Source organism: Lutra lutra, chromosome 8, assembly GCF_902655055.1.
Source record: "Lutra lutra chromosome 8, mLutLut1.2, whole genome shotgun sequence".
NCBI lineage: Eukaryota > Metazoa > Chordata > Mammalia > Carnivora > Mustelidae > Lutra > Lutra lutra.
This window is the reverse complement of record NC_062285.1, coordinates 112218085-112290173: the sequence shown is the minus strand read 5'-3', so window position 1 is coordinate 112290173 and position 72089 is coordinate 112218085.

Below are 72089 nucleotides of genomic sequence, written 5' to 3'. Positions count from 1 at the left end.
CCTAAAGACAAATAGACTGACTTTTTGAAGTGAATCAGCTGGCCAACTGTTTCCTTTGGTTATAATTAATTTGAATATTTTCAATAAGTTAATTGTGGTTTCATTTTTAAAAATTCACTTAATAGGGGCACCTGGGTGGCTCAGTGGGTTATGCCTCTGCCTTCAGCTCAGGTCATGATCCCAGGGTCCTGGGATAGAGCCTCCACATTGGGCTCTCTGCTCAGCAGGGAGCCTGCTTCCTCCTCTCTCTCTGCCTGCCTCTCTGCCTACCTGTGATCTCTGACTTGTCAAATAAATAAATAAAATCTTTAAAAAGAAATTCACTTAGTAAACATAATATAAATATTTCAGATCAGCTACGATACAGATATAGTTTATGTTATGGTAACGAAAAGTAAAATGAAAATATAGAAGAAGTCTCAGAGTTTTAGTTCCTCTTTGATGTCAGTGTGATCTGCAGCATTTCTCTGGATTGGTTATCCATGTGATGGCCCTTTGTGTATGTCAGCATCTACACATGGAATCAGGGAAGAGGTACCTGGAAAGTTAAATGAAAACAATTAAATTATTCCACACAGAATTATCAAACATAAATTCCAGTCATTGCTCTGAGTAATTCATGGGACCATGTCTTCACAGATGGGAAGACTACAAATCTCTTACTTGCCTGGAAATAGAGAGAAATAGGATACCAGTAAATTTTTGCAATATGTCACATAGTCCTAGCTTGGTAGGAAGGAGGGAAGAAAGGAGAGAGAAAGAAAGAGGGAGAGAAGGAAAAAAAGAAAGAAAAAAAGATCAAATTCCTTTTTCTTTCTCCTTCCCAGTTCGGGTGGACTCCACAGAACGACTACTGGAGTCATTTTCTTGATCTCTTACCTAGTCATTAACTTGATAAAAGCATCTGGCAATGAGCATATTTTCTACTCTTATGAGCATCACATTTAGCAACCAGGAAATTAGTGATTACATCTTGCATATTTATTCCTCACTTCTGGTTGGTGATTCTCTTTGTGTCCATTAGCATCCTCTTGGGAAATATTCCCAGTTATTCTTAATGTGGAGATCAAGGTTATAGGTTGGGGGTTGCATTTTAAATCACTTTAGGGAGTGTAATGAAAATTGTCCATAAGTGATACTTTGAGAAACACTGAACTGTGCTTACCCAATTGAAAATTAAATTCAACTGTAGTTTTTAAGAAAATCCCCCATGACAGTTGACAGTTTTAATTAAAAATAAGAATGGAGGCATCCATAATGGCATCAGCTACTCTTCTAATAGACAGCAAAACAGAAGTAGAAAGAACAGAGATTTTGGAAACAACATATCTGAATTTGAATCATAGTTATTCTACTAACTGGACATGTGACAATGAGAAAGGTATTAACCTCTTTAACTCACAGTATCCCTCATGTATATGAGGAGATTAAAGTGCCTACAAAAAAGACTTGTGGAGAGAATCTAATGAGTTGTAACTGTAATGCTATCAACACATCAACATTAGCCACCATCCAGCATTTATTGTGTGTTGCCAAAGTACTAGATATTGCTTTAAATAAATATGAAAATATATATAAGGACAATTCCAGAATTTACAAGCCCAAGGAGAGATAAATATAGTACATTACATTATTAGATTATTTTACACTATATAGATAAAGTTACTTGTCTGAGGCCACAGAATTAAGTGGATTGGAGCACAGCATTGAGTGCTGGCAGTTAGACACCAGGATGCTAAACAGCAAAGAAAGTCTGCATCTAAATGCTAGGGGATTTTTTTTTTCCTGTTCTTGATGACTATGCGGAACCACTGAAAGATTTTAAGGAATACTGTTATCAGATTTTAATTTCATAAAGAACATTTTGAAAGAAGTCAAGATGGCTTTTTATTTAGTTTTGTTCTGAGAAGAAATTCTGGACTCAGGGAGAACTGTTTAAAGGCTATTGAAGCAATTTACACCAGAAAAAGAAGAAATGACACTAAGGTAATGACGTTTGAGAGAAGACATATTTTTCAAGTTATATACAATATAGACCTATAGAACTAAATAAGTCATTATACATAAGTATTTAGGAAGAATGGATATTCATATTTGCTTCCTCAGTTTTCTTCTTGGTGGTTGGATATGTGGGTTTCACATTCACTATGGTTGTGAAAACCACTGGAGAATGCCATAGGATGAGGAGGCAATGATGCATTCACACCTGTATGTATTGAGGCTGAGATTTGGTCTAGCAGTCATACAAACTCAGCCCAATGGAATGTGTTATACGTGTTTTGGATCCAAAAGAGGACAATTTGGACTCAATATAAAAGGCATGTCATCAACATTCGATGATGAGATTGTGTATTTAGATGAGTATATCCATCGATAGTGAGTAGAAATGGAAAGGCAAAGTTTTAATGACAGATACTGAACACTCAAGTTGTTTATTAGAATGGTTGAGGGGATAAAACATGGGTAAAGACTAATATCAGGTCAAATTATAATGTCTGTTTATAGTGTTTCATTTCAGGCACTATGGTAGGTCCTTTATATGAAATACCTCTTTAATATTTATTTTATCCTTATGAGGTAAGTAATATAACCATTTATTAGAAAGGAAATAGAGGGATGCCTGGGTGGCTCAGTCAGGTTAAGCATCTACCTTCTGCTCAGGTCAGGATCCTGGGATCCTGGGATGGAGCCCCACTTGGGAAGTCTGCTTTTTCCTCTGCCTCCAGCACTGCCCCCACCCCATGTCAGTCTCTCTTGCTTTCAAATAAATAAATAAAATCTTTTAGAAAAAAGGAAATTGAGTTTATAATATTAAGAAACTTCCCAAATTTATACATCTAAAAAGGGAAGAAGCTGAGATTCAAATTCAAGTGTTCTTGACCTTGTTGCTATCCTATGAATCATGAATTATCCTGCTTCTAAAAATAACCACAAAAGGGAACGAGGAAGAAGAGCAACTGCTAAGATTTAGAGAATAGAAAAATGAATTGTTTGTAAATCTTGACCACATTGAAGAACAGTGTTGGGGTTTTGAAGTTAGGTGAAGAATAGGACATTGAAAGTAGAATAGAGTATATGTTAAAACTTAAGAGATGAAGCAATAAAAGAAAAGAGAAAATTGAGGATGTGGTATTGGGAGTGAGTGGCTCAAGTTCAGCAGAGGTGAAGCTCGAGAGAAAGAAAAGGACAGTGTCTCTGATGTAAAATGCTGCGTGCATAGAATGGAGGGCAGGGCAGACGCTGAGTTTCTAAGAAAGAGGGGATGATATCAGGTATCATTTTTGAAGAGCTGGAGGGAAGAATTTATCTAGGACATGAGGCTATAAAAGAGATAAGGAAAATAATTATATGCTGTATTTATTGAATTTTCAAAGTTTACCCTTGTACCTGGTAAGTGTTCAAGCCCAGTTTATTCTCCCCCCCCCCTTTCCCTGACAGGGCAAGAAAAAAGAGAGATAGGGAGAACTGCTCAAAAAATCAAGTTGATTCTCTTTCTGTATGTTTGATTCTATAGTTTTCCTCTCCAACTTTCTCAGCCTTTGCTGACCTTCTGCTTTTGGAGCACCATGTGAGACTCTAGAGTTATCTGACCTGACCTTAGGGTGTTTAACCCACAGGCTTTATTCAATATGCTCTAATTCAAGTTTAATCTTGACCCTGTTTATTATAGACTTCCAGCTGCCTAAATTGACCCAGTTCATTGTATTCTGGCAGCTTTCTGCTCCTTTAGTCTCCTTGGCTCTGACCTCACATATCTTCCTGACACTCCCTAGGGCTCTTTGTTGCCTAAGCTGGATGTGAATGAACATTTCATGTTTTTCTGGCTGAAAGAAAGACATATACTTGCTCTGGGTTAGAAGAAAACTCTGCAAAGGGAACCCCTACGATACTGTAAGAGTAAAACATTTTAATAATGAAGTACCAACTAAGCCATGTGTGATTTAAGTCTTGTCCCATGTATGTATGTGTGTATAGATAGACAGAGAGATGATAGATATAGATTAGATAGATTTTTTTTTTTTCTTAAATAGATTTACTAATGCACTGTGGAGGATAAACAGCTCTGATTTAGCATGAGGGAATTTTGGATTTGCAGCTCGGTGGGATTTTGGCTTTTATAAGCGTCTTTCATTACAAAATTAATTATTTAAATAATTACAACAATGTAAATGAACCATCATCTCAAAATAGAACCCAATTTACTTCCTGCTAGTCCCCTAAGGGTCCATTTTCTCTAGTTCAGTGTAACCATGTCATTGCTCCAATTCACCAATTTGTGTTTTCTGCTTTATGGATTAAGCACTGCAGGGGCTATAATGTTCTAACTACCTTTGTTTCTCCTTCTTCTCTAGTGCCATGTTAGTATTTTACCAACAACTGACAAGGTTTGGTAGGAGGCCGGAGGTGAGAACAGCATGTCTGCAGAGTAATTCCGGTTAAATATATGTACATTTAATTATTTACACTCAGATTTACATATTGCAATTTGGAGTTCTGGAAAAGCCTTAAACTCTCTGTTTATTGCTAACAGCATGGCACTTGGGTTTTCAGAGAAGAGTTGATATGAGGCTAATGAGATTTAGTATAGAATATTTGGCGTCGCCTGAAATTGCCTCCTCTATTCTCTCAATAAGTAGTAATATTTCACTAAGTCCCTTATCTCAGGGATATTGCCTTAAACTGAGACCCTAATGCTACTAAATGATTGAAGAACTAAGTTTTGAAACATATAACAAGATTCTTTTCTTGTAAAAACCTTGAAAGAAACAGAGCAAGGTAAGTTCTTGTTTTTATCTGTGTATGTGTGTGAAAGAGGTGGGGGCTAAAAGAAAAAAAAAAAGCAGTGTGGTAGGTAAAGAAGAAAACATACTTTCAAAAGACTTATTTGTATGACATACAGACAGGCAAAATGCAGCCACTTAGGAGGCAATCAAAATAGGTGATACTTAGTAACTAGAAGGAAAAGTAAAACCTCAATTATTTTTCACTGACTCTTTTTAAAAGAGTTTAGGTTGTCAGACTGATCATAATCAAAACAAAACAGACCACTGAGGTTATGAAGTAGATTTAAAAAGGGTCAGGCAATATGCTGGGAAATGTCCACGTTTTTTTCAAGAAAATGAAGGTTTTGTTGTGGTTCAACATTGGTGTAACCCGTGACAGTGAGAGAGTGAGTGTAGGAGAGAAAAGAGTGTCTGAAATGGTGAGATCAAAGGCACAAAAGTAGGCTTTCCTTATTTTTTTTTTTTTTAACAATTTTGGTTACATGTAGTTATTTCAGAAATGTTTGTGTTGCACAAAAACAATAATTTAAGTGATATATGGCTCTTAGGGAAACACAGAAAGATACCTTTTTACCCATGGGATGGATACCTTACTGAAGGTAGCTGGTAAATCCATGAGTGACAGGAATTACACAAAAAATATGGAATTGAGAAAAACACATGAATAGTAATTATTCCATAAAATATCTTTAGAGCTCTACCTGCCTATCTTTCATGTTTAGTTTTTATGACTCTGTGCAATACTGCATGATATCTTAATATTAATTTCTAATTCATTAATTATCTTCCTGACTGGGTCTACTTATGGAAGTTTATCATTTATTGCATCTTTAAAAAAATTTGGAGTTTATATAATTTTTATTTCTAACATTTTTTCTTTATCATAGTCAATATTTGCTTCCCCCCATTTTTAGTTTATTAGCTTATTATGTATTTAGTTTATTTTATTAGTTTATTACTTTATTAGTTTATTTGTAATCAAATGTAACATATCCTTATTTAAATTTTTGACCATGGAAAACATACCAATTTTAAAGTGTTTAACTGCTTAATAAAATTATCAGAACATGGAGAGAATTTATTTCTGATTTTGTTTTTAGCTATTTTTGAGGAATTCTGTCTCATCATATGTCATTAAATTTTATATTTCATACTTCCTTTTGGTTGTTCTCTTATTCTCTCTTCCTTTTTCTCTCTCTCTTCTCTCTTTCTCCTTCTGTGCAGTTTTGCTATCAAACAGTCAGCAGTTGTCTCCCCTGTGACTAGCCTTCCCCACTCAAGAACCAGGATATAATAGCAGGCATCAGTTCTATAGTCACATATTTTAGGAAAATAAGTCAGAATGCAATAAGATGGTTTGGCCTGTATCTTGGTCCTGAGTCTATATCTGTGACTTCTTACTTCACCAAGTTCATAACTTTCTATAGGGCATAGTCTCAAGACACCTTCCAAAATGGCAGAATCCTAAATCAGTTCCTGGTTTCATACAGTGATCCTATTTTTGGCTTTCTTTCCTGAGAGGAAAAGGGATATCACTGTGTATCTTAAAGATAATAAAAAAGATAACTACAAATAATTCCTGCCAATTAATTTGACAATTTAGGTAAAATGGACAATCATCTTTAAATATACAACTTACAGAAAATAACACAAGAAGAAATAGAAACAAAAAATAGAAAACAAATAATTTAGCATTTATTTTAGCAGTTAAATCAGAAATTAAGTACTTTGCTATGAAGAAAACTATAGTCATAGATGATTCACTCTTTAATTATTTTGCACATTTGAGAAATGAATAGCATCAAAATATACAAAGCATAATATACCAAAAATAAAAGGAAAAACAAAATTCTGATCTTTACAGATGAAGACTTTGACATTGTTTTGTCAACAATCTACAAACATACAGTTTTTAAAAATCTATAAAGCATAGATAAGCTGAACACTGTCAACCTTGTCCTAATTAATATTAGAACACTATTTCACCCTACAATTGCAAAATACATATTTCTTTCAATTCAAAACTAGATAAGCCAGAAAATAGATTTGTATGTATATCATTTTCTATGATTTGTGATAAAGGTGACATAGCAATTAATGAAAAATGATGGACTATTTTTTTCTACAAATAATGCTGGATTAATTGGATATCTATATGGAAAAAGAAAAAAAAACTTGATGTATTACATACATACTTACATGTAAATATAAAAAACAAAATACTAATGTTTCCATTTGAAAACAATATTTTTAGTTACTACTGCATAGTCACCAGGCATATCGAAAAAGAAGAAAAACAACAACAACAAAAAAAAGAGAAAGTGGAATCAATTGAAACTCTCAAACACTGCTCTTAGCAGTATACATTGAAAGACAAAATGAAACAAAGGAACTTAACACTTATTTTTTAGCAGTTTTATTGAAATATGGTCCACATACTATACTACTCAACCATTTAAAGAATACAGTTAAATGGATTTTAGTGGGGGTTTCTTAACCTCAGTCAGTTAAGCAGCTGCGTTCAGCTCAGGTCATGATCCCAGAGTCCCAGGATTAAGTCCCAGGACTGAGCCCCATGTCAGGCTTCCCCCTCAGTGGGAGTCTGCTTCTCTCTCTGACTCTCCCCCTGCTCATGATCTCTCTCTCTCTCATGCTCTCAAATAAATGAATAAAATTTTAAAAAATGGATTTTAGTATATTCACAGATATGTGCAACCATCACTACAGGCAGTTTTAGAACATTTTTACTATCTTAAAAAGAATAACCATACCTTTTAGCTATTAATGTCTACCCAGCCCTAGGAAAACACTAAACTGATTTCTGTCTCTATAGATTTCCCTATTTTGGACATTTAATGTGAGTAGAATCATATTATATACTATGTTTTGTAACTGGTGTTTTTTACTTAACATAATGTTTTCAAAGGTCATTCATATTGTCGCCTATATCAGTACCTTAGTCTTTTTTTATGCCCAAATTACAGTCCATCATATGGATATATCACATTTTGTTTGTCCGTTCATCAGTAGATGAACATTTGAGTTATTTCCACTTTTGACTGTTATCAGTAATACTGCTATGTATTTTTGTATACATGTTTTTGTGTGGACATATATTTTCATTTATTTTGGGTACATACTGAGGGATGGAATGGCTGGGTCATATAGTAACTCTGTGTTAATCATGTAAGAAATGCCAGGCTATTTTCCAAGATAGCTGTACTCTTTTACAATTTCACTAGCCATTGCTTTTTATTATCTGACTTTTTGATGTTAGTCATTCTAATGGGTATGAAGTGGTATCTCATTGTGGTTTTGATTGGCATTTCCTTGATGACTACTGACACTGGGCATCTTTTCATGTGCTTATTGGTCATTTGTATATCCTATTTGAAGAACTGTCTGCTTGAATCTTTTGCCTATTTTTAATTAGATTGCCTTTTTTTTTTTTTTTTTTTAGTTTGCTTGTTTTTAATTGAGTTATAGGGGTCCTTTTTATATTGTGGATGCAAGTCCCTTATCAATTATATGAATTGCAAATATTTTCTCTAATTGCATGGATTATATTTTCACTTTCTTAATGGTGTTCTTTGAAGCAAAAATATTTTTTTACTTTGGTGAAGTCCAGTTTCTGGTTTCTGTTTTCTCTTTTGTTGCTCCTGCCTTTGGTGTCATATGTAAGAATCCTTTGCCAAATCTCATGTCATGATGGTTTACTTCTATGTTTTCTTCTAAGATTTATATAGTTTTAGTTCTTATATTTAGGTCTCTGGCCATTTTGGGTTAATTTTGTTTATGGTGTAAGTTGAGAATCCACCTTCATTCTATTGCATGTGACTATATAGTTGTCTCAATGTTTGTTACCCTTACCAAAATCAGTTGACCATAGATGAATGGTTCATTTCTTAACTATCAGTTCTGTTTCATTGATCTATATATTTGTCCTTGTGCCAGTACCACACTGTCTTGATTCTTGTGGTTTTGTTTTAGCTTTTGGGCCCTTGGTAATTCCATATGAATTTTAGAATCAGCTTATCAATTTCTATGAAGAAATAAGCTGGTTTTCTGACAGAGATTGCACTGAACAGTTTGAGGGGTTTTGCTGTCTTAACAATGTTAAGTCTTGTGATCTATGAACATAGAATGTTTCTTCAATTATTTAGATACTTAATTTCTTTTAACAAGGTTTTGCAGCTTGAATGTATTCTAAATTGAACAATATTGGGGTAACTGAGGAAAGAAAAGAGATGGTTCATCTAGAAGTAGGGGAGGGATTCTGAGCAGAAAAAAAAAATCAAAGAATTATTTGCTTTATTTACATAACCTATACAAAGACATTGAAAGAGGGAGTTTGTGAAATTAGGAAAAGTACACTGAATCTTGCCTTCTTCTAAAAGTTCAGGAAATTAATTTATATTACATATAAGCACCAAAAAATTATCATGTTTAAAGCCTACTTGAAGTTATTATAAGTAAAAGGAGAATGAGTAGACTAAGTTTCCTATGGAAATGAAGTCACCTTGGAATAAGATACTCATAGATCAGAACTTCTATTCTAAAATGAACTTAAAGGTATTAAGAAAGTGATACAAGATAAGAAAGAACAACATAGAACAATATACATCAGAATTAGAAAACCTCCAAATCAAGGTGATAGAATTTAGTAAAGAATAACATAAAAGTCATTTTCAGCATTTAGAAATAAACTAGAAGAAATACAACAGCAAGTTAAAAGAGATACTGCTTTAAAAGAAATGTTGCAAAAAGAGGAAAATTTTAAAAACAAGAAACAAAATGACAAGTATCGAAGTAAGTAAAGAAGATCCAGTTTATGGATCAAAAAATTCCTTGAAGAAGAAAACCAGAGTAAAGAAATGTAACAAATACTAAAACTATAATTGGAAGAAACTTTCCTAAAATAAAAATTAAAAAGCAAATGAAACTACATATTAAAGAGCATACCATATGCTTTGTAAGAAAATACTGACCTGGAAGAGCCTATTTGACAAAATCTCTGGACTTCACAGCACACACACACACATGAATTGCAGGAGAGGGTATTGAGGCAGGAACAGCAAGTGAATTATAAATAAAAGAAAATCAGGTAATTGTTAGGCTCTTTGACAGCAGTTCTTCATTACAGACCAAAATAGAGTATTATGTTTAAGATAGCCAATGAAAAAATATGTTCACCAAGGAGCTAATATCTTCTAGAAATTATTTTGAAGTACAAAGTTCACAAACTCTTCTTTTAACGCAGGAAATACTGTTACAATGAGTTCTTACTAAGAATCTATTACAGAATGAGTTTCAGACAGCCAAAATAACTAGAAACAACAAGGGCTTGTATGAGCATAAACATATTGTTACTTGCACAACTACGGTTAGAAGATGCTTAAAGGGGACAGAATAAAATATGTAGTATGCAACTGCTATATATTCAAGCAATGTAGACAAAGTATGAGTATAAAAGAGTTTGGAAACATAAGCAAAACAAAAAACAAAAAACCTGTTCTCGGTAAATATTTTGGTGGTAGTAATAGTAGTATTGCTGTTATTCTGTGTGTAATATGAGATAAAGAAAATGATTAGTTATGAGAAATTCTGATTTTATCATTCCTATAATAACCATAATAACCAGGATTCTTGATGTGGAATAAAGGGAATGGAGATATAACACTAAGAAACATTAAAAATTTTGTAGTACTGCATTTTATTGGAAATATGGGAGTATCAGTATACAAAGATTGTATATTCAATATTCAGCATAGAATTGGAATTATCAACATGTTGGCCTATGTGATTAATTAATGAACTTAGGCCTTACCACCAACAGCTATTAATATCACATATACAAAAAAGTAACTAGACATTTTGGGCTTCCTAGGAAACAAAAGAAAACAAAACTCAAAAAAAGAAACCAATAAAAAAAAAATAAATACCATCACCTGTAGCTTTAACTAAAGGATTGAATGTGAATCTTAACAAAACTCTGAATTTAATTGCTAATTTTAAAAATGCAAAAGACAATGAAACATGTTGAATGTATCATGACTATGAAATCAGCAAGACTTATGATGTTTTGAATCTACAGATTCTTCAAAAGTAAAATTGTAAGAAAGAGAAAGGACAGAGAAGAAATTTATAAATTAAAAGTGACTTTAGGGGCACCTGGATGGCTCAGTGGGTTAAAGCCTCTGCCTTTGGCCTGGGTCGTGATCCCAAGGTCCTGGGATAGAGCCCCACGTCTGGCTCTCTGCTCAGCGGGGAGCCTGCTTCCCTTCCTCTCTCTCTGCCTGCCTCTCTGCCTACTTGTGATCTCTTCTGTCAAATAAATAAATAAAATCTTAAAAAAAAAGTGACTTTAAAGATATATGTATATTGCATATATGTATATATCTTTATGGACAAGTTATATATATATATGTATCTTTTATGGACAAAAGAGATACGTATATGTATCTTTTTTTTTTTTTTTTGTATATGTATCTTTTATGGGCAAGACCAACTTACAATGTCTAGGGATGCACATGTATATCCTAAAACAAAATAAACACTAAGAAATGATTCTTGTAAAATTCAGAGTAATATTTCCTTTATGGGGATGTAAGGATTTGAGACAGAAGCAAGGCACGTGGAAGAGTTCTTGGAGTTACTGTTCAAGTTGTATATCTTAACCTGGGTTGTGGTTACAAGTGCATCTGCCTCATAGTATCTCATTAAGCTGTATGTTTGTTTCATGTGGTTTTCTGTTATCTGTGTTTGACAAAATTAAATAAATAAAAAACTTTTTTTTTTCACTCTACATTAATGGAGCCATACTTTTTTAAAAGGATGTTTAAAAACAGGGATAACATGTCATTGTGTTTTTTTTTTAGTTGTAGAAGAAAGTTCTCCAAAGCTTAGATTTTAAAAAATAATTATTTAAACACATTCCAAACTACAATTAAACATGAATATACTGTGGGAAGTATGTCTTTTTTTAAAAAAAGAGAAAAAATGGGAGATTGATACAAAAACAAATATACCTAGAAGATTTTACTGATCTAAACAAAATAGATTGACTTTTTAAGGAAAAAATTAGAACATAGATTCTACTAAGAAGAGAAACTGCCATCTTCTAATTCCTAACACTTTTTTCCCTGGTTGTACTATAATGCTTTCTTTATAGTCAACTTAATTCAGGCAAATTTAAAAATAATTCTAAATGATACCTAGTTGACTTAGGAATAAATATAAATTGGTTGCTTAGTTAAAATTGACTCAGTAGCTCAGTCGGTTAAGTGTCTGGCTTCAGCTCAGGTCATGATCCCAGCGTCCTGGGACTGAGCCCCACATTGTGCTCCCTGATTAGTGGTGAGCCTGCCTCTCTCTCTCTCCTGCTCCCCCTGCTTGTGCATGCTCTCTGTCTGTCAAATAAATAAATAAAATCTTTAAAAAAATAAATAAAATTGAAGTAGACAGAATGTCTATATTGAAGATATGAGTAGGAAGACATGTGTATTTTATAGTAGCAATTTATTTTGTCTTTCTAAAAAGTTTTTTGTTTAAATTCCAAGTAGTTAACATACAGTGTAATATTAGTTTCAGGTGTACAATATAGTGATTAAACCCTTCATATGGCATGTGGCACTCATCACACATGCCCTTCTTAAAATCCATCAATTCTTCACACAACCCCTACCCTACTCCCTTCCGGTAATCATCAGTTTATTCTCTCTAGTTAAGAGTCTGTTTCTTGTTTTGCTTCTCTCTCTCTCTCCTTTTTTTCCCCTTTACTCTTTTGTTTTATTTCTTAAATTCCACATATGAGTGAGACTATATGGTATTTTGTCTTTTTCTGACTGCCTCTTTTTGCTTAGATTATTCCTCTCTAGCTCCTTCCATGTCATTGCAAATGGCAAGATTTCAATCATTTTTATGACTAATATTCCATTTTATTTATGTACCACATCTTCATTATCCATTCATCAGTTGTTGGACACATGAGATATTTCCATAATTTGGCTATTGTAGATAATGCTACTATAAACATTAGGGTGCATGCATCCCTTTGAAGTAGTATTTTTGTATTCTTTGGGTAAATACCTGGTAGTACAATTGCTGGGTCATCAGTAGTTCTATTTTTAACTTTTTGAGGGAATTCCATACCGTCTTCCACATTGGTTGCATCAATTTACATTCCCACCTACAGTGCAAGGGGTTTCACCTTTCTCCACATCCTTACCAACACCTGTTGGTTCCAATATTGTTGATTTCGGCCATTCTGACAGGTGTGAGGTGACATCTCATTGTAGTTTTGGTTTGCATTTCCCTGATGGTAAGTGATATTGATTAGCTCTTCATGTGTCAGTTGGCCATCTGTATTTCTTTTTTTTTCTTTCTTTTTTTGAAAAGAGAGATAGTGTACACATACATGGGCATATAAGTGGAGGGGAGGGGCAAAGGGAGGGGGAGAATCTCCTTTTTAAAGATTTTTTTTAAAGATTTTATTTATTTATTTATATTTTATTTTATTTTTAAGATTTTATTTATTTATTCGACAGACAGAGATCACAAGTAGGCAGAGAGGCAGGCAGAGAGAGAGCGGGGGACGCAGGTTCCCCGCTGATCAGAGAGCCCGATGTAGGGCTCGATCTGAGGACCCTCGATCTGAGGGGTCATGACCTGAGGCGAAGGCAGAGCTTTTAACTCACTGAGCCACCCAGGTGCCCCAGATCTTATTTATTTATTTGACAGACAGACAGCAGCAGATAGTGAAGGAGAAGTAGACTCCCCACTAAACAGGGAGCCCGATGCTAGGCTTGATTCTAGGACCCCAGGATCATGTCCTGAAGGCAGATACAACTGACTGAGCCACTCAGGTGCCCCTAGGAATCTGTTTTTTAAAAATTTTGTTTATTTGTTTATTTAGAGAGAGCAGAGGGAGAGTCAGTGGGGGCAGAAGAGAGAGAATTTCAAATGGCCTCTGCTCAGCATGGAGCTTGACACAGGGCTCAGTCTCACAACCCTGAGATCATGCTTTTCATTTCTGCGTATGATCTTTTGACTTAGGCTGCTTTGGGAGTGGATCATTTGGATAAGAGATTTACTTGCAATAAAGATGAAAGAGTAGAGTCAGTATTAATAAGCTATCATTGGGTCATAAACCACTCCAAAACATAATAAACTAAAACAATTTATTATTTTTCATTAGCCTATTAGTTGGCAGGCAATTATGATGTAGGCCAGATTCTACTGATATTAGTGGGCTCACTTATGTATTAGCAGGGATTAGCTCTATTTCTGGGATGTGTGTCCTGGGACTTCAGCTTTCCTCCGTATATTCTTTTATTCTCCTGTGGGCTAGTCCAGATTTGGTTTTATGGCTCAGATGAGAATTCCATGGAGATAGTAGTATACAAAGTCTTGGAAACCTAGGCTCAGAAATGGTGTACCTTCACTTCTGCTACATTTTATTAACCAAATAAGTAAGAAGTCCAGTTTAAATTCAAGGGATCACAAAGGAAGGAAACAACAAAACAAAGTAGAACAAAATAAAACAAAACTTCACCTCTTGAAGTGAGGAGCTTATGAAGTCACATAACAGAGGGTTTGGAGACAAAAAGGCTACTAACTAGGACCATAAGTTAAATCAATCTACTATAGTATCCATTAAGGTTTAATTTTTAAAGTATTGGTCTAAAAGAAGAGCTTCAGCTTTTCAAATTTCTATATTTCAAGTTTCCATGTTTCCTTTATACAATAAAAACAGAGGCATTTGACATGTAGTTATAGTTTATTACTCATTTGAACATATGAACAAGAATGAACAAAGTTAATTACTACAAAGTTTTTGATAGGGAGTGAAAGTAGGGTTTGATGGGCTGCTGAAAATAAAAACACATTGTATTTTCTGGAAATCTTTTGGTTCCTTTTTGTAAATTTCATCTTTGTTTACTATGTGGATACGAGTTTAAGTTTGGCTATGAATACTGGAAGACCCCAAGTAGCATCCGTTTATATAAGTTATAAGTTTAATTCTCTTTTATAGAATTCAGTGTCAGGGGTCAAGGCTATAAGGGGTCCATGGTGTTAGAGTCCAAGTTTCTTTTTTTTTTTTTTTCATACCATTCTTTTTTAAAATAATTTTTTTTTCAATTTTGAAGTATGTTTAGATTTAGATAAGATTATAAAGATAATACAAAAAGGTAATGTATACCCTTTACCAAATTTTCCTCACTGTTAACATCTTACACTACCATATATGAAACCAACCTTAATTCATTACTATTAGCTAAAATCCTGACTTTATTTAAATTTACTAGTTTTTCATTAATGAATCTTTCTGTCCTAAGGTTCAATCGAGGGTACCACATGACATTTATTTGTCATAACTGCAGGCTCCTTTGGTGTGTGAGACTTTATCAATCTTTCTAAATTTTCCATGACCTTGATAGTTTGAGGCATATTAACCAGATATTCTGTGGACGGTTCCCCAGTTGGTGTTTATTTGTGTGGTTTTTGTGGGGGGGGGTGGTTAAAGTGGGGTTATTGGGTTTTTCAAGAATATAAGGGGTGGAGTGCCTTTCTCATCACAATGTGTAAGTGGGTAGATAACATTGTTGGTGATATTAACCACTACCGTCATAGTATTTGCCAGGTTTCTTCACAGTAAAGTTACTTTGTTTTCCTTTTATGTTTCTTTTTTATAATCACATCTTAGTATTCTTTATAGTCACATCTTCAAGCACATCTATAAGGGGAAGGCATTAAACTCTGCCTCCTGGTATGACGGGAATGTACGTATATTAAATGGAAGTTTGCTAGGAAGTAAGGAAAATGTATCTCTTCTCTTCCACTTAATTATTTATTCGGTCATTTATTTATATCACTGCAGTTCATTGATATTTATTTTATACTTTGGGTTATAATCCAATACTACATTATTCATTTTGTTGTTCGAATAATTACAGTTTTGACTACCAGGAGGTATTTAAGGTTCGTTTCAATTTTTTTTGACATGTCACCCTCCTGTTTTTGTTTGTTTGTTTGTTTTTTAAGACACCTTGCATTCTGGTACTTCAAGATATTCCAAAATAATCTTGTATTTCCCTTGGCTCCATTTTATAATAATCCATTTCTCCAATAAGTATCTTTCATGAAAAAGATACTTAGAAACCAGTATGTGGGTGCTAGATGTGGTTGTTGCTTCTGAGGTGTGACTGTAGACTCTCTCAGTAGGCAGAACTAGGTAGTATATGAACATATATTAACCCATTTATATGCAGATATTTATACTTATTTATCCTCTATGTGTATACACATATATGAATATATATATACATACATTTGAATGTGCATACATGTGTATTTATATGTTAACTAAACATGAGTTTATTCTTCATGTCTGTGATTCTAATACAATAACACGTTTATTCTAAACTTCCTTTCTTGCTCATTTGTAACTTCCCTCTATGACAGCAAGAAATCTGGCTTCCTCTATCATCTATTCATTTACTTATTTGCTCAGCCCTACTGTACACACCATACCTTTTTTATTTTTATTTTATTTATTTTTTTATTTTTTTAAATTTATTTATTTGACAGACAGAGATCACAGAGAGAGAGAGAGAGGGAGGAGAGAGGAGGAAGCAGGCTCCCCACTGAGCAGAGAGCCAGATGTGGGGCTCGATCCCAGGACCCTGGGATCATGACCCGAGCTGAAGGCAGAGGCTTAATCCACTGAGCCACCCAGATGCCCCACACCATACCTTTTTTATTGTGTGCAACATAAAAGCCTGCATGTTCCATATTAGAGGTGGGGATGACAAATTATTGGCAGAGAACACACATGGAATTTCCTTTAAGAAAGGGTTTCCAGAAGCTGCCCTGCCCTGCAGCTTTTCTGCTGACATCTCATTGGCTAAAAATTAGTCACAAGGCCTGAAAAGGAGTTTGGGAAATGTAATCTTTACTCTAGGAAGCAAAGTGTCAAACTTAAACAAAATTATTACTATGAAAAATGGGAAAATAAAGGAGAAGAAAATTGGAAAACAACTAAGATTGAAAAATTAGAAAATATTCACATTTCCTGGATATTATTTATTACTTAATTTATTATTATTATTATTGTTACAAAGCAAGGAAAAAGGAAGTGGTCAATTTTAGAATTCATTTGGCTCTATAGAAAGTCATATAAATAGACTGGAACAGTAGTCTTTGTATTTTTAGATCTACGTTTTAGTCCCCTTCATCTTTGCCATTATCTATAGTCCAGTTGAATCTAAATTAAATGAACAAGTGATTAATATATTTAAAGCCAAAATGGGTCTAGGAATTAGCTGAAAAATCCAAATCCTGGTGTCACTAAGGAGTCTGGAGAGACTGTCTCATCACATTGTTTAAAATGTTCTTTAAATGTGTGAAAGAAGTAGCACTTCTATTTTTATATGAAGGTTTCCCCTTTTCTCCTAACAAGGGCTGTGAGCAGTGACATTAATCTGTTGACTGTTGCTGAATATATCAGATTCGCTTCATAAATGCGCACCTGCTGTGCTGCTGAAAGAACCTGGTATTTTCTGATGCTCCATTGAATACAACGGACTGACAGCTTAAAGAGGCAGAGTAAAAGATAGGTAGGAGGGAAGTCCGAGAGTAAATGGGTTAATAATACACCATAATACACTCTTCATTGAAACTGGTTATTACGGGAAAGAATAGAAGGACAACAAAATCTTAAATAAAGGCTAGCTTATGAAATGTAATAATACTAGAACTTGTGCTAAAATAGATATACTCTTCAGGCTGAACTGATTCAGTCTCATAAACTGATTTAAATTCTCAAATGCATGGTACTTTTTTTTTTTTCTTTTTAAAGTCAGAGTTATTTAGAGGTGATGGTCTTGAGTGTGAGCTAGCCAAATTATGCATAATACTTATACAATATTAAAATGCAAAGAACTTTCATAAGAAAAAATTGGCATATCATACTCCCCTATGTAGCATTACATTTTTAAACTTGCAACAAAAGACCTATAAAACCTCTGGGTATAGCTGCTTAATGGTTCCCAATTGTTCTAAGAAATAGCTCAGTCCATGGAAAACATTATAAAGAAATTTCATTCAGCCCTAAATATGTCTATTCTTTTGACATAGTCATAGCAATTCAAGCATGAGAATGAATACAAAATAGGCCCTACTAAACCTGAAATAGGATTTTTTAAAAAAATTTTTAAATTATATGCCTCTTCTAAGAAGTGAGAAGATTTGGACATAATTCAATCTAAGCTACTACATACATGAAATTTCAGTGTGAAAGTATTCCAGTACTTAGTCTTTTTTTTCTTTTTTACTAATTATAGTTGTAGAATAGACTTTTCTTTTTCCTTTGTAATTTCTGAATATATATCTTATTACAACTTTCAAATTTAAAAACTCATACATTAAAAATAATTGAAACTTTTACATTTAAACAACATAAAATGTCTATATCCTTCAGGCTTCTATTTATTATCATACCAAATGTATATGAATAACATGAGTATAACTCTCTTCTTATAGAAAAATACCTTAGATTTTGCCAATTATTAACAATGATAATGATCACAATACTAATAGAATGGAAAAGTAGTTTTTGTACCCAAGTTTTATTAGTTCTCCTAGTTTATTTGTTGGAGTAATTTTTTTTTAATTGCAGGCAAATATTTCTGGCATTTTTAATACCTATAAAAATTATCGCAACCATAGGCTTTTTTTTTTCAACCATAGACTTTTAATAATTTTTACATTGAAAAATATTTCACTTGTAAGCTTTGATGAATTACACTATAATTAATCACTTTAGCCCTTATTTTATACCTGGAGCCATGCTGCAATCCTCTCTTTCAATGATGTTTAACACAGACTTCTAGATAATTATTATATTTCCCTTTAAGCTTTGTTTAGCTAAACTTTATGTACTTAATCCTTTAATATTTTGTTCTCTCCTAAGAAAACATCCCTATTCGGAGCTCTCAGTATTGTTCTCTGTTTTTTTTTTTTTTTTTCTATTTCCCTTTTACTTGGGACAGGTGTTTACCATTTGTTTGGTGGTGGTAGGAGGTAACTGATTTGTAGCATTTCCCTATTTCTGTAGTAAAAATATTCCTGGCAGGGTTATTTCAAGCCAAGAAATAATACATATTTGGCCTTTTAGAACTTTCGGAGAAGACACCCATTCACCATTCAATTTGTATATTTTCCTCTTTATAGTTAATTGCTTCATAATATAATAAACTGCACTATGGTTCTTCAAGAAAGGGTGACCATTATTAACTAAGATTTTTTCCCCTCTTATTCCAACAGTACACTTGCATTATTTTCCATATTAGAACATGACTAGAAGTTGGAAATTCTCTCAAAGATATTGTATTCTCTCAATCCAACTTCCTATTCTTTCGTTTTTGACTTTTTATGAATTTTAGTATATTAATATGAGATTATAATTCCACTATTTTCTTTATTTCTAGTATTGGAATTCTGTGTGTTTTTTTTTTTTTTTTTTAAGATTTATTTATTTATTTAGAGTGAGCTAGATAGAGAGAGCATGAGCAGGAGGGGGAAAAGGAGAGGAAGAGAGAATCTCAAGCAGACTCTATGCTGAGTGCAGAACCAGATGCTGGGCTCCATCTTGGGACCCTGAGATCATAACCTGAACTGAAAACAAGAGTCTGATGCTTAACTGACTGCACCGCCCAGGTGCCCTCTAGTATCTGAATTCTTGATTCAACAAATTAAATGATTATCTTCTGAATTACTTCTAGTTTTTCTGTCAATGCTCTGATCACTTCTTTTAAGTTCCTCATTGCAAATTCTTCCTCCTTTACCAATCCTGTACCAGAGTGGATCTCACATTCTAGTTTATGAAAAGAAAAGTCTAATGCAGAGCTTTAAAAAATGTAATATCCTGGACCTGACTAATATTCTTTTTTAGTTGCTTTGCCTCCCAGCTGAGGAGCTCACTTTTATGAGCACCAAGTTGATTTTTACATGGATGATTCATGGATTAAATTTGGATAAATCCACATAAGTGTTTTTCCTTCTTCAAGGCTCTGTCTTATGTCTTTTCCTTTGGTGATATTATCCTCTTTAGCTTAAATATGTAACGGATTTAAAAATCTATACCTTAACCCTTGTTCAAATATGTTCACTAAATACCCTCTTTAAAGCAATGCAGAATTAAGTATGATATTAATACCACTGGTTCATTGTGACAAAATCCTTGGTACTTCTCTCCACAAAAAATATGTTTAGGCAGTTCAGAGAGTTCAAAAGTTTCTCCTCAAAAGAGGGGAGATAACTCATATAAAGAGCTAAAAACAATGGTTAAAAAAACAAAAACAAAAACAAAGAAACAGTGTGGTAATATCTAAATATGGTATAGAATTGTTTTGAATGGAGAACAAATGAGCATAGGAACAAAAACATTTGAATTAGTCGCCAGGTCTCTAGCTGTACTGCTGTGTCTTCCTTATTTGTCAGAATATGGCATGTCATGGGAGGGTGAGGGAAAAGACTTAAATTTTAGCAGCCTGGTTTCAAATCTTCAGTGGTTCTGCCATGACTAGTTATGTAAATGTAGCAAGTGCCTTCTGCACAGTAAACTTTCACTTACCCATTTTTGAAAGAGACATGAAATTGTCTACTTCAACAGCCTGTAGGTCCCTAGATAATCTAACTCACAGTTCATTGACTACAGACCAACAGATTCTTTGGAAGTTCAGTAAGGAAGCAAGTTATCTCACTAAATTGCCTCTTATCCATGATCCTTATCCTTTGAGCCAAATCGATGCATCTCTGCCATTAACATCTGCTACTCACCTAGAAGGCATTGCACCCCCTTTCATGCAACCTCCCCAGTAAATTTAATGCTTCCCTTAGCCTCATATGTGAGTGAAGCTCATTAAGACTTCATGGGATCTTGTATTTTTAAGGTTAGAATATCTTCATTCAGATATTTAATTTATAGTTCAGCATTTTATATTTAAATAACTTATTCATTTCATAATTTCTTCTGTGCTTGATATGTGGTATGGGTAAAATGTGATTTATTTTCCAAATAACCAATGAAATATCTTAACATATTATCACATCATCATTTACTCACTAATTTTGATACTTTCTCATATGTTATATTATTAACTATACCTGTGCTTTTATTCTTGACTGGCAATTTTCCCATTGATTTGTATCCATTTTTCCATTATGAGGAATGAGGGATATAGATAGTTTCACAGTAGGTGGTAGGATGGAAACATAATAAACAGTATAGACAAAAGATATGAGACCAGAACCAACCTTATCTCACTCCCCACCCCAACTGTTGTGCCATTTAACTCTTAAGATTACTAGAAATTGAGGGTAAAGGAAAGCATGGAAAAAATATCTGAACTAAGTTTATTCTGATTTGACGAGGTTATATTGTTTCCAATTCATAAAAAAGGGGCTTGCCATAGAAATTTTACCTAATTTTGATATGCTACCAATTTCTAGTTGGAAGCTCAAAAAGTTAAATTTTTTTGGTGGGGGAGAAACAAAAACAAAATAGAATTATGCCTAAACATTCAGTTCTAATTCTTAACAGTATTTTGGTTTTACTTGGTTGGAACCCATCTTGGAATCAATGAATATTAAAATGTTTTCCTTTTCCACAGACACGTAACTATTCCTAATAAATCACACATTAAACCTTCAAAATACAGTTTGAAAAAGACTTTTCCTACTCTTTTGTCAATGAAAGTTTCATGTTGGAATTAATTATTTTTAATTGTATATTTAGAAGGTGACTTTTCCACATGGACAATAATTTTTTGAGTCTCTGAACCTCAGAGCACTAATTTTAACTTAATTAATTTATACATTTGTTCAACTCAGTTTCAAGGCCCTATTTCAGAAATTGCACGTCCTTATCTGTAAAAACAGAAAGATTAACTCACACATATTAAACAGAGTTACTCATGGTTGAAAGTGATAACATAAGATGTGTGTAAGCATAGAATTTTAATTTGTATTGTGTTTAGCCTTCCCTCTATTAGCTATTCCTATAGGGAGAGACAGATTCTGGATAGCTAGGACTTTTTTTTCCCCTTCTCTTTTTAGCTGCATATATTCACTCTCCCATATAATCTACATCTAAAATATTGAATTTATCTTTTCTTTTTTTCTTTCTGGGTCAGGATTCTTTATAATTTTAAAGCTGAAATGTGGAGGTGTCTCTTATTAATTCATGCTTTAAATAGTCATCTTCTTGATCACCAACATCAACCAAGAATCTTTAATCGTGTATGGCCCCTAACCTTCCCAATGCCAGTCTCTGTTTTCTATTACAAATACAGAAGAGTTGTCTCCTACTATCAGGCTTTTTGATTTACTTCTGCATGTCACTTAGATGATCTCTAAAATGCTGGAAGCAACCTCAAGAGGCTTTTCATGTCTCGTGAATTCTCTGTGATAAAACTGAGGGGAAAGGTTACAAACTCTAAGTTACTATTCCTCACCGTTGTGCCATATCTTGCATCAAAAGAGATGTGAAGCCAAAACAATGGAAATATCCAAAATACCAAGGATGTTTCATTGCCCAGGAATTCGTGTAAATCTCTCTCTAGCTCCCATTAGCCCTCTGGAGGGGCAGCACCTTTGTTTCCCAGGACTAGAGGAGAATGGGCAGATAAAGGAAGTGACAGAGAAAGTTCTTAGATACTCTTCACTTCATTTTTTTTCTTTCTCTCTTTACTTCATTTTGAATGTTCTGCCCTGTAGCTCCAAACAGATGTCATGAATATGAGCTGAGTAGCTCAGTTCCATAAAATCTCATGAGGTCCCAATCTTACTGTGTTGGGTTTGGTTCTCTTCTTACACAATAGATAATTTCAAAATACTTTGCTAACTGGATCTTTCACATTTTATGGGAGACTAGTGAGAGGATTTTGCTTACAGACTGCTTACTTTCTAAAATGGAAGGAATATTTTAGATATTTTATAACCTGTCCCAGGGAGAATCCAATTATAACTTCATTACCTAATTAAAACAGATTTAATGATTAGGTGTTTCCTTGTCCTCCAGTTTGAGCCAGAAAGGCAAGCTGATGGGATTTTTCAACCAAGTTTTCTTACTGGAACTTCACAAGCACTGCATGCTCCATTTACTGTAATTATATGAAATTTATCTTTCTGAGAAATGTGTACACATATCTTGGAATAGCTTTCTTGAGAAAAATAGCTAACAGTCACAATTTATTATATCCATCTTTTTGTTTTCCCCTCCTAAGAAAGATAAAAACACAATAGTAAATGTTAAAGAACTTCAGGTGTATAAAACTATTTACCAAGGTCTCTTGGAATTCGGTTTGGTAGGAAGTTCTACCAATCTGAATGAGTGATAGAAAAGGACCTAGAGAGATACATTGCCTCATGTATGCTTTTCCGAAGAAGAATTGAGCAATCCTCAGGTCATCAGATAAATTAGGAAGCTGCTTCGTCCTCTCTCCACTTCATGTACAATGTTTTTAATCTCAGGTGTTGGGCAGCTGGGAGCATCCTACCCTGTTTCTTTTCTTTCACAGTGCTCTTTTCTCCCCTTTCCAGCCCCACTTTTTTTTCTTTCTCTTCCCTCTCTCTTTTTCTTTTAATTCTTTTTTTAAAAAAATCTTTTTGAATCAATTTAAAAATACATCTTTGCATTTGATATGGAAATTGGAAAGCAGGGATCGGGAAAGATGAAATATAGCTAGATATCTTTTAGATATGTTATCAAGATATTTTTCTTAATAAGGGATTTTATACATTCATAGTTATTAAATCCAATTTGTCCGTACTTCTGTAAACTTATTTGATACTTCCTGTGTGCTTCCTAGCCATAATCCTGATTTTTTAAATGATTTTTGCTGAAGTTTCTATCATTTAGAACATTATATTCTCTGCAAGTGACTTGAGATTCATATATTATGTTTTTAACTTCCTGGTGTTTCCTTTTGATATTTTGAAAAATATTTGAACTCTATTTCTTCATTAAGATAGGAAAACAATAAGTTTTGAGATGATGATGATGAAATATTTAACATGGTTTTATTCTCTTTCTCCCTTTCTAGTCTCCATATTAATGATAAGAATCACAGCAGCAATGACATCATTAATTCATTATCTATGCCTTTTTCCCTTCTAGTTTTTTTTAAATAAGAAAAATTCTTTATGCTTAACTCCAAGTTTTATTTGTTATTTGCTCACTACTATAGTAATAGAATGATACTATCTTGAACCAATATTAGTAAATATGTGGGTCTAAGACCATGTCATTTTTGTTGCTTCAGTATATATCACTGTAACTTTTTGAAAGTTTTTTTTTAAGATTTATTTACCTTCTTTTCTTTTCTTTTTTTAAGACTTATTTATTTATTTTAGAGAGAGCATGAGTAGAGGGAGGAGCAGAGGGAGGGAGAGAGAGAGAGAAAAGCAGACACCCCATTGAGTACAGAGCCTGATGTGGGGCTCAATCTCATGACCCTGAGCTCATAACCTGAGCAGAAATCAAGAGTTGGATGCTTAACTGACTGAGGCACTCAGGCGTCCCTCTGAAAGTTTTTTGTTAAGCACCAAATTCTTAAAATTTTTTAAGACCTAGGCAGAGCACATATGATTTTTGGGGTGGTGAAAATACTCTGCATGGTATAATTATGGCTCTACATCATTATGCATTTGTCCAAACCTACAGAATATGCAATAGTAAGGATGAAACCTAAGGTAAACTATGAACTTTGAATGGTTATGATGTGTAGGTTCATTCTTGGTAAAAAAGGGTGCCCCTCTGAATGAGACTGATGACTGGGGAAGCTATACATTTATGGGACCGGGGAATATATGAAAATCTATAAATACTTCCATTTTTGTTGTAAACTTGAAACTTATCTAAAAAAATAAACTCTTAAGAGTTCTCCTGACCTTTAATACCACTATAACTCAGAAGATTCATTCTAAGAAGACAAACATGAACATGCCAAAACTTTTTGCTATAGGAATGATAGTTGCATATTTCTAAAGTGATGGGATATTAGAAATCTTTATCATGAACTTTAGTTTTGTGTTCTTAAGTCAATGATGTAATATTCATAAGGTCAATAGCATGTTGATGGATTGCATTGATAAACATTTAATGACATAGGTAAAGGATCATAACACATTAAAAGAATAAAATGCACGCTGATAAAACATGAAGTCCATTTTTGTTTTTCTTCAAAAGCATAGAGCATTTTACCTTAAAAATAAATACATATATTTATGTTCACATATTTATATGGGACATGATATATCAAATGCTTTTGGGGAGTGATTATTTGTAATTATTACTTCCTTCATGATATTTCTTTGTAGTTTTATGTATTTCACAATAAATATTTCTTGTAACTGCTCATATGATCACAATCCTTAAAAATTGCAAACATGCATCTATAAAACAGAAGATATAATATAATGGAGTAAAGATTAAACATATTTTTATGGCAAAAGACATCATAAGCAAGTGATAAAAAGAAGGAAATATTTGCAATATATATGCTCATCTAAGAATTAATGCCCCAACTATAGAGAGGCCTTTTACAAATTAGTAGGAAAAAACAACACCCACTCCAACATGAAAATGGTCAAAAGAAAAAAGAGGAAATTCACAAAAAAGAAAATTGGAATAACCAAACATACACCAGGAAAGTAAAAAATAAGGCAACAGTGGTATATCAATTTTTGCCTGTCACATTGGGCCAAATGCATGCATGCATATCAAAATTTAGTGCTTCCAAGGATGTCAATTACTACAGACCACTTGGAAGATACTTTGACAGTATCTACCAACATCAAAAATAAACATAGCCTTTAAGTTACTTCAGTACACATGGCAAAGAAATAAAAGCATTGGTACAGAAGATTATATGTATAATGCTTGTTTTCATTACTTAAAGTGCCACAAATCTGGAAACCTGAGACACCTGAGGTCTGCAATATAGCTGTAATTATTGTTTAAAAGACCTAGAGGGATTTCTGTGGTACGATGATAATGAAAAATCAAGGCAACAAAAAAATTAGATTTGGTTTAATCCTATATTTTAATGAACAATGTAATGAAATAAAATATATGTCTTTGTATCTGTTTATATTTGTGTAACATATAGATGATTGGGAAGCTATTAACATAAGATTCAGTAGGTTCTCCCTGAGTCAGTGGCTCTCTCCCTTGGCTAATAATAGATCTAGGTTACAGAATCACCTGAGGAGTTTGACAGTCTTGCCAAATCCCCTGTTCCAGCCCTACCAAGATCACAGAAAACTACCAGTTGCCCCTGGGATGGAGGCAGTTTTTACCAGCTCTGGGCTGGAGTGGCCCAGTAGGACCTGAGAGCACAGCAGCCCATGTGGCCAGTGACATGGTGCCCTGGCCCCCAGTGTCTGGGGTGTGCATCTCCAGGTTTCTAGACCCTGTCAGACTCCACTGGGAGTCTCCCATTCTTCCTCATCTGCTGGCTGGATACTTAAATCCAGTAGAGGACTACAAAGTTAGAGGGCAGGATTTCTCAACCTCAGTATTGTAAACACTGGAGACCTAATACTTCTTTATCGCGGGGGCTTTCGTGTGCATTATAGAATGTTGACAAGCATCCTTAGCCTCTATGTGCTGGATACCAAAAACACCCAGTTGAAACAACCAGAAATGTTCCTAGATATCCCCAAATTTCCCATAGAAGGTTAAGCTTCCAGTTTTCCCGGTTGAGAAGCACTGCCCTGGATGATGGTGGAGCTAAGAGACGGAGGCCGTCTATATCCCCGAATCACTACTTCACCAGTTAAGAGACCATGTTTTGAGGTTTATCTGTTATCTTACCCAGTGCAATTATATTATCCAAATCTTTACAATTCCTGATTTTTTGTTTGCTTGATTTATTAATGAGAAAATGTGTTCAAATCACTGACTAGGATAGTACATTTGACTGTTTGCTCAATTCTGTTACGCTGGCTTATAACATAAGCAGGTTAATTTGACTCTTAGATCTTGTGTAGTAACCTGTGTGTATGTGGGCATGTGCATGTGTCTGATAATGCCTTATTTTGTTCTATGCCGTAAGATAGTTACATGTTTCTTTTGGTTGGTATTTTCTTTGTCTCTTTCTTTCTTTTAAGATTTTATTTATTTGACAGAGAGAGAGAGGGAATAAGCAGGCAGAGTGGCATGCATTGGGAGGGGAGAGGGAGAAGAAGGCCTCCTGCTGAGCAGGGGGCCCGATGTGGGGCTCAACCCCAGGACTCCGGAATCATCACCTGAGCCAAAGGCAGATGCTTAACTGACTGAGCCACCCAGGCCCCCCGGGTGGTATTTTCTTGCCAGACCTTTCTTTGCTGTCTACCATTTCTGATCTTATATTTTATAAATGTTTTATGTAAACAAGTTCAGTATGACAAGTTTTATCTTTTGAGTGATTTAATCTGCACTTATTATATATATATATATATACATATATACATATATATATACACACACACACACACATATATATATGCACATTTGATTTCATTTCTTTCATTTATTTTTATGCTTCTGTTTATTAAATTATTTCTATACATTTAAAAAATTTTCTTGACTTACTTGAATGGAGTTTCGTTTTTTACCTCATTCCATGTTTTCCCCAAACAGATTAGAAGTTATATGGACTCTTTTTATTCATTTAGTAGTTTTATGCTTATTTAACTTTCAAAGACTAAAGTTAATCAAATGTCTTTATCCACCTCATGAAAAATGCAAGAATCTTAGAATGCTTCAATTTCAGTGACTTCCCCTTCCAACTTATGTGCAGCTGTTATATAGTATCCTTCATATTTTTCTTTCACTTTAAAAATTAGATATGTTGTTTGTTTTCTGAATTTGATGTTTGTTTGTATTTACCCAAGTATTTTTGATATGTTTCTTGCCTTTTTGGATAACCATCTGGCATAGTCTTACTGCTTCCTGATTTCTATTCCTTAGAAGTTTTTTAGAGAAAGTCAGTTAGTATCTTCATTTTTATCTTCATTCTTGAGATGCTTTCTTCGACTATACAGAAATATGTATTTGAAGACATGATTGTGTTGGCTTTTGGCTTCCATTGTTGCTATTAACGAGTCACTGTTATTGGTTTTCTTTTTTTAAAGATTGTATTCATTTACTTGAGAGAGAATGAGCAGGAGAAAGAGGGAGCACAAGTGGGGGCAGGTAGAGGGAGAGGGAGAAGCAGGTTCTTGCTTGTAGGGGTCTGTTATCAAAGGAACGAGACTGAGACAAAGTGAAAGTTATGCAAAGCCTTATTCTATGCCAAGCATTAGAAGTTACACTGACCAGCCAGGGAAATGAGACTGAGACAAAGTGAAAATTATGTGAAGCTTTATTCTATGCCAAGCATTAGAAGTCAGACTGACCGGTCAGGGCCGCCTCCGAAGAGAGTGACTCCCTCCCGATCTCACAGGCTGGTTTTATAGGGCATAACTGCAGACCCAAGGTACGTGGCTTCTGTTGTTAAGGCGTTTACTCCCAGAATCGATACCCGGAACCATACCAGGAACTACTGGGGCATTTATTCCCAGAATGAAGTCCGTGGATGTAAACAACAATATGGCTACCTAGGCCATATGGAGTCTCTCTGGCTAAGCAGGCCCTGATAGTTAAATAGGTTTTAACATTAAATTGGCCCTAACATTGCTGACCAGGGAACCAGAGGTAGGGCTCAATCCCAGGACTCTGGGATCATGACCTGAGCCAAAGGCAGCCATTTAAGAGACAGAGCCACCCAGGCAACCCTATTTTTTCGAATTTTTAAAAAGATTTATTTATTTATTTTGAGGGATTGAGAGAGAGGGTGTGCAAGCGTGAGTTGGGGAGGAGCAGAGCACAGGGAGAGTGAATCTGAAGCAGGCTCCCCTCTAAGTGTGGAGCCCATCGTAGGGTTCAGTCACATAACCCTGAGATCATGCCCTGAGCTGAAATCCAGATCTGGACCCTTAACCGACTAAGCCACCCAGGCACCCCGTTTTTTCTTTAAAAAAAAAAAAAAACACCTTTATCTTTTCTTTCTAACTACTCTAATCATCCTCTCCTGGTTTTTGGCATTGAACATATTCACTATGGTGTATTTATACCAGCGTCTTTTGATTTATCCTTCTTGAGAACTATTTAGCTTCTCTATTTGAAATTGACCTTTCCTGAACTTTGGGACATGCTCAAGCATTAACTTTACTATGCCCCCATTCTCCCTGTTATCTCTTATTGAACTCATTTTTGACATAATTAAGAACTTTTCACTTTCCTTTAGGTGTTCTCTCTCTTTTTTAATATTTCCATGTCTTTGTATGCTTCATGATGGGTAATTTTTATTACCTAGTGATCCTCTTTACTGTGCAGGGAGATTACAGACTTTTTGGGAACTCCCATGCCTAAACGTGATGCAGTGCTCTACAGAAGTCTCTTGATTTGTGTCCATGAGACCCTAGGGAAAGGGAGACCCTGGGATAACTGATGTTTCTTTTATCATTAGTCAAAGAAGGAAGCTGGGGAAGAATGTCAAGAAAGTGAAAAGGGCAGAAAGATTTGGATTTTAAGTGATTTATGTAACACAAGTGTTAACTTACTTCTGAACATATCATCTGTACCTGCTGTTTATACCAGGATTTGTTCTCACATGCTTACTCCCTAGTATGGTGACCCTCCTGGAATAGAGCTTTGTTCATTGCCTTGTTTACATTCTTTTACATCTTCAGAAGCAAAGTCCTTTATCTCCACTGTCTCTGGATTTTTCGTATATGTCCCAGGGCATATACTTAGGCTATCATTGTGTGTGTCTGTGTGTCCATATGCTGGCCTTATGTTCAGATTTTTATAGAAATTATATCTTGCTCCATGTTTTATAGTAGTTACCCATTTTATCCTTCCACTGACTAGTTACAATTGTATAACTGTTAGGATACATATATATCTATTCCAAATTTGTAATTTTTATTTACAGATTGATTAGGACTTGGTGACACAACTGTAAAATTCAGAAGTACTCAGTACAATGACAAAACAAGTTATAGCAACTACTAATGCCTTCAGGACTTGAATTTTTTCCTTATTCTCCATCCATTGTCTCTGGATTTTTCTGTTTACATGAATTATAGTACACAGATTTTTAAGACTGACTCAGCCCTGTTGTAATTTATTTCTATAATTTAATGCAGCGTGGGTGATACTGTGCAAATAGTGAGGAGAGATTAATTCTAGTCCAAAATCATAAACCCTGGGTATATTGTATTTCCTTCCATATGTATAGTGGAGCCTGTTAATTCCCCATTTATTTCACTAAGTGATTCAAATGAGGTAACACGTGTGAATGTGCCTTAACAGTAGTGATTGCTAGATGTAAGGTGTTCTTATTATTCCTTTGTTCTTCCTATAGATACCTGAGATTGCTTTTTGCAAAGAGAATTAAACAAATGTATTATACCATTTGATAGGCTATTTTGAGCTTTTGGCTGTATTTTATTTTCAGTTTTAAAAACTGCGGACAGAATTTTCTGTAAGAAACTAATGATGACACTTTGAAACAGCTTCTGAATTCCCTTGCATATGATTGCTATAATAATTTTCCAAGAACTACAAAAATTTGGCATGACTTTCTCTTCTTAGTATTGAAGTAACTGGATTGCATACTAATAAGCTTTGCCAGTATTTGCTCCCTTACAGCCCAGTGATTTTCTGAAATGCACATCTTCAATTGATTAGGATATAATTTCTTGATTTATTTCTGAACAACAACAACAAAAAGCAGAAAGATCTGTTATTTTTCTCTCCTCAGGAACATTTCCTAAGCCTAATGAAATTTTTAAAAGGTCGGTTAAAGGTTTACTGGTTTCTTTGCTTTTTTCCCTTAATCTTCTTAATGCTTTGTATGCCACTAAAATTGGTGCTTTATCAATTTCAAGTGCATTTCAGTCTTCTAAAAAAAAAAATCACTTTTCTTTGTTGCTCAACTTGTCTGTCTTGCTTGAAAAATAAATCAAATATTTGAACCAATGCAGTATCCTATTTGTATAAACTAATTTAAGATCCGATTCAATTTTCTATTGTGAAAAAAAGATAAATTTGCTTTTATTAATGCATCAGCACATACACAATTATAGATATGAGATTACAAGTATCAAAATTATGCTTGTTGCCTTCTTGAGAAAAAATATGAGTATTCCAAAGAAACATTTGTTGTGGGGTACCTTGGTGGCTCAGTCAGTTAACCATCTACCTTTGGCTCAGGTCATGGTCCCAGGGTCCTGGGATTAAGCCCCTCATAAGGTTTCCTTCTCAGCAGGGAGTCTGCACCTGCCTCTCTCTCTGCCTCCAGCTTCATGGTCTCTCTCTCTCTCTCAAGTAAATAAGTAAAATCTTAAAAAAAAAAAAAAAAGTATTTGTTGTAAGTTTCAAGATTTGGCCAAATAAAATGTCTTCCAATCAGATAATTAGTGCTCCTTTCCCGGTACTAATGCAACTGTGTGATAATTCCCGTATCTTGGAAACTTCTTAAAGTATTTTAGGCTATGATAATTTAAATTGTTACCAGAAACTAATAATAAAAATTTATAATTTTAAGTAAAATTTAATATTGTAAATATCAGAAAACATCCCTGCCTTTTTTCTACAAAGTGAAAGGTGTTTTAAATGAACGTCATATAGGTTATATGCATGCCAAATATGTCTTCCAAGAGAGCTGCTATTTGGATAAAATGTATTTCTAGTGCACATCTTTATTGGAAAAAAATTGCCTGGAGTTTTGTTTGCTTGTTTATTGCTTACCTGATGCTTCTCTCAAGTAAGTACTATAAATATAAATAAGACATATTGAACACCTACCTTGTGTCAAGTGCCTTTCCTACATTTATCATAAACCTTTCTCTAAAATTACTCTTAAAATGAGATTTTTTTCTGCTTTGTTTTATTTTCTAATAAAGAGAAAATAGAAGACCAGTGGATGTTACTATTTCTCGAGAGAAAAATAGCTAGTAGACTACAGTCAGGGTTTAGAGTTTAGGCTAGGACTTTTTGATGACATATGTGAGCACAATATCATCTAAGAAGAAAGACATTTCTTCAGTTTCATTTATAATGGATGAGAACGTGCCTTCAAAACATATGGCATTGGGGCACCTGGGTGGCTCAGTGGGTTAAAGCCTCTGCCTTCGGCTCAGGTCATGATCCTGGGGTCCTGGGATCAAGCCCCACATCGGGCTCTCTGCTCGCCGGGAGCCTGCTTCCCCCGCTCTCTCTGCCAGCTTCTCTGCCTACTTGTGATCTCTCTCTCTCTCTCTCTGTCAAATAAATAAATAAATAAATAAATAAATAAAGTCTTAAAAAAAAAAACATATGGCATTCTCAAACCATAAATGTAGATCGATACCTTAGATTTCTCCATTTATGAATGCATTGTGTTGCAAACAAAAGAAAATTAAAGCTACATATGTGTCACCAAACAACAAAAATGGAGGTTATTTGTAATACATAACAAAAGTTCAGTGGTATCACTGGTATATCACTGAACAGTAATACTATTGAGAACCAGGGCTCTTATTATGCTTTTGCTTAGATATTTTTCTTAAATATTTTTCTTTTTGTTTTTTCATGCTCATTCTTGTAGCCTCAGGTTTGCAATATGGCTACTGTACCTTTAGACACCATACTATTTGCCTTTTACTGGCCAGTGGCAGGAGAAAAAGAAAGGGACATCACCTAATTGACTTCTTCAATGTGTCTTATTGGCTTGAAACGTGCCACGTGTCTATCTCTATCTATCTCTGTGTATCTCTGACAGTAATGGAAGCTAAGATGTCAAGATTTAACATTTATATCAAAAAAGGGATAATGAGGTTGGAAATGGAATTTTGAATAGCTGACTTATAATACTGCTATATACACGTTATCCTATATATCTTACTTTTTTAGAAGTACCCAAAACTATGTGTTCATTCATTCATTTATTCTGTCAGTCATTCAAAAATTACTTACTCAGTATTGATTGCTAGATACTGAAAATATATCTGTGAATAAAAAAGACAACACCTATCTTAAAAAAATACTCAAAAATCGATTTCAAATAGATTTGGGGTCTAAATATTAAAGACAAATGAATAAAGTTTCCTCAAGAAAAGATTGAAGAATATCTTTGTGACCTTGGAATAGACAAAGCTTTCTTAAAGAAGACACACACAGCTTCAAACCCTAACTATATATATAGAGAGTGACATATTGAACTATATTAAGATTGAGAACATCTGGAAATCAGAAAAACATCATTATAGGGTAGAAAGGAATCCACAAGGGCTAAACAAAAATAGTCTCAATACATATATCTGACAAGACTATAATCAGTAAAAAAGGACATATAACCCAATTGAAAATAGGCAACACATGTGAATATATATTTATTTAAAAGATATACAAATGTCTACAAACATACAGAAAGGTCTTTAACCATGCTAATCATCAGGAAATTCAAATTAAGAGGACAGTGAGATTCTGCTACTTACCCACCAAAATGTCTGCAGTGAAAGACTGAAAATCTCTGTTATTTGCAAGGAACTTTTAAGAAGTTGAAGCAACTGAAACTCTTCAGTGAGAATGCAAATTGGTGCAATCACTTTTGTTTATTTATTTTTTAAATTTTAAGTAGGCTCTATACCCAACATGGGGCTTGAACTCATGAGCCTAAAATCAAGAGTCACAGCTCTACCAACTGAACCAGCGAGGTACTCCTTATACAATTACTTTTAAAACTTGCTTGGCAGGGGTTCTTATGTGGCTCAGTCGGTTAAGCATCTACCTTCTGCTTGGGTCATGCTCCTGTGATAGAGCCCTGTTCCTGGGGCTCCGCACTCACCGGGAAGTCTGCTTCTCTTGCTTTCTCTCTCACATAAATAAATACAGTCTTTAAAATAAGATAAAATTAAAACCTGTTTGGCAATATTGACTATAGCTGAATATATGTATTTTTAACCTAGTATTTCCATTTCTTGATATATGCCACAAGGAAATACACATATATATATATATATGTATGCATATGAATATATATATATGTACATATATATATTCACCTAAAGATATGTGCAAGAAAGTTCATAGCAACAACATTGATAATAGCCAAAACCTGGAAATAATTTAAATATATACCATCATTAGAATGAATAAATAAATGATGGTATATTTATATAATGAAATGTCATGCAGTGATGAAAATGAACAACTTAAGTTGCATGTAACAGTATGAATGGCTCATATAAACATAATGATAAAAACATTAGCAGATACTCAAGGTTCTAGATCTATGTCTGTCTATTTGTCTGTCTGTCTATAGCAAAGGGAGCCTATGCTGTTAAACTCAGAATAGTAGTTACACCTCGTGGGGAGTTTCTGAAGACAAGATTAGAGAATGAAGGGAATTTCCTAAGTGTTAAGAATAAGCTGTTCTTTTACCTCGGAGTTTTTAACAGAGGTGTTTTTTGTGTTGGAATGCATCCAGCTCCACACTAATGATATATATGCTGTTCTTTATGAATAGTATTCTTCACTTAAAAAGTTAAAAATAGATACGCAAAAGCAGAAAGAAAGAAAAAAAAAACAGATCTGACACGAACCTCATTGAGGTTATTGACTAATGGAAGAGAAATATTAAGCAACAATCATGAGCATAGCCATACTAATATGAGTTTTGCTAAAGAGAGTAAATGGTAATTCAGATCTTTCAGAGAGCATTAAGCGAAGTGCTTAAATTCAGATTGGAGAGTCTAGAAAGACACTACTACATAAGTGAGACCAAAGATATTACCTGAAGCATGAGGAAGTTTTCAGGGGAAGATTGAAGAGAAGAGTACTCTTAGCAAAAGGAATAAAGTATGTGAAGACTCTCAGGAGAAAAAGAATTTGGCTTGTTAGAATAATCAAAAGATTAACGTAGCTAGTATTAGATGGAAGAGAGCATGGTGTGATTAGAGTCCTTTCAGATCTTTAAGACTAGGGTCTTTCCCAAATCCAGAGATCTAGTGTGGATTTAGAATTCATCAATTATGCATTAAGTCAACATTTGGTAATGTCTCCATACTAGATTTTCAAGTAACTTGGGCTCAAGTGGAGGATGGAATATAAATAAAAGAGTAACAATTCATAAAAAGAGTATTATGGTAATGGTAAGCACACATTGCTAAGGGAAGACACAAAGGAGACATTATTATGCCATGGGAGGATCAGAAAGTATTTCTCAGAAGAGGTGATAGCTAAGGTGAATCCCAAAGACCAAATAAGAATGAGCAGGTGAGGGGTGCCTGGGTGGCTCAGTGGGTTAAAGCCTCTGCCTTCGGCTCAGGTCATGATCCCAGGGTCCTGGGATTGAGCCCCACATCGGGCTCTCTGCTCAGCAGGGAGCCTGCTTCCTCCTCTCTCTCTCTCTGCCTGCCTCTCTGCCTATTTGTGATCTCTGTCAGGTAAATAAATAAATAAAAATCTTAAAAAAAAAAAAAAAAGAATGAGCAGGTGTGATAAGTTGGGGCATCAGCAAGGTTATTCCTTTGAGGAAGGAACATGGACAGACCCCAGATGCAAAGCAAATAGTTGAGTGTGGATAGAAAATAGAGTGTGGGTACAGAGAGAAGAGATTAGGAGGGATGTGTTGGGGAAAACATAAGCAAAGACCAGATTCTAAAAGACCTGGTCACCCACGTTTAAAGAATTGGAGTTATATTCTAAACAGAATAGGAAGACTTTGAATGTAATCTGACCATGTTTCTTCACAATGCCATCTACTTAAATTTTTGTAATAACTTCTTTACTGACTTTCTTGCATCACACCTACTCCTCTCCTCTCCCTTCTCAACACAGCAGTAGTCAGAATCCTTTAAATTGCATAATTCAGATGATGACAACCTCTGTTCAAAGCTATTTAATGCCTTTTATTATACAGAGTAAACTTTAGTGGCCTTCAAGAGTCTTGCATAATCTGCTCCTCATTTCAATGAGCTCTCTGATATCCTTCCCTCTCACCTTTATTCACTCTCTCTCAGCCACCTGGATTCCTTGCTTTTCCTAATCACACCTACAATAACAAATCATCTTTCACCCTCTTGACTTAGGGCCTTTCCTCTATGTCATTTTTGCTCCTTGAGCCCTACCTTAATGAGTCTTTCAAAGGTAGAACTTCTCACCTACTCCCAGAACTCCTATTTCTCTTACATTACTTAACTTTTTATAGCACTCATTACTTTCTAATAGGTAATTTCCTAGATTATTATGTTCATTGTATATGTCTGTCTTTCCAGAAGAATGTAAGCTCCAAGGTGGCAGAATTTTTTTTTTTAATCAAACTCTAGTGCCAAAAAATGTTCTTCTCATGTTAGTGCTCAATAAATACTCATCAAATAGAGAGGTGGAAGCAGGAAGTGCAGTTAGAAGGCCACTATCCATTCAGTAGGATAGTACTGTGCAGAAAGGGAAGTGGGTCAATGTGCTGTATTTGAGAGTGGAACCATTGACCTTCTGTCAATTCTATGTAAATTGCTATGTGCCCTAGTTTCTCAGCTTCCAGATCATAGTGTTCACAGCCTTCCTAAATCCTTTGTATGTAGGTTCCTGGAATTGCTTTTATAAACAGTGATGGACTTGATGTGGGAGATGAGAAAGGGAAATGTGTTCAAGATGATTCTCAGATTTCTGAGATGAACTTCAGTGTGCCACATCAAAGATTAGAGAAAAGGAATATGTCTGAAGGCAAGAACAGAAGTTTAGATTTAGTCATGGTAAATGGCTCATCCAGGAGGCAAAACCATTCTGACTGAATAGACCAATCAGTCAAATGCTAAGTAGAGACTAACTGAATTCAATTACTTGCTATTAACTTTGAAAAAACCTGCTTGCTAAGTGACTATATATTGACTGAAAAGGATTGTAAATGTGACATATGAAGACATTAAACTTCATGTAATAGTGTTTAGTGAGGGAAACATAACTAGTTGGAGAAATATATTTAGAGATTTATTGCAAGGAATTGACTTAACATAATTTTGAGGGGTAACAATGCAAGTCTGAACTCTCTAAGGCACCTTTTCAAGAGGGGTAGACTGGAACTCTGGGGCATGAGTCAAAGCTGCTATCCATAGGCAGAATTTCTTCTTGTAGAGGAAGTCTTAGTTCTGTTCATAGCATCTTTCAACTGATTAAACCAGGCCCACACAAATTAACTAAAATGATCCCTTTACTTAAAGTCAACTCTGGACTTTAGTCATATACGAAATGCCTTCACAGCAACATCTAGATTAGTATTTGATTGAATCACTGGGAGCTATATCCCAGTCAAGCTGACACATAAAACTGAATATCACACTCCTTCCCGTACTGCAGCTCTTATGAATTCTTTAATAAGCTTTCATTTTCCTTTATGCACATTAGGGAGAGGTTTTAATATAATCACATATCTTAAGGGTCTGTTTGCATTAACCCTCACTAGATGTTTATTTCAACATGTGCGTCCTTGAATTTACCTGCTTTCTGAATTTCTCCTTACTTATTTTAGTGGATTTCTTTCTTATGATTCTGGCTACAAGAGTGACTTCATTTTCAAAATGCTCTAGTGTAGACTGAAAAAACAAATCTATATACCTCTTTGATATGCTAATAGTAGTTTCCCTGAGTAGTAGGAATTTTGGTGTCCTGGAAAAATAGCTATTTGAAAAAAATACATATTCATGTATTTTGTATGTACAAAGCAGTTTTTATTCTCACTTTTACATTTTAGTACATGAATTTTTCAGTATTATTTTAAAGTAAACTATTATCTTTATCCTCCCTCCCCCACCCCCCCCATTGACTTTGCTGAGAAAATAGTTACATTGCTTTCTGCTAACATATTTATTTAATGAACAACAATAGATTTATTTCACATTATTCTTTTATAACATTCAGCTTTTAAATTCTCTTTTTAATTTTCATCTCTCATTTTCTGTGAAACTGCATGGTATGATTTTAACACTAACCTGAATGAGGGAAGAACAAAGCACTTTGAAAACTCAGAAGAGGGAGTGAATGGCTCTTATTAGGAAATATTTTATTGACTAGGAAGTAACTTTGACCATGGTCTTGAAGTATGTAGGTGCTTGACAGGTTGAGAAGGGGTATTATTCCAGGTTGTGGGAGAGGAATATGTCATGGACAACACCACAGATGACTAAAGGGGCATGGAATATTGGGATTAAGAGAAGTGTGAATGGAGGATTGAGTGCATGAAGTGGAATAAAGAGAAATCAAGTTGCAGAAGTTTGATGGATATGGAATTGGAGTTACATATGTCGTATTGAAGAATGAATTGGCAATAGAAAACACTCAAGACTTTGTGGGCTTTTATACTTTACTGATACTTATCTATGTGTGCCTATCACAGTGCTTGATACATAGCAGGCATTGGATAAACACCTGTGGTGATGGAACACAGTTTGTGTTGTTTACAAAAAGCAGATCTGTTTTTACACAAAATAGCTCTCAGTTGTATTGAAGAGTGAATTTGCATGAAGATAGTGAGAAACGAGTGACACAAAGATCAAATAGGAGGTTGGAAAAAAAGAAATTGACTTGAAGAACTTTTTTTTTTTTCTCTACCCATAAGCATTTTAAAAGATAGATCCTATGTTGGTATCAAAAGTTTAAACATGTTTTATGAAAAAGTGGCAGTTGTGCATTGTTGCATTAAATCATATTGAAGCTTGTCTGTGAGCAATAACATTTACAAACATCTAAAACTGTATCAGCTAGAGAATAGTGTGATGCAACTTCATGGGGTTTTTATATTCCTTTTTCACTGAAGGAGATTCTGAAAGACATCTTTGAGCATTGGATCAATGTGAATTTGCCAAAATATTTTTCTATGACAACAAAGATATTCAAGAGATAACTTGAAATTGGATCTGAAATAATAGTCCAGCCCTGGGATTGCATCTCTTTCTGCGGATGAATAATTAGGTTGTATCTAAGGGTAATACTTTCTGCTAGGTGGAGTATATAGCACTGTGTGAAAAGTTTTTATACTCTGCAAAAATTGATCCCAAAGTTTAAAGAATTCATGGTTGTGATTCCAAGTTACACTTATTGACACCTATTCTTATTGAGTGCAAAGACAAATTGATACGCAATTTGTTTTAGTCCTCTTGGGAAGGGGATGGGATTACCTAGAACACATGTTGGTTAGTTTTTTTTACCAGTGTCTGCAAACAACAAACTAATTTGTTTCTAAATTTGCATGACTTAAGATACATACAGCCTTAGAAAATAGAAAAGAAAATCTCCTGGAGCTTACATTTTACTTGAAATCATAACAGAATTGAAATAGTGCCAATCCAAACAGCTATTACATGCAAACAAGCATCAAATATGAAAAATATCTTTATACTAATAAACATGAATTTTTAAATGTATTTCTCAAGATGCCAATTAAAAAAAAAAACTTTGAGAGGAGGAACTTAAACACTTCTAGTACTAAATGAAATATAGACATAGATATTTGTCTAGTTGATTTATTTTTTACACACACACATGCACAAAACCTCTTGATTTGGTGGTCATCCATGTAGCCATGGACAATTCTCTCTCTCTGATAGCTCATGTTTTCAACCACAACCAAGGATCTTTTCCATCAGGTCAAAAATCTTCAGTTAATTAGACCTATAAAACCAGAGAAAGAACCTTTGGCTAAATAGACTCTTCAAGATCAGACAGAGTGATAACTGCATCACTTCAGTCATAGAGGAGGACTTCTTGAGAGTGTATTCTTTCTCCATCTGGATCCTTCTCTGACAAAGACTTCAGACATAGTGCGACCACCAGTTGTATCATTGTCTCACATGGTAGGCATGAAATGCTGTAGGAAATTAATTTTGACTAAGGCATCTGTCTCTATCTTTTTTACTATAAAAAATACAAGCTAAAGTTTGAGTTAGACTTTTTATATTAGAGGTTGTTCCCCCTCACCTTCTATCCCTGAGATGCGTACCTATGTCTACTTAATGTAACTTCAGAGCAACATACTAAAATTGCTAATTAGACCTTTGGCTCCACCGTCATTCAGTAGGCATTAAAAAATATATATATCAGTGCTTCAATTAAGTGTCCAAACTTATTCATAGAACAATAACTGAAAGAAGTTATTCCTCATTCAACAATATCAACAATGTCAGTGTAGGACAAAATTGTTATGTGGTCTTCATCTTCTGTGGTGCATGTGGATTCTGGTGAATTTCTTGCCATGTAAGGTATGAGCTACTTGTTCAACCAGTTTTTCATGCCAACTGTGGGCATGTTTTTTATGGGAATTGACTAACAGAAATAAAGACAGAAAGACAGGAAGAAAGAAAGGAGGGAGAGAGGAAGGAAGGGAGGGAGGGAGGAAGGAAGGAAGGAAGGAAGGAGAGAAAGAAGGGAAGGAAGGAAGGAAGGAGAGAAAGAAGGGAAGGAAGGAAGGAAGGAAGGAAGGAAGGAAGAAAGAAAGAAGAAAGAGAAGAAATATAGATCTTCCATTTTTCCTGAATTTTATAGATTATGTTATACTGGTTTCCAATTTCCAATCTACCAAAGTGAGCCAAGGAAAATGATAGGAAACAATACAAAGAGAATTGTAAATAAATATCCAGTTAAGAAGATGTATATCTTGGGGCGCCTGGGTGGCTCAGTGGGTTAAAGCCTCTGCCTTCAGCTCAGGTCATGATCCCAGGGTCCTGGGATCAAGCCCTGCATCAGGCTCTCTGGTCGGCAGGGAGTCTGCTTCCCCCCTCCCCCCGCCCCTCTGCCTGCCTCTCTGCCTACTTGTGATCTGTCTGTCAAATAAATAAAATCTTAAAAAAAAAAAAAAGATGTATATCTTGTATGGGAGCTTTGGTATCAACTGGAATGGAAAATAAACTGTATGGTGTGGGAGGTGGATAATGGAGACATTTCAAGTGATTAGTGAACAGACTGTATTACTCCCTTTACCTTTTATAAACAGAAAATATTTGCATTAACTGGTTGAAGCTTTTGTTGATTGTGATTATGCAGGTCAAAATCAGTTTACGATTATATTTCTTTCAAATCCAAATCAAAGCGTTTACCAACCCCACAGGTCACCCTCTAAAAAATTCTTGAAGTTGAGGCACTATGTGATTACTAAGTAAACAATGTTGTTCACTCTATGTTAGAAGAAAATTACAGAAAGACTACTTTTTAATAGGACAGATTTCTGGGCTAAATGATTGCAAAAACAGAAATTAACAAATTTACATAATCAGTCACTTTGAATTTATCTATTTTTCTCTCTTTTTGGATTCTTTCCAGTCCCCCTTGTCACTGGCCATCTTCTTTGCACCTTCCTGCCTTTAACTGTTCACCTCCCCCAACTTCTACCTCACAATGCTGCTTAATACCAAGCACGGGTCATCACTTTAAAATAATTTCTGCTTGAACAGAAATGAAATTTCTTATTTCAAATTAAGAAATAATCTTAGCTTATAGACTCTCTGAGGGTCCTGTCTGGTTTAATTTTTTAATTTTGTATTTCTAAATTGTAAGATAGTATCCAGAACACAATAGTTGCTCAACAAATACGTGCTTAATTATAAAGAGAGAGAGAGAGAGAGAGAGAGAGAGAGAGAGAGATTTTCCAAAGTTTCACTGCTGTTACATTAAACTAGCTAACATTAATAAATTAACATTTATTACAATTGTACCAATAGAGTTTCAATGTTTAGAGATGATAATAGACTACCCTGAGCAAACTTCCTTTCCCAAGCATTGTACGTATATGAATGAACTAATTGCTCACTTCTGAGCTAAATTCCTTTTGTTAATCTATTTTCTATTTGAGGAAATTAAGGAATAGACTAACTAAGTAATCTGCCCAAGTCAGAATGTCATTCCTAGAGTTAAAATATGAACACAATCTGACTTTTACCACTCTGGTATAAAATAAAAACTGACCATCCAATTAGCCAAGGTTAACATTTTCCAAATATTTGGATTTCATGATAAGGTTGACAACTTTATTTTTTTCAAAAATGGTGTGAACAAAATTACTTTGTCCAAACTGTTTACAAAAACATATATAAAATGTATTTTAGCACAAAAAGTATATTGCAGTAATCATCACAATAAAGGACAGTTCTTTAAATTGACATTAAATAATTGTGAACCAGTCAGTGCGTTGTCCTCATTTCAATGCTCCCTGATCACATTGTTCTTACGGGTGGCAATGGCAAGTCCTCTGGCACAGGGGAACTTCTTCAGTATATTATGCACTTTTGCCATGAACCTTTCTGTTTCCATTTGTCTCTTTTTACCTAGGATGGAATTTAACATGCCCTAGAAGTCTATACACAGCAAAAGGGCATCATTTGCTCCTTGTAGAAATGAGAACATGACCATTTCACCAGCTGACCTGCATTCTGAGGTATCTGGGCATGAAGCCAGCAGCCCTGGAGAATTAGACTAGAATAAAATCCTCTTGAGTTCATGTCTAAGAAAGTATTTTTCAGTGCCCTCAGGGATCAAAGGCAAGAATAAAGCTGATTTTTTATAACTGGCTAACACAAATTGATAGTAGTATGAATAAATAGTTGTGTTTGAGGCTAAGTTAAAACATGAGTGGCTCTTCAAAGGTACAGGTTCAATTTTAGCTCACTCTTTGGCTGCAGAATCACTACTGATTCAGTTTCAGTACTTAATTATTTCTGATGGCAGATAAAAGTACATGTTTTCTTCTATTTCCTCACATGTTAAAAATTTTTACAAAGTAGAACATAGAAGATGGCACCTATGAGTAATATATCTGTGTTCTCCCCAAGTAAACCAGAGGAATTGACAATATTTACTATTTTATGAGAAATAGTTTAATTATCTCTATATAGTTTATCAGTTTATTACACTTGAATCATTTTATATTGGTAGTGCACAGATTACATACTCTGATTCATGAATTCTCTTTTCTGATAACCAACAAAGTTACCAATATTTGTGAATATTTACCCCTCTTTACTGCCCTCTGAGACATAAGGGATAAAATATTGTCCCTCCAGTCAAAGTGGATCCTTCCATCTCTGCTCCTCTGGATCCCATCCCAGGTTGCTTCCTCAAGAACTTCTCTTCTGCATCTCTCCCTACCTCCTCCATTGCCTCTGTCACCTCTCCCTGGATTACTCACTTAACCCTGGGATCCCCTGTCTTTTTTTTTTTCTTTTTTTTGGGGGGGATCCCCTGTCTTGAAGCAAAACGAAAGAAAACAAAAGAAAAAAAAGAGCATGCCCCCTTCATTCCCACTTTCCATTTTCTGTTCACTTTCATAGTAAAATTTCTTAAAAAGTTTTATACGGGCATTTACATGAAAGACCAAGGTTTTGATAATGTCAATAAGATAAAGAAATATAGAGGAGAGGCAACAAGTTTATTTTTAATTAAAGGTACTTTTAGGTAAGAAGAGCTCATGAGCATATGTACCATGTTCCCTTTTCTTCGAATGAATTCTCTTTCTTGTAGCACATTATTATCAAAAAAACTTGGCTTTAAGCATTATGTATTTATTCTCTTACAGTTTATGTTGAACAAGAATGTGGACCTGCTTCTTCAGAGACTTACACACTATAATCAAGAAATCTTCTGTCTTTAGTCATTTTACAACTTAACTAGGAAAGGATCTGTTTCCAAGTTCATGGGGTTGTTGGTTTTATTCACTTTTTCATGGGTTACTGGGCTCAAGTCTCTTTGCCACAGAGGCCTTTCCAACATGTCAGGTTGCTCCATCAAACCCTATCAGCTAAGAAAGAAATATAGTCTGCTAACAAGATAGAAGTCACAATCTTTAGTAGCCTAATTATGGAAGTGACACCCCTTCACCTTTGTCATGTTTTACAGGTTAGAAACAAGTCACTAAAAAATATCAAGGGGAAAGATTACACAAAATGTGAATATCAGGAGGTGGGATTACCGAGGGCTCTTAGAAGTTTGTCACTCATTTCCCAACTACTGCCCACATAATTGTCAAAAATAATTCTCCAGAAAGAATAAATAGAATGCAATAGCCATAATAATAGTTTAAATGTAATATTGAAAATTATATAAACATAAATGAAATTATTGAGTACATAAGTAGAGCATATAAAAACCAAGTGCAATGTGATTAAAATTTTATTAAAATATCAAATAGAGGGGCGCCTGGGTGGCTCAGTGGGTTAAGCCGCTGCCTTCGGCTCAGGTCATGATCCCAGGTCCTGGGTTCGAGCCCCACATCGGGCTTTCTGCTCAGCAGGGAGCCTGCTTCCTCCTCTCTCTCTGCCTGCCTCTCTGCCTACTTGTGATTTCTCTCTGTCAAATAAATAAATAAAATCTTTAAAAAAAATATCAAATAGAAAACTTAAGAATGATATGAACATGTTGATGGCACAATTTCAGATTATAAGGAAAAGCATATGTATAACTTCCCACACCTTTTTTTCTCCAGTGTATATAGTAGAAAAGAGAAGCGTCAAGACAATGAAACAGGTTTGTAATAGTATTGTGCCAGAAAGTGTTCTAAGTATTTTATGCAGATATTATGTATATTAATTTTTAGAAATGTCATTTAAGTATTTTGTGTATGTTACCTTATGAGGAAGCAACTGCTGTTCTTAACCCCATCTTAAAGATGAGGAAACCAAGACCCAAAGTATAATAGCTAATAATTGATGGAGTTAGAACTCGAGCATAGATTTTGATGTTCTTAAACACCAGACAAAACAGCCTGTCTAGTTATTAACCTACAGCGTGTTTCAGTACATCTTTGTGGGGAAATTAAGACTAGAAAGCCAATAACTATTACTAATTCAAAAGTAGAACACTAAGGCTGACAAAGGTTTACATTTTTTAGTTTAGTGTCCTAAACTGAGACACTTTTAAGAGTGAACAGCATTGTTACTAATAACTGTGCAGGAGCAACAAGCATAAGCAAGCCACGATTTGTTTACCTTATTTTTCTGGAGGATGCCAGTATTGGCTTGTTGAGGTGGTTTTCCAGAGTTTTCAGAAAGGAGATAACTAATAACTGACTATCTTTGACTCTTTATGAGGATAGACTCTTTATGAGGATAGAATGTATTTGTGGGCCAAATGCCATTCCTTTATTCTCATTGGACAATAACCTTTTCTCATTCACCTACCAAAGCTTTTTTTTTTTTTTCCTTTACATGAGTAAGAGCAGTTGAGGAACGAATTTTATCAAGATGAGGTTACCAGTATCAAAGAGTATGAACAAGACTAAGACTTTAATAAAATGTATCACTTGGTTAACTAGTATATCCTGTCCCTAGTTCTGTCAGTTGGCATAACCCACTACATCTTGAAAATTCTGATTATATCAGTATTTAACTGGGATGATTTAGCTTCAAAGGAATTTGGGCAATATCTGGAAATATTTTTGGTTGTCATGACTGAGGAAGTTGTTGTCGTCTAGTGGCTAGAGGCTGGGATGTGGGTAAACATCCGACACGAAGGATGTTTCCTTTTATAAGAAGGAAGAAATGCAGAGCTCTTTCATTCTTTAATTTCTTTTCCTCTTTACTGTGAAAAGAACTGACTACTTACTTATATGCTTTAATAAAACAAATCTATATAAATGTTGATGACAGTCATTAGGATAGTGAGTTAGTAAATCAATTTTAATGCTGAAAGAAAGAAGTCCTCGCTTCAGCTCTCAGAAAAGAGAGCAGTTTTTCATTAAGAATCTCACAAGTGAATGTCAACAAATTCAAGAAATGTCTGTGTCATACTCTTGATCTTCAGAAATAATATAATAAACCATCTCCCTCTTCAAGCATCTTCACGTTATTATTAATTATCAAAAACTGCCATGTTTCTATAAAGGCAACATTAAAGAGAAAAAGGGAAAGAAAAGGCCTGCTTAGAAGAGATTAACTATCAGTAAAAAGAGATTTCAAAGTATTGAATATCATAATTTTTAAAAAGTAGCATGTTCTGGGCACCTGGATGGCTCAGTGGGTTAAGCCTCTGCCTTTGGTTCAGGTCATGATCTCAGGGTCCTGGGATCAAGCCCCACATCAGGCTCTCTGCTTAGCAGGGAGCCTGCTTCCTCCTCTCTGCCTGCTTCTCTGCCTACTTGTGATCTCTTTCTGTCAAATAAATAAATAAATTTAAAAAAAAAGTAGCATGTTCTGGTTTAAATTAACAAATTGAATATATTTGAAGCAACTATAAAGTATCATTAAAACATGTACTCAAGTAAAGGAAGGATGCCTCAAACATTAGGTCATTGTATCAAAGTTTTTGATCTTTCAACTACTGAAATGATGGAGAAAATAAGATTTTTGTGCATGTGTGATATTTTAGATTACATTTAAAGAAAAGCCATTAGAAAAACAATGTGGATATATGACATCATTGGTATATGATGTGCCTATACTCACAAATCATTTTGGAAAGAAAAAAATTGAATTAAAAAATTCTATCTTTTCATAATTAAAACTTTAGAAATAATATCAACTTCTTCTTTTTAGTCAATAAACATGGAAAGGCACAGAAAACAAATTAAGATACATGATATATCACTACCTGGAGGAAATCTACACTAAAATTGTCAATCTTCCAGGTTCATGCACATGCTTCTATACAAATGGAATCTTTCCATGTACTATTTTATAACTTTTATTCTGTTACTTTGAAGACAGTTGACTGATTCAATATAAACAATCATTTAAGAACAAGTTTGGTCAAACACTAATTGCTACTTCTGTGAATAGATCTGAGTATAATATGCTATCTGATATGGCTTATTTTTCCTTCTTTTTCATCTTAATGTTTTAATTTTTATAAGAGTCATTTTTCCATTTACAAGAAAATCATGTTAAAAAAATCCTTAAGATGCTTCAAATGTAGTCTAAAATCCAGTTTCCCTCATAAGTATATTTTCTTTCTTTTTTTTTTTAAAGATTTTTATTTATTTATTTATTTATTTGACAGAGAGAGACACAGCAAGAGAGGGAACACAAGCAGGGGAGTGGGAGAGGGAGAAGCAGGCTTCCTGCCAAGCAGGGAACCCGATGTGGGCCTCCATCCCAGGACACTGGGATAATACCTGAGCCGAAGGCAGCTCTTAACAACTGAGCCATCCAGGCACCCCCCTCATAAGTATATTTTCTATGTGATAGAAAATATTTTAACTAGTCCTAACTTGATTTTTCTTCATCCTTTCCTATAAAAACATGTATGCATACACTCACAATTGCACATTGTTAAATGAATTGAACATGAAATTAAATTAATATTGAGGAATGATTTAGGAGACAAGGAAACTTGTTTTATATGTAGCCTCAAGGTATCTGTCACAAATTTGGACATAAAAGTCTAAATGTTATCAAGACCATGATGGGTCTGAGACTTTTTGCTGCTTGCAAGCTAATAAGGTAGTCTGCTGACATTTTATGGTTGCTGGGAGCAAACATGATATTCTGGGCTCAGAGACAAAAGATAGTTCATTACACACTGCCATTGTACTATTCAATACAAGATCATTTCTTGTGGTGGTTCCCCAAACCTCAACTTCCACAGGATGATGCAAAAAGGCAAAGTGATGCCTGCATAACATGAACTACAACCAAAACCAAAACCAAAACAACCACTAGCTCAGGAAACTCCAATCTTTTCAATGGGCTCCCTTTGCCTTGGAGGGAGACATTCTTTTTATTATACTGGGTAATAAACAAACCCGCCTTTGCTCCAGATGGAGATACTATCTCTATCTATGTCTGTTTGCTCTACAAACATCCTTAAAAAGATAATCTAAAATAACAACCTCAGGTGGGTTATCTAGTTTTATAATTGGCATAGTCCAACACAAGACTAATATGACCTAAAACAAACATGTAAATCAGGAAATATTATAAATTCCCTATTTGATTAGTCACTGAAACTGCTATGTGTTAATATGTCCTATGTCATAGTTCATCTTTCCATGAAGAGAAAAAAAGTAAAGTTTTCTCCTAAGAAGGCACATTGTAAATTTTTTAAATAGATAATTGACTGTCAAATATTAAAATAAGTATGAAGTCACCCCCATCTCTTTCCCCTTCATTTTTTTGCATCTAATGTTAACCACTTTTTCAGTCTCATAGATACCTTTCAGCTTTTCTTTATGCAAATATAAGTACATATGAATAAATTCTTGCTTTCCAAGTTTCTTAAGTAAAGGTAGTGTATTTTTTCACAGTTCTTTTGATAATTTTATTTGGTGCATATTGAATCATTTTCCCCCGTCTATACATTCATATAAAAGAGAGCTTCACTTCTGCAGAGTATTTTGTTATACTTTCATTATGCTTTAGTTTCAATTACAAAAGCCTTTATCCTTGAATAAATGAGTTTTTTTTCAATATTTTGCTACTTAGGTAATGTAAACATTTATTGCATAGATGTCACTTTACACCTGTGCAGGAATAACTTCAGGATAAACTTTAGTTTATAACTTTAGGATAAACATTACTGGGTTAGAGGGAGAATGCATTTAAAGTGTTTGATGAATATTGCCAAATTACACTCCATATGGGCTGTGCCATTTTGTGCTCACCAATGATAGATAAGATTGTTTGTTGCCAGAGAGCCTTATTTAAGTTAATGATGCTCAAACTAGATATTTATCGCAAATGATAAAATCAGTCCATAATAGATACCCTAAACTACTGTAACCTTCATCTAGATTAATGATTCAAATGCAAAAAAAATCATAAAGCCATAAACACTAGAAGAAAACATAAGTGAGTGGCTTGCACACCTGTATAGATGAAAGTGTTCCAATACAAACACACACCCACACAAACATTTTTTGCACAATAATTATAAGAATAATAAAATAATAATAACAATAAGGGGGGAAAAACACTGCAGAGCAATGAGAGAATAGTTAGCCCTGTAAGATCTACTAAGCTAGTGATGAAAATGTATGTTACTGGTTTGTGAGTATGCAAAGAGCCAAAAAACAAAACAAAACAAAACAAAAAAAACACAAATGAATAAACAAACAGAAATCCCCTCCCACCACCAAATGCAAATACTGACTCAAACACACATGGGAATTTAGGGACCCATTTCAATTAGAGCAGTTAAAGATAGACTGTTGGACCTTTTAACTTTTCTCCTTTCTCTTAAGTATTCTTTCTTTCTTTTCTTTCTTTTTTTCTTTCTTTCTCTCTCTCTTTTCTTTCTCCCTTTCTTTCTTTCTTTCTTTCACTTTTTTTTTTTTTTTTTTTTTTTTTTACTTTTTATAAACATATATTTTTATCCCAGGGGTACAGGTCTGCGAATCGCCAGGTTTACACACTTCACAGCACTCACCATAGCATACCCTCCCTGGTATTGGGGAGCACATACCCTCCCCAATATCCATAACCCCACCCCCCCTCTCCCAACCCCCCTCCCCCCATCAACCCTCAGTTTGTTTTGTGAGATTAAGAGTCACTTATGGTTTCTCTCCCTCCCAATCCCATCTTGTTTCATTTATTCTTCTCCTACCCCCTCAACCCCCCATGTTGCATCTCCTCTCCCTCATATCAGGGAGATCATATGATAGTTGTCTTTCTCCGATTGACTTATTTCACTAAGCATGATACCCTCTAGTTCCATCCACGTCGTCGCAAATGGCATGATTTCATTTCTTTTGATGGCTGCATAGTATTCCATTGTGTATATATACCACTTCTTCTTTATCCATTCGTCTGTTGATGGACATCTAGGTTCTTTCCATAGTTTGGCTATTGTAGACATTGCTGCTATAAACATTCGGGTGCACGTGCCCCTTCGGATCACTACGTTTGTATCTTTAGGGTAAATACCCAGCAGTGCAATTGCTGGGTCATAGGGTAGTTCTATTTTCAACATTTTGAGGAACCTCCATGCTGTTTTCCAGAGTGGTTGCACCAGCTTGCATTCCCACCACCAGTGTAGGAGGGTTCCCCTTTCTCCGCATCCTCGCCAGCATCTGTCATTTCCTGACTTGTTAATTTTAGCCATTCTGACTGGTGTGAGGTGATATCTCATGGCTAAGAATCTTTCTTTCACTTTTATGAATTGTCTGGCCATGTCTTGCTTGAGTTCTTATATTCCTGCTATCAACTTTACTTTCATTCTCTGATTGGCTCATCATTACTATAGTTGCTTTTCATTCATAGTTTTCAATGTTTATCGGTTGAACTGTTTTGTGGAAAAATTCTGGTGCTCTCTGTCATTTATCTAATTCTTATTTGAATATTTCCCTTCTTCCTGGTAACCCGTGTTTGGGCAAGTGGTGATTTTATGAACCAGCTCATTGCAAGAGATTCCTGTCTGGGAGCAGGAGTGATGTAGTAAATCCCTATTCTTTGCAAAGTGCTTCTTCTTCACTTGAAGATTTGCTGATTGCTTCAAACGTAGTGCATATTTCCAGCTAAGCTTTTGCTTTCTGTGCAAATTTAAGCAGATACCAGAAGCTTTTCCCTACCTGCCCCACACTCCCAGAGTTCCTGCATTAGCCCCTGCCCAACCCTCCCAATGAATGCATCTAGTAGGATTCTCTTACTTTGAAAAGGTAATTTTGATGGTGCTTTCAGAGGTTTCCACTCTGTGCATTTTCATCACCTTCTCTCTACCCCTTTGCTATTATTCTGTCTTAGAGGAAATCTGCCCTGTCCATGGCATGTCTTAGTAATGATAGGTGCTCACCTTTTGGGAATGATTTTTAACTGGAAGTGTCTGTGATTCACCATTGCTAGGGTGCTGTGGCTCGGCTTCCGGTGTAACGTCTTACAGATATTCTTACAGTACTTTGCTGGTCTCAGATGTTTGGGTAACACTTAAAAGCATATTGCAATTTTCAGGTTTTATGTCTCATAGTTCATATGAAAATTCGCTTATGGATTTCGCCTACACCCTTTTTACTTTGTTTCTCAAGGAGGAATGGTAAGATTCTAAGTTGCTACAATATTTACCAGGAATTTTTTGAGTGTTTTATTTTTAATGAAGGGCTTTATGCCCATCTTAAATTTAGAAAACACAACATTTGATCAATTATGAATGGTAGACTCATTCCACATAAATATTGCTAATAGACATATGGTTTGATTAAACAGGGAAAATATATGGCCTCATAAAGTTGTTCTTAGCATGATCTAGTTAGTGTAAAACTTATCTTCTTTATAATTTCTACCTAATCTTTATTGTAGCAGTTCAGAAAGTACAGGGACAGCTTTAGGAGGATTGATACTCTCTGGAGGCATCTCAAGAGTTACATTTGAGAAGATATTAAGTGGGACTTTTAGTAACATGATATCATTGTGAGAAAATTATATCAGGAAATGACTCTCTGGCTTCTTCTTACTCGCTGAAAATTTCCCTAAAGCCACCCTAAGCATTATATTTCAAGTTATTCACTCTACAGCTCTAATAGGAAAAAACCACCAGCTTTCAATTTTTTTCAACTTTTCATCCCATCAATACTGGCTTCATTTTCATCATGTCACTTACTCCTTCAGAGTTACCTTTGCATACTTTGCATTATTAATCTATTGATTTCTTACTTCGTCTTGCTTTAAAATGCAAAAAAGCTATTCAAAACTATGGATTGATTGGTAATCTATCTCAGAAGCTTACAACACTGTTTATATCCATTTTTAACATTATTAATCATTCTATTTTAATCACAAGATCCACCCTTAGCTTATAATGCTGAACCTTTTCATCTTTTACTGACCATGTTAAGGAATTACATCTTCTTAGGCAATAAGACCATTTATTTAATAGACGTAATATATGCATTTCAATGAATTTCTTTTTCATAATATCCATTATGGGGAAGTATAAAATCATTTCACTTGATGTTGTCATTTATCTAATCATTACAGGCAATATTTTATTTTCTTTCAGAGACAGTCTCAATCAACAATAGAAACCCATTCATTATTTTATAGTAACTGAATATTTCTTTTGGTTCAATATCTACTTCTCCTTCCAGAGTTCATTAGATGAGCTGGGTTGATTGATCTCAGCTGAGTTCATTCACACATTTGCAGTTAATTGGAAGGTTTCCTGGCTTATATGTGATCTAGGACAGCCTTACCTGGGACAGATTACACTCTTGCCTGGGACAAATCACTACATGTGGTCTCTCATTCTCCACCAGCCTAGCTTATTCTTATGGTAGTCACAGTGGTCAAGAAAGAGAACAGACACATTCTATTGGCCAAATCAAGTCACAAAGCCATCCCAGATTTAAAGGGTAGAGAAATAGTCTCTGTTCTTGATAGAAAGAACCTCAAAGTCACATTGCATTGCAAAGGGCATATAAACAGAGGTGCAAAAAAATTGAGGCCATTTGTATAATTAATGTGCTAATCCTTCCAATATGGAACTACCCTACCCTAGCCATGGTATTTGTTACTTACAGTGATCTTCCTTTCTCCTCCTGCCTCTAGGCACATGACTCAAGATTTGGGACAATCAGTGCATTCAAAGCTCTGTTACAGTAAAAGATCAGAGCTAGGAATTTAGCAACAACAGCAAAAAAATCTCTCTTCTTTTTAGAATATATGCTTATATTATATTTTAGATTTAGGGGAAGCTGACGAAAGGAGACATGGGAGATGAAAGAAGAAATAGAGCCTGATACATTATTTTAGACCCAAGATCAAGATGTCCTGATACTAGAATCAGTCTAGACTTTGCAAAGTCTTATTTATACTCTTAAATAAATCCCTTTTCTTAACAAAGCCAATTTGAAATAGATTAGTGTTTGTTTCAAAATGAAGTAGCCCTGAATAATATGTCAGAGATAAACTTAAGAGATATGTCTAGAGAATGTGAACTGTTATAAATTCATGTGAATGTTTTTTGCCTATTTTGGTGTCATGCATTAACAATTTTAGTATAATTGACTTAGTGCCAGAAATAAGACTTATGAATTAATAACCTGAGGATTAGCTGTCTGTGCATTTCACTTTAATGTGATGCTTATATTTGTAGTAAAATCCTTTTTACTCATTCATTAAATTGATCACTGATTTAAAAAAAAACAAACCTGCATTAAAATAAAGATTTTGGGGAAGGCTGTGTGTCTTATGAATGAAACAGATCAAGTCATTATCCTCTTGGAACTTATGTATATTTAACCTTAAAGATTTATTTATTTATTTGAGACAGAGAAAATGCATGCATGCAAGTGGGAAGAGGGCCAGAGGGAGAGAATCTCCAGCAAACTCCCTAATGAGCTCAATCCCATGATACATGAAATCATGGCCTGAACAGAAATCAAGAGCCGGACGCTTAACTGTTTGAGCCACCCAGGTGCCCCAGGAACTTTTATTTTTAATAGTATTTAAAATCTTAATGTATTTAGATTAAAAAAAAATTGGCTTGCTAATCTTAACAGTATCAATATTGAAATGTTGAGTATTGAATGATGGATTATTTTAAAATTAAGTTTCCAAAAACCTGTTCAGCTGTTTTTGAGACATGACCAGCAGAGTGAGAAAATCTATTTTATTCGTTTTTCCAGAGTTGCCCTTTTCTAATGTCAAGCAACTACAGAATGGATGAACTTTGGAAGTGTCAGTCTTGGAGTGTTATGCAATTTGTTCTGAGTATGAATCAGTCACGCTGAGCCTTTCAGTGCATTAGAAACAAGGAAGATGAGCTGAACACATCCCTAAAGGGCAAAAATACTTCTAGGTCTGCTTGGCTCACTTTGTGCACCATTTTTTGTTTTGTTTTGTTTTGTTTTTTGTTTTTTTTTCTTTATAGTGGAGATCTCCCAGTTTTGCTTACTATGATCTTATCTGATAATGTATCCTTAATAGTCTTATGGTCAGGGGTGCCTGCCGTTGCTCAAACACCTGACTCTTGAGTTTTGCTCAGGTCATGACCTCAGGGTTGTGAGATCAAAGTCCTGTGTCTTGGGCTCTAAGCTGGGTGTGGAGCCTGCTTAAGATTCTCTCTCTCGGAGCGCCTGGGTGGCTCAGTGGGTTAAGCCGCTGCCTTCGGCTCAGGTCATGATCTCAGGGTCCTGGGATCGAGTCCCACATCGGGCTCTCTGCTCGGCAGGAAGCCTGCTTCCCTCTCTCTCTCTGCCTGCCTCTCTGTCTGCTTGTGATCTCTCTCTGTCAAATCAATAAATAAAAATCTTTAAAAAAAAAAAAAGATTCTCTCTCTCCTTCTGCCCCTCCCCCTTCTTGTCTCTCTTAAAAAAAAACAAAAAACAAAAAAACAAAACGAAACAAGTCTTATGGTCAGGACATAATGGACAGAAGACTTGGAATAAAGTAATGACTTTTGGAAGATGCTGCGGGCGTGAGGTAGGTTTGATAACTAACCAGAATTGAATAAACTTGCTTCCCACAAAAGATGAAAGATACAAGGATACTTTTTTCTATAGTTGTGGTGGTTCAAATTCATACCAGTTTAAAGTTAAATAATTAATTTACTCAACCAGCATATTACCTGAAAATCATAAAGCCATTAATGTGATTTTATTTTAATTGAATTCACAAAGTTTCCATTTGAAGTGGCCAATGTGTTTAATATTGTAATATTGTAAAGCACATAGTCATATGCTAAAAAGACATTTGCCAGTGAAAGGTCCGGGACACATACAGTAATATGCACTTACTAAAGCCACACTGTGATCCTAGGATACTGGGAAGTAGAGAGAATTATTAGGGGGTTGATGGGGAAGAATGCAATAGAGCAAAAAGAGAAGTACTAGAAGCAGGTAGGTAAGAAAGAAGGACCGGTCTGGAAAAATGTCAACTCATGCTTTGTTTCCTCTCCCTCTGCCTTTACTAGTCCCCCATAGCCTCCATCTGAACAATGAAATCTATCCCTCTTTGTGGGGTAATCTTAATAAATACAATTCATAGCTAGAGTGTATCCTTCCTCCCCACCTCCCCGCTCTGATTCTGGGAATTACCCCTTCCCCATTTCATGTGACATCCCTTGCTGTCAGAGAAGAAACTGCACTTTCCACCCTATGTTTTGGGCATGCCACCACTCAGAGCACAGAGATTGGTCTACAGGTGAGTGGAAGGACCTATTTAGCAAGAAGCTTTAATTAAAGTGTCCCTGCTCCCCTTCCCCCAGGGGATTCACTTAAAAACAAGTTTCAGAAACCAGTTCCAGGTAATAAAGCCCAGATACAAGGGTGGGTCAGGCCAGGTGGAGACATCCGATCAGTGGGAGGATGCATACTGTCTCCCTGGTTACCAAGGAGTATGGGCCCCGCCCTTTGGGAGCCTTTTGGGTGCCAATCCCAACCAAGGTGATAGGCTGGGTCAAATATCTACTAGGGTAAATTGTAGTTCAGTTGGTCACCTAGCATCACTGTGGAGTTTCCTGTGTCTGTTACAATCTCATTGGCCACCTGTGCGTGGCCAGAACCGACCGCATGGCCTTTGCCCTTAAAAGCTAGTCTGTGAAACAGACAGGTTGCCCTCTCTTGTAAGAGGTGCGTCCCCGAACGTTCGGTTAGATTCTTGATACTTGGCATGAAATAAAGCTTTTCTTGACCTTCGCTTTATATCAGTCTCGCTCCTTTAATCACGGACCCCTTATTTGGGCATAACAGTGAGCAGATTACCAAATATTTACACCACGAGAGACATTGATTATTCTTGTATTTATTTTTTAGATAACTTTAATGAAATGTTTCTACTGTCCCAAACATTATTCCAAGTGATTGGCATGGAAGAAATTGTTTAATTCTTGCAACAGCTTTATGAGCCTTAATACTATCATTTTATAGTTTGAGAAACTGAGGCTCAAAGGTATTAAGTTGCTTGCCCAAGGTCATACAGCTTTTAAGTTGCAGGACTAAAATTCTAAATAATACTGGCTCAAGCTGATTTCTCGTAACCAACTTATGATATTGTTTATCTTCTAAAATTATAAATTATAAGCACTGCACAAGCCTAAGCATGGTAGGGATCTTGCTTTGAAAATAAAACCAACAGGATGAAAGCACAGCCAATAAAATAATAAAATAACAACAACAAAAACAACAATAATAATGGTATAATAATATATATATATATATAGAGAGAGAGAGAGGGAGAGAGAGAGAGAGAGAGAGATCCACAATGACATTGAGCATATCTCTACCACTGGATCTTAGAATAAACTGCAGTCATTCCCTCTTTCTTTTTTTTTTTTTTGCGGGGGTGCAGGCTGTTTCTTCCCCAGTAAGTATAGACAGAACAATTACTGTCATGTGATACCCAGAATTTTTTGCTGTCACATTGTGATAGTCTGATAACACATTGAAATGATTGTTTTGAGAATTAACAAGTAGGGTAAATGGCTCTCCTTCCTGGAAATAGCCTCAGGTGTTTACTCATTTAACTTTACTTCCCTCATTCTTCCATTCTGAGAGCCTTATATTGACACGGGCTTTAATAATTCACATAGATGAATGAATTCAGGTGAGGGAAGTAGAACATCTAATTACATCTCAGAAAGTTTTACATAGTAAAAGACAATCACCCATGGCTACTTTTATGCTCCCTTGCCATGAAAGCATCACTTAGGCATCTTCAAAATGCAAAGAGAACTCTGTCCTTTCTATTTTAGCACATCAAAAGAGTCAGTTTGCAAACAGCAACAGAACTTACACAGAACATTCCCACATGCAAAGTTTACTCCCATACACATGTTCTGTGTTCCCGTTCTTTACTTCCCTACAAGCTCTCATCATGCTCTCATTCTCTACCAGCTGTTCAGCAGTTCCATTACTGCTCTGGATAGTAATTCTAGAAAGGAATTTCAAAGTTTTCAGTAAAGTGCTTCTTCACCAAAAGGGAGAAAAAAATATGTCACTGTTTTTGCACTTTATTTCTTGTAGCATATAAATAGAAGTGCCTAAATGGGACAAGCTAAAGAAATAGTGGAGCCAGAGTTGTTTTTGCTCTCAGCACCCGCTAACATACAGAATACTTCTCACTTACCTGGCAAAATCTCTTCAACACAAAGCAGTATCCAAAGATGATATTTCCTTTGTCTGGGATGAGAGTCTGGTATTTATTCTTCAGCAGTTCCCGAAGCTGTGACAAAGCATGACATTCTTTAAATGCAACTCTATTGGCTCTTAAGGACCTGTAACTGAATGTCTGATACCAAATAACTTTAGTCTTTAGAATTTTTTCTTTTGTCATGTATTTTTTCTTCCTTATGATTTTTTTAATTGAAAAGTTGACATACAATTTTATCTTAGCTTCAAGTGTACAACATAGCGACTCAAGAATTCTGTACATTATGCAATCATGTTCATCATGTTCCGTTATGATCATCATCATGATAAGTGTAGTTACCAGTTCTCCCTGTACTATGTGAATACAATAATATTGACAATTATTGACTATTCTTATGCTATATTCTTCACTCCTGTGCCTTGCTTATTTTATAGCTGGAAGTTTGTATACCTTAATCTCCTTCACCTACTTTGCCCATTCCCTCTTTCCCCCTTCACCTTGGGCAAACATCAAAACACCAATTTGTTCTCTGTATTTATGAGTCTGTTTCTGTTCTGGTTTTTAGATTGCATATATAAGTGAAATCATGTGATACTTGTCTTTCTCTGACTTATTTCAGTTAGCATGATAGCCTCTAGGTCTGTTCATATTATTGCAAAGGACAAGATTTCATTCGTTGTTATGACTAAAAAATATTCCATTCCTTAAATGAAACAAGATGGGATCGGGAGGGAGACAAACCATAAGAGACTTTTAATCTCGCAGAACAAACTGAGGGTTGCTGGGGGTCGGGGGGTCGGGAGAGGGTGGTGGGGTTATGGACATTGAGGGGGGTGTGCTGTGGTGAGTGCTGTGAAGTGTGTAAACCTGGTGATTCACAGACCTGTACCCCTGGGGATAAAAATACATTATATGTTTATAAAGAAATGAAAAAAATTTTTAAAAAATTCTATTCTTTCTGTATACTGCATCTTCTTTATCCCTTCATTTATTGATGGGTGCTTAGGTTGCTTCCATATCTTCACTATTACAAATGATGCTGCAGTAAATACAAGGGTGCATATATCTTTTTGAATTAGTGTTTATTTTGTTTGTTTGTTTTTCTTCTTTGGATTAAATACCCAGCAGTGGAATTATTGGGTCATATGGAATTTCTGTTTTTTAATTTTTTGAGGAAACTCCATACTCCATTCCACAGTGGTTGCATCAGTTTATATTCCCACCAACAATGCATAAGGGCTCCCTTTTATCCACATCCTCACAAACACTTGTTATTTCTTGGCTTTTCATACTAGCCATTCTGACAGGTATGAGGCTATATCTCATTATGGTTTTGATTTTCATTTTCCTGATGATGAGCGATGTTGAGCATCTTTTCATATGTCTCTTGGCCATCTGTAGGTCTTTGAAAAAATGTCTCTTCAGGTCCTCTGCCATTTTTTGATCAGATTGTTTTGTGGTGCTGAGTTGGGTGAGTTCTTTATATATATTAGATAGTAACATTTTACCAGATATATCATTTGCAGAATATCTTCTATTGAGTAGGTTGTCTTTTTGTTTTGTTAGTGCATCATTTCCTTCTCTGTGGAAAAGCTTTTTAGTTCGATTAGTCCCAATATTTGCTGTTGCTTTTATTTCCCTTGCCTAAGGAGACTTATCTAGAAAAAATGTTGCTATGGCCCATGTCCAAGTGATTATTGCCTATGTTTTCTATTCTACTCTTATAAGAATGTAGACTCACATAGACCAAGGTAGACCATAACCCTTTCTTAATTTCTATGACTCTCTGTATATTTTCTTTACCAGTTGAGGCCAAAGTTTAAATTAACTTTGTGACTCTTTGATCTGAACCATTGTGGTTTCCTACTGAGATATAATTCTTTAAGTACTTTCTTATAATGAATTATTATTAATTAATTATATTGCCATATGTATTTTTTGTATTTTTATGTATTTTTATTTTGAAATTTAAGCTTTATAAGGAAAAAAGTTATTAATCTTTTACTAAAAGTTTTTTTTTAAAGATTTTATTTATTTATTTGACAGAGAGAGAGAGAGGGAGAGGGAACACAAGCAGGGGGAGTAGAAGTGGGAGAAGCAGGCTCTCCGCCGAGCAGGGAGCCCGATTCGGGACTTGATCCCAGGATCCCGGAATCACGACCCGAGCCCAAGGCAGATGCTTAACGACTGAGCCACCCAGGTGCCCCTGAAAGTTTTTGATTAAACATTTCTTTTATTTTTTTCTTAATGTAATTTTTGTAGACATTGTTTTGATTCTTTATCAATCTCTGAGGTTTGAAACAACATTGTCTTTAATTACAGGGATATCAGGTGCAGCCAGATGGTTTGTGTGATAACTTCATTTACACCTTTTTTCAACAAAATACCAGTTTCTGTTTCTTCAGTTTTTTATGGAGGCAGCTGCTTTAGTCTTATGTAAATCAGTGCACTGACTCAATCTAGAAGGATTCACTTGGGATCCTGCTTTAAACTCCCAGTTCTGTAGAGAACCATTAGGAATTGTTGACAATTGCCAGTAGTTGAAGTTTTCAAGTGAGTGAGTCACACACAGTATATTCAAACTGCAATCTGAAATATCAGCTCTGTTGATTCTATACCTAGCATCATCCCCCGTATCACATTACTCACCACTCTTGTTTATTATATCCATAAAATATCACTTGAATCCATCCCATGACCTAGTGTAGGTACTTGTCATCTTTTTTCCTGAAGTTTTAACATTTTATGTAATATGCATGTTTCCACTCTTTTCTACCCCCATCCAATCTATTCTCAATATTGCTGACCTAGTTCTTATATTAAGAAAATATTTGCAAATAGTTCTCTTGAAGAACCTGATGATACTCTGTTTCAGAAAAAAAAAAAAAATCTAAACTCTACCATAATTTGCAGAGGCTTTCTGCAAATTGGTTCCATCATAGCTTTCCAAATTAATCCTTAGCCAACAATTGCTTTCTCCAGCCTCACCAAAAACACACTATACTTTATCAATACATGCATGCTTAAGAATTTCCCCTTCCTTCCTTCCTTCCTTCTTTCCTTCCTTCTTTCTTTTTTTCCTTCCTTCCTTCCTTTTTTCCTTCCTTCCTTCCTTCCTTCCTTCCTTCCTTCCTTCCTTCCTTCCTTCTTTTTTGAGAGAGAAAGAGTAGTGTGCACATGCATGAGCAGGCAGGGCGGGGCAGAGGGAGAGGGGGAGAGAGAATTAAGCAGGCTTCATGCCCAGTGCAGAGTCTCCTTGGGGCTCAATCTCACAAGCCCTGATACCGTGTCCTAAGCCAAAATCATCAAGAGTCAGATGCTTAACGAACTGAACCACCTAGGTGCCCCATGCCTGAGAATTCCTAAGTGCTTTTTATTTTCCCTGACTACTCTAAGAAGATTTCATTCAGTGATATTTCTTGGATTATACGCTGCGCAAGGTAATTTTCTAACAGTTGAAATACAGGAAAAATAACATAGACAAAGTTTTTGTTGTCTTCTAAATTATGCTATAGAGTTGAGATCTAAACCCAAAAGTAAACATATGTGGAAGGGTGTCCCCAATAAGTATACATATTTATGTATGTTTATGTGTATGTGATAATTTTAGATAGTAATAACTGTTAGACAGTTCCATAAATTGGAAGCAAGTTAGACATAGCCATATTCAACACCTAGTATAGTATTAATAGCTAAAATGTATTGTGTTTGCTGTTAATACATGTATTATTCCAAGCACTTTTCATGGATTAAATTATGTTACCAGGTCATTATTCCAGGTGAAGTAACTGAGCTAAGGAAAGTTTAAATAAATTACCTAAATGATAACTAGGGAAGCCAGAAAGAAATTCTTTCTCCAAAGATTGTTCCCTTCCTTCCTTCCTTCCTTCCTTCCTTTTTAGAAACAGAGAGAGATAGAGTGTGAGCAGGGGGATAAGGGGCAGAGTGAGAGGGAGAGAGAGAATCTTAAACAGGCTCCATGTGAACTTGATCTCATGACCCTGAGATCATGACCTGAGCCAATATCAAGAGTAAGGCACTTAACCAATTGAGCCCCCCAGACACTTCTAGAAATTGTATTCTTAGTAACTGTTTACTGCTGTCTTTTTACTCTTGAGACCAAAGGTATTTATGTGCCTACAAACCTCCTCCTCCCAATGATTTTTGAGCTCCTTGTTAGAAGGGACCACACCCAGTTCATTTTCATATCATGTGTCCAGCATGTAGCCAATGCTCAGTAAATTGTTACTGAGTTATCTTTATATTCTTGAAAAATGCAAGTTTGCCTTATTAATCTTGTCATTACTTTTTTTTCATGTTATATGGGGAGGAGAGAGAAAAAGAAAGGATTCTCCCCCATGGTTTCAGTATAAACTTATTTGAATTGACCTAATTCAGGTCATATACACTTTCTTTTTTCTTTCTTTTTTTTTTTTTTTTTAGTGAGTTGTTTTTTTGTTTTTTTTTTTTTTAGATTCTATTTATTTTTCTGACAGAGAGCACGCACAAGTAGGGGGAGCAGCAGGCAGAGGGAGAAGCAGGCTCCCTTGCAGAAAGGAGCCCAATACAGGACTCCATCCCAGGACCCTGGGATCATGAACTGAGCCAAAGACAGATGCTTAACCGACTGAGCCACCTAGGTGTCCCAAGTCATATATACTTTCTAAATAAGCACTGTGTACAGAGTGGGGGGCAACAGGTTGTCCACTCCTGATTTCTATGCTAAACCCTTACAGACATGTAATAAGGCCTTCCCTTTGTTGAGAGTTAATTACTCATGAATCTTTCATGTTACTTCACGGCTAGATATTAACAGCCAGTTTGCTGATATTTATTTATATTCCAGTATAGTAAAAATAGAGATGTCTCCTTTCCATCCCTAGAGAAGTTTCACTTTCATCTCAGGGTAGTAAAGATAATATCTCTCTTTACAGAAAAGGATATTTAGGTTACCAGCATCTGCTAGGTAAAACCCAGGGTTTCCTAGTCTCTGGTTAGCTCTCTTCTAACACATTCCCATTGTGTGTGCATTCAACATGTGGCCCTAATCATGTGGCTGTGTAGAAACAGGGGGTCCATTAAACAGAACTAAGGTACTATTCTGACTATTGTCATTTTTGTCAATAATAAGCAGCCTTCGTTCCTCTGACTCAGGTTTTATGTTTTTCTGCTAGCATATATGAAACTGTGGCAAGATAACTTTTTTGGCAAATTGAATAAACTCTCAGGCTCTTCATAATTCCTGGCTTAAAAACCCATAAAACATCAAAAGAGAGGCTAAATTCTGGAGAGTCAAAAGCAGAAATTATCAGATGGACAATTGGACAGATGAAACAATGTATTAATATCAAGAACTAAGTTTTTTTCCATAGCTATTTCCCTGATAGCAAGCAGCATCTGGCTTTACACTTGTTATAGTTTTCCTTAAAAACGAATGAGTAATAATACAAACTCCATTTCTCACCCTATAGTGAGGTGAGAAAAATCATTACAAATAATATTTCGGGTTCTAAGTAACACACAAATTAAGGCTTGCCACTGGATATCTAATTCATTGTTACTGGATAGTTCATGAGGGTTAGAGAAAATTTTTATTGTGATGTAATTTAGATGATATATTGTTGCCAAACTAGATATACTATCCAAATAAAATCTCATCTCCAATCCACCCACTCAAGCCACTATTTAAGTATTTACATATAAATCAATAAAATTTTGCGTTCTAAGAGACAGATACCTAAAAGTTAAAAGAAGAATACTCTTACTGAGACAGGGAAATTTAAATGAATTGCCCAAGCCATGACTAAGAAAGTTAAGTTAATACTGTTACTGAGTCAGGGAAATTTAAATGAATAGCCTAAGCCATAACTAAGAAAGCCAAGAAGTCTTTCTCCAGAGTTTATACTCTTAATTACTGTGCTCTGCTGCCTCTTTACACTTGGGACCATGGTAATTAATGTGCCTACAAACCTCCTCTTCCTGTTGATTGTTGACCACTTTATTGGAAGGGACCATGCTGGTTCATCTTCATATCAATACTGCTACTTTGCCTTCCTGCAGTGTGTCACCAGAGCTCAGTGTGAGACCTTCTGGACAAAAGTTCTAGTTCATATTTCTTCAAGTGAATCTTCCAGTCTTGACTAGCTCATCTGATAAACTGGTTTTGTGCTAAGAGTTTTTAATGACATCTTTTCTGGCATTTGTAAATAAAGATGTCTTTCCTTCTTTTTTCCCGCAATTACTATAACTTTCATTTATTTTTATTTGTTTGTTTTGCTTTGTTGGAGAACCTAGGATAGTCAATATAATAATGAATAAATCTTCCAATAGTGGGTGTCTTGTTTCCCACTCTAGGGAAAAGGCATTCAGTTGTTACCACTCAATTTGCTGTGAGCTGCGGGTTTCCTGCAGATGCCTGTCATCAGTTTGAGGAAGTTACCTTCTTTCCTAGTTTGCTGAGAGTTTATATCATGAAAGATGATCAACTTATATCAACACTTTTTTTTTTTTTTTTGGTTTCTATTGAGAAGGTTATGCATTTCTTTCCTTTAGACCATATTGTGGATGAATGATACTATAGCTATGTAGGAAGGCTGTAGAAGTGAATATCATGTTATATGTAAAAAATAGATGAATTGTGTTAGTTGGCAATCATTTGTTGAAAACCTCACCTGAATTCACAAGCTTTAAACAGCCATCATTCATTGTTTAAGAGTCAGTGAAACAGCTGCATTTTGGCTGATCAAACCTAAGCGTGGCTGGGTGACTCCACTTAATGCCATGGGGACAGGGGAGGAGCTGTGCTTCTCATGGCAGTTCTGTGGATTGGCTGGGGCAGTTCAGCTCTTCTAATACTTTATCCTTCTTTTGTTATCAGTAGGCTTGCTGGAATATTCAATGCTCCTTAAGGTCTAGGCTCTGAACTGGCACTCTCTCTCACTTCTGTCTTATTCTATTGATGGAAGCAAGTCATTTGACTGTGCTGCAAATTAAAAGTAACATGGAGATATCGTCTGTCTTATGGAAGAAAGTTTAAATTCATATGACTTCAGTTACAGGAAAGGTGAATAATTGCAACAAATAATGTGACTAACAGAAGCAAATATTGAAAAATGCTAATAATTGTCAAAATTGTAGGTATTCATTATACTCTTTTGCTTACTTTTATATGTATGTTTAAACATTTTAATGATAAAAAATAAAAATCACTATAAATATAAAAGCAAAAGAATTAATATCTATAGTACACAAAGAATTCTTAGAAGCTGGCAAGAAAAATACCTAAAATGAAAATGGTAAGTGATATAAATAGAAAATTTGCTACAGTGTATCTAAATTACTACTAAACATCAAGATCACAAGTAGCTTGAGGAATAGAAAATAATCTGAAGATCAGTAATACAAAATATGTTTTTAAAAGATTAAATACTGGCCGTGGCAATGATTCTGGGGAAAAAAATCTTCTGTTGCTGGTGGTTGTATGAATTGTTATAGCCTTTCATTGGAAAATAATTGAAATTGAAAATTGACATAGTTGCTTTTGATAGTCTATTCCATAAAAATATAACATCAATAAATGCTTGCTAAAGCATTGTAGTGAAGGAAGAAAGGTAATGCCCTTCCACTGACAAATGGTTGAATCTACTATCATGCAGCCAATTGGGAAAGACTTAATTTTACCTTCTGACTGGGAGAGAATTTCACAGTGCATTCTTGACTGCAAAAGTGGGTGCACATGACCATAGGACACTGTTTTTTTTTTTAGATGAACACTAACAAATTCTATATATGATTAAATATATATGTGTATATGTATATTTATATGATTATGGTAAAATGCATTGAAGGGCATCTATAAGGTTACTACCATTGGGTGTGAAAGAGTGCGGAATGGGGAAAGAATGGGAAAAATAAGACAAAATTAAAAAAGATGTCTATAATAAAAATGTCATGTATTATATGACATGACATATGTAAATTCCTGCTAGCATATAATAGGATGTATTTTAGTGTCTTTCTTGTGGTCTCAGCATTCTGGGCTTTATCCTCAAAGGTAAGGATAATGAATTTTAAGAACTCCCTAAAAAAGGGATCTAGACACACTCTTGTGGGACTAATAGTGGCTAAACTAATTCAGTGATTGTCACTGCAGCATGCTACATAAGAGAGGCTCTTTAGTAGGAATGATGAATCAAAGAATTTGAATTTCAAGGAATTTGAAAGCATAGAGAGTACTTAGTAATGCCCCTGTCTTTCTCTAAACCACAGTTAGGGGAAATGGACCCTGAGCATACCATTCACAGAGATTATCCTAAGAGTTTGAAATGTTATCTTCCGACTCATTGTGGAGCTGGAGTTTTAAGATATTTCTTGATAGAGCATGGAGAATGCCCTTAGATATGGAGTGTGTGGTCACTGGGCCTCATTCTCACTTGAAGATTGGGGACTCCCTCCAACCTGTGTGAAAAGAGGAAAGCCATTGGCAAAAACTTTTTGACTTGATAGTGGGGCTAAAATAGAGCAACTCTGGCTTTAGTGTATGCTGGCTTAACACTATCTTGAAAGGAGTTTACCAACTAAAGGGACTTTAGTAGAGAGAGTCTATGACTGGGTATATTGCCAGAGGCAAGGCCTGAGGGACCATTGTGAAAAGCCAGGAAGACTTTCGTCTGTGCTCTGCAGTAGGGCTGTGAATTCAGGTGAGGTATCCACAAATACACATTCAGATAGAGAGAGAGGGATGGAGAGAGATGGTACTTGAACATTTAGACACTTGAGGTGGAAGATACATATATATAGGCAGCCAACAAAGATTAATAGATAGCCCCAGTGATTGAAACACTCCTTCCCTCCATTTTAAAATTCTAATCATAGTGTAGGGAGGAAAAAGACTGAAAGTAAAAACCATGCTTACTTTCTCTTTACTGTTGTTTCCTTGTCTGGGGAGAGAAAAGAAATCTTAAATTGAATATAGGATAAAAACACTCTTTTAGCTTAGACTAGACATTTCATTGCCTAAAAGTGACTGTTAAACTTTGAGTTCTGACCACATTGCTGACAAGGGCAGGGAAGTAAGAACCATCAGAGCTGCTTCAAAGTGAAAAATGAAACTCCTGATTTTACCCTATTAAGTTCAGCACATTTTTATAAAATAGGGCATTGGAGAGTTTGTATACTATGCTTCACATATATACATACACATGTATAGAAATTGGGTGCTGACATATGAATGTTATAGCAAATAAATCAAATGTATAAATGAATTTCAGGTTTTTTCTTTTTTTTACATGAAAGCATAGTTCCATTCATTTGTAACCTGAACTTAGAATTAGAAATTTGTGCTTATCTTTCTTTTAAAACAAATGCATTTTCTTTAGGCTTATCTCTAACTGCAATTATCCAGACACCAGCAAACCTCTCACCCAACAGACATACATACACACACACACACACACACACACACACATGCACACACACGCAAGAGAAAGGTCTTCTAGACACCAACATTAAGTTTCTGATAGACCTTCTCTGCAAAGATGCAATTTATGTGGCTCATTACAGTATGAGTCTCAATCAAAAAATATACAAAGGCTGAAATATTCAAATATGCAGCACAATCAAGAAACCACACAGCTGATTGTTAAAATATGCAGCCTGTGGAGTAAATCCCATTAAAGACAGTTTTAGAAACTAAAATATGTTTGAAAATTAGTAAAATAAGTGATTTCATTTTGTCAAGTATATTCAAATATTTCAAAAGATACAAGAACTTGTGAGGAAAGATACAAGACATTCAAACTCTCTTAGCAGAGGAAAGCCTGCTCTCCATCTGAGGGAGTGGGCTCCAGAGTGGTGAGAGCAGCGAGGGAGAACTGGAGTAAATGGTGGGGCCCCACTGTCACAGACCTTCTTTTGAAAATCTCAGAAAACTAGAGCATGGCACAGTGAATATCAAATGCTGATATTTGTTCTTCCTTCATTCCCTAGAGGAATAGAATTTTAGTCTACTAGAAAAGATATAAGATGCCTACAGGATAGTAACTAAAGTAGAGAAAAGGAGGTGTTTTTGTAAAATTGGCAGAAATTGCCTTTTTATCTTCCAAGAAAATGTTGTGAGGCAAAACTGTCAATTTAGCACAGTTTTGCTTTAAAATCATCTCCTTACTTTGTGCATTAATTTTTAAAAATTTTCTTCTCCCACAAAGAATAAAACTGTACCATTGAAATATTAGAGTTTATGCTTATGTTACATAGCTTGATTATGCGACATTAATCATTTCATGTATCTTTACTTAATATAAAAAGGAACACTTAAAAATATTTATTTAGTCTCCTCTTTCGGCAAATTCGGCTTCTGATGGGAAGGGATATGGCTGGTTTCACATAAGCAGGCACTGTGCAGCCTTTTCACAAATGTGCAGATGGTTAATTGGTAATATCAAGTAGTCTTTTGCACAGATGGGGGAATAAAAATGATTAGTGGAAATTACACAGGAAGATTCATTCAGATCATGGCAAATGTAACAGTGGAGGAGTTATGGTTTATATTTGTGAATGGAAATAAGGCATAAAGAAATTGGCCTATCAAAAAAGCTATAATCAATTCAGTGATCAGTACCCAGAAGTCCTATAACATATTAAACTTACAGTTGTTTTAGAAATACTTAGAAGGCTACAGTTTAGCTTTCTTCTTACTCAGACTTTTCCCTCAACTGATTGTGAAAGCATTTATTAGTAATCATATTCTCTCAGCAACAATAGTTTGGCTTACAAACACCTTTGGGAAACCTTACTCATTTTAAGTTTTCTAGTTCTTTCCTTAATGTCTGAGCTACCCAACTTGTAGCGACTATGTGAAGGCTATCATGGAGTTTATATAAAATAAACAAAAGTGTACAGATACACCTATGAGAATTTTTGCTTTGCCTCAGGTCAAGACTTAGCTGAGTTCTTTCAGATTGTATTCTGTAGAGTGACCATGTTTGATTGCCCATGTTTATTTATTTCTCATCTATTCCTGGGATTTTAATTTTAAGTCATTTAAATATGTTGAGAAAATATAGAGAGAATCCCCATGTTAAAAGTTTGGAAAGATGACTCAACCTTACTTCTAAAACATTTCTTAAATGTAAAGGTCAGTGGGTGTTATTTAGAGAACTAGGGGTATATTTTTATTGGTATCTTTTTTTTAAAGAAAATGAGATAAATATTTAAACTCAAGGTCAGTGTAAATTGATTTTGTTTGTTTTTAGGCTACTAATCCATATTTTACTGAAACCATTTTTATAAAGTTTTAGTTCAGTTTCAGTGTGCTTTATGGCAATATAATGTAGTGTTCTTGAGAGCTTCTAATGCAAGGTCTTTCAAAGAGCAATTTAAACACCATTTAGAAGCAAAATGAAAAATAGCTCATTCACAATGACAACAAAAGTATGGTATCCCCAAGTGTAGACTTTTAAGAAATCCTCAGGCAATATGTGAAGAAAATGATAACCTTTTCTACAGTCACACGCTAATGGAGTTCTGTGTTTTTTGGAATGAAGTTTTGAAAATACAGGCATGCGTTGTCTTAGAGAGGAAGGCACAATAAAGATGTCAAATTTCTCTAAATATTTCTCTAGATTCAGTGCAATTTCAATTCAGATTCTAATGGGATCAGGTGAAACTTGATTAAATGGTTCAAAAGATCATCTACAAGAATATAAAGAAAGGAGATTATTAGAAACATCCTAAGAACAAAATAGGGCTGGAGCATGCCCTTTCAGAATTTCAAATGTATTAGGAAATAGAGTAAAAATAAGTGTGTAATTCTGATTCAAAAATAGGCACATTAATCTATGGACCATAGCAAAGATTTAAAAAATTGATTAAATAAAAATGAGAATTAAGTATATAATAAACTTTAAGAAGAAGAATTGCATAATTCATAAAGGAAAAATTATGTTTTTAAAAATTCATTCAAAATTATTGATTATTTTAATCTTGAATATCTACTACATGCCAGAAGCTGCTCAAGTTGCTAAGAGATAGAAAACTAAAGAAAAGAAACAAGGCCTACACCCTTATAGTGTATAAATCCAGGTGGGAGAAAGCAGACAATGAATAATAAATAAATATATGGTATGTCAGTTAGTGACAATGTTACGAATAAAGAATAAGGGAAACAGAGTGTGACTGTCGGATGGAGCTATGCTGTCTTATAGAAGGTGACCAAGGAAGTTGTTCTCCTAAGTGGCATTTGTACAAACACATAAGATACTTTTTGTATGAAAAATTGGCAAAAACGAGAAAAAAGAGACAGCATCCACATAAAGATATGGGAAAAGAGGTAGTTTTATGTGCTGTTGGTGAATGTGTAGAGTGATTCAGCTTTTCTGCTATGGATTTTGGCAATACATATAAGATTCTTTTCATTAAGGAGATAAACATCTGGCAAGGATCCATGTTGAAGAACTTTTTATATTGAAATAAAAAGGAAATAGCCTCAAATTTATTAAAAGGTAGTGAGAAAATAAAATTATGGTGTATCCAAACAGGGAGAGGGATTATGTACCCATGGGAAAACAGATAAAATGCTTTGTTTAATAAGAAAATGTCATAATAATATGTTGGAAGTACAGTATAACTCCATGAATATAAAATTACATATCAATTCATATTTCTTCCTCCTCCCTCCTACACACACACATATGCACAGCTTAAAGGTGACTCATCAAAATACTAATATAGATTGCCTAAGGGAGAAGGAATTTTAAATGTTTTTTAAGACCTTTTTTTATTGTTACAATTATTTAGAGTAAGCATATATTATTTTTATAATGTCATATAAAGTAATTTTATTTTCAAACACTATAAACATCAATTCTGTAGTAGTTACGAAGAAGTTACTATACTATTAAACAAGTTAATTAATGTAATTTAAAAAATAAATTTCAAGCAAACACTGAAAGTGAAGAAGTGTGAACTGAGAGTAATGCTGTGTTCTGTGACAGGCAAAAATGGCCACTGGTAAAGTCAAGCTGTAAGATACTGATGGTCATTTTCTCTCCATGTTACCTTAAGTCAGCTAGGAAGAAAGGAAGATCCTTAAAGTCAGTGTTCCTAATCAAAGTATCTATAAAGAAGGGCAAGAATGTGAATAAATCCTAGAGCAGGGAAAGTCCTCAACTGATTTCCTAAAGGAAGGGATTCCCTTTCTTCTCAAAGTCTTCCCTTCACTCCTAGTACCATCTTTCTACTGGAATTAGGTAGGTATAGAGTTAACAGGAGTAATCCCCTTGAAGAAGACTTCATTGCATTCTTATTGAAACATAGTATTAAAGGTTTCTATCAAAGAAATCATGCAGGAAAAAGAAGAAAGATGATAAAGATTCCTAATAGCTAAAGTTTTCTGCAGTTAAGTATAGTTTGTACCTTTTGTTTAAAAATTCTGTAACATTTTAGTTTTAAATGCTATTAAACAATACTAGTTTATTGCTTAACAGCCACCATTGTCCTTGCAGGGGATTATGCTCTATTTTACTCATTATCACATGGAAAAGATGCCTCTGGGTTTTTTGTTTTGGTGTGTGTGTGTGTGTTTTAGTTTTTGTTTTTTTATGGTCACCATAACAATAGCTGTTCTGGTTATTTGGAACACGAGAATTCATAATCTCCCAGATCTATTTCTTTCTCTTTAGTCTTTTCCAGATGGATATTTCCACAATGTAAAAGGTCTGCCAAGACAAAAACTCAAGTGTCATTTTTCATTTTTTCCTATCTCTTAACCCAATGCAATGGCTGTCACTGAACTTTGATTAATTCTTTTTAATGTATTTAAAATTTACCCTCCTTTTTTTTTTTTTTTTTGTCTTCATTGTTACTACTTTAGATTAGGCTTTTATGATTTCTCACCTGGACTCTGCAACAATCTCAAAACTCTGCTTTACTTTCATCTGTTTTATTTTCTGCAGGGCATCTGACCTTTTGTTTCAATGGTCTTTTTTAAGCATAACTTCAGTCCCTTCACTTTGGTGCTTAAAAACATTGAATGGCAACCTCTTTTATTATAAGATAAAACTATAAAAAAAGCATAGATGATCTATCCACTATACATTCTCTCCACTCTCTTCCACTTCAGAAACTGATATAATCACACTCTAGTTATACTAAAATATTTGTAATTCCTTGAGTGTGGCTGTGACTTCTGGACTTCTACACTCAGGGTATTCTTCTCTATCTGATCCTTATTTCTTTCAAACCTCTGACTAACCTTATTATTGTTCGTTTGTTCTAAACTAGGTTAATATTTACTAGTCCTTTAAAATCCCACTCCCACATGACTGCTTCTGAGATACTTTTTCTGTGTAATCCACAGATTAATAATGATAAATGATCTCACAGCACCTGGACTTACTATATGAAAATCCATATTGCACTGCATTGTAATGATGTGTGCATGTGTCAGTGTCTCCTAGTTAGAGCTCTGGATGAGAGGAAATTTATTTAATTCTTCATATTCCCTGAATCTGTTACTTGTTGAATGTAGAATCTGAAGATAACACATCTGATCTATTTGAATATATCAAACCCCACCAAATGGCTATCCTTAGGCCATCAGAAGAGTACTAGTCTCTTCGTTTTAGAGTGTTTTTGTTCATTTTTACTTTTTTAAAAAAAGATTTTATTTATTTATTTGAGAGAGAGAAAGCACGAGAAGGGGGACGATCAGAGGGAGAAGCAGATTCCCTACTGAACACGGAGCCTGATTGGGGTCTCAATCCTTGGACTCTAGGATTATGACCTGAGCTGAAAGCAGATACTTAACTGACTGAGCCACCCAGGCATCCCCTGTTTTTACTACTTTATATAACAATTCATAGCATACTTCATGGTGTATTTATAATAAAGCATAAGATCATTTTTCTAAGGTTATACATTAACAATTACTTTTCAGATAAAATTTGATTTTAACAAGTGTGATCCTTATACTATAAATTCCGTAACATTTTATGAAAATGAGCAATTATTGATTCATCAGATATATGAATTAAATGTATACTATGTATCAGGTACTGGCCTGGAGTAAACTCTGGAGTAGAAAAAATAACAGGTACATTGTCTATCCTTTGGGGACAATAAGTCTTAATCTTCTCCATGGAGAAAAAAAAGTTCAATTAACCTATTGGTAAGGCCTCCTCCCTGGACAGAAATATAAAACAACCTATAAAAAGCCAAAATACTTGTGAGTTAGATTAA